This window comes from Carassius gibelio, chromosome A12, assembly GCF_023724105.1.
Source record: "Carassius gibelio isolate Cgi1373 ecotype wild population from Czech Republic chromosome A12, carGib1.2-hapl.c, whole genome shotgun sequence".
Taxonomy (NCBI): domain Eukaryota; kingdom Metazoa; phylum Chordata; class Actinopteri; order Cypriniformes; family Cyprinidae; genus Carassius; species Carassius gibelio.
In genome coordinates, this window is record NC_068382.1 from 8,211,224 (window position 1) to 8,283,312 (window position 72,089).

A 72,089-nucleotide genomic window follows, 5' to 3' on the forward strand; every position below is an offset into this window, starting at 1 on the left:
GGTGCTGTTTTGTTACTCAAAGCGAGCGAAGAAGGTGTTCAGCTCGTTCAGCAGAGAGATGTTGTTGTCACAGGTCCGTGGTGGGGGCTTGTAGTCCGTAATGGTCTGTATCCCCTGCCACAGGCTCCTAGTGTCTCTGCTGTTGCTGAATTGGTGAGCTATCCTCCTGGAGTGCTGTCTCTTAGCCTCTCTGATGCTGCGGGACAGGTTGGCCCTAGCTGTTCTCAGGCCCACCTCATCTCCAGCTCTGAAGGCAGCATTCCGTGTCTTCAGGAGTCTGTAGACCTCCCCCGTCATCCATGGCTTCTGGTTGGCCCGGATAGTGATAGTTTTTGTGATCGTTACATCATCAATACACTTATTGATGTAGGCAGTAACAGTCTCTGAGTACTCCTGGAGATCAGTGGAGTTATTGCATGTGGCAGCCTGTTTAAACATGTCCCAGTCAGTTGTGTTGAAGCAGTCCTGAAGAATCTCTGATGATCCTTCTGGCCACACTTTAATCTGTTTGTGAACTGGTTTGGCGACTTTAATGAGTGGTCTGTATGCAGGCATTAGCATAACAATGATGTGATCTGAGGCTCCAAGGTGGGGGAGGGGGAGGGCTTTGTAAGCTCCTTTCTGTGTGGTGTAAACAAAGTCCAAAATGTTATTACCTCGTGTTGGAAAGTTGATGTGCTGGTGTATTTCTGGAAACACACTCTTAAGGTCAGCATGGTTGAAATCCCCAGCTATGATGAGAAAAGCATCCGGGTGTGTGTGACGGCTCGTAAGAGAGGAGGAAGCAATTGCAGGTAATTAGAATGGTTGTTTATTGATGGTAGAAAATACAGCGAAACTGAAAGATGAAGGCACAGTCCAGGATGTGGGCAATGGTGACGGAAGGTCTACAGTGGCGTGAGAAGTGCTGGATGGTGAAGTCGGTGGTGACGGTGTAGACGGTCAATGGATGAAACCAGGAAGTGACCGGAACACTCACACGAAGACGACAACACGAACACAATCCAGAACACTAACACGGGAGACGGTAATCCAACAGGGAGACTGCAACATGAGTGAGGATCTGACAACAGACAGAGAGAGAGTTGAGTATATGTAGCTGAGGGGTGATGAGGATCAGCTGGAGCGAGACAATCAACACCCAGGTGACCACAATCAACTAAACGAGCACATGGAGACAACGTAAGTACAAAAACAACCACAAAACATGACACGGAGGAAACACTGGATTTCCTACCGTGACAGTACCCTCTCCCCTAGGACGTCACCTGACGTTCCCAGCCTGCTTTACCTGTAGATTGTAATCATCTATAAGGTGGTGATCCAATATGTCCCGAGCAGGAACCCAGCTTCTCTCCTCCGGACCGTAACCCTCCCAATCCACCAAGTACTGAAATCCGCGTCCCCTCCGTCTAGAGTCCAGAATACGATTAACCGAATAGGTGGTTTCCCCATTAACGAGACGAGGCGGGGGGGGAACCGGGGCAGGCGGATTAAGACGGGAAGAAATCACCGATTTAATTTTGGACACATGGAACACGGGATGAATCCTCATGTACGCCGGAGGAAGACTAAGACGCACGGTTACCGGATTAATAATTTTGGTAATAGAAAACGGGCCAATAAATTTGGGAGCAAGTTTGTTAGAAACGGAACGCATAGGAATATTCTGGGTAGAAAGCCACACTCTTTGACCGACGACGTAACGGGGAGGCTTCGACCGGTGGCGATCGGCCTTAGCCTTGGTGCGCGACCTAGCCTGGAGCAGAGCTCTGCGAGCTCTGGTCCAGGTGCGGTGACACCTCTGGACTAGTGCGTGTGCGGAGGGGACCGAAACCTCGGATTCCGTACTGACAAAATTAGGTGGTTGGTACCCTAAACTACACTTAAATGGAGACATGCCCGTAGATGACACTGGCAAAGAATTGTGTGCGTACTCCACAATTGAGAGTTGCTGACACCAGGACGAAGGATTCTTGGACGCTAAACATCGCAAAACCCTTTCGACATCCTGATTGGCTCGCTCGGTTTGACCATTGCTCTGGGGATGGAACCCGGACGAAAGACTAACAGTCGCTCCTAACAATTTACAGAATTCTCGCCAAAATCTGGACACAAATTGGGGACCCCTGTCAGAAACCACGTCTGTCGGAAGGCCATGTATACGGAAGACGTGGTCAATGACAGCTACCGCTGTTTCCTTGGCTGATGGCAATTTGGGCAAGGGAATGAAATGAGTCGTCTTCGAGAACCGGTCCACTACGGTTAAAATCACCGTATTGCCCTTAGAGGGCGGGAGGGCGGTAATGAAATCTAGCGAGATGTGGGACCAGGGTCTCGAAGGGACAGACAGCGGTAAGAGTAACCCCTCTGGAGGTCGATTGGAAGTCTTCCCAATAGCGCAAACCGAACAAGCCAAGACGAAGTCGTGGACGTCACGAGCCATACCAGGCCACCAAAATCGTTGCATGACTAGAAACCTAGTTCTACTAACCCCTGGGTGACAAGCAACACTGGAACAATGACCCCACTGGAGAACGTCTGACCGTAACCCCTCCGGCACAAACAATCGGTTCGGTGGGCAACGAGCCGGGGGCGTTACCCCTTCTAAGGCAGTCAAAACCTTCGATTCGACCTCCCATCTGAGCGCGGAGATAATGATGGTCCCCGGTAAAATGGGCTCGGGAGTAGCAGTACGATCGGAACGCTCAAAAAGACGGGATAAAGCATCGGGTTTGATGTTTTTGGAACCCGGCCGGTAAGAAAGTGTAAAATCGAAACGACCGAAAAATAATGCCCACCGAGCCTGCCTGGAGTTAAGTCTTTTGGCGGTTCTAATGTATTCGAGATTCTTATGGTCCGTCCATACAATGAAGGGTACACCCGACCCTTCAAGCCAGTGACGCCATTCTTCCAGTGCAAGTTTGACTGCCAACAACTCTCGATTACCAATGTCATAATTAACCTCCGCAGGGGATAAACGGTGAGAATAATACGCGCAAGGATGAACCTTTTCGTCTGAGGATGCGCGCTGGGACAACACTGCTCCTACCCCCACCTCTGACGCGTCGACCTCCACTATGAATTGACGTGAGCGATCAGGGGTGACGAGAATGGGAGCCGAAACAAAGCAGCTCTTCAGTTTGGTAAACGCAGCCTCGGCTGCGTCTGACCACCTGAACGTCAATCTAGGGGAGGTCAAAGCGGTCAGAGGCGCGGCTAGTTGGCTGAAATTGCGAATGAAACGCCGGTAAAAATTGGCGAACCCCAGAAATCTCTGCAGGGCCTTGCGAGACTCTGGGGATGGCCAATCTGCCACAGCCTTAACCTTATCAGGGTCCATGCGAACACCCTCAGTCGAAATGATGTGTCCTAGAAAAGAAACAGACTGTGCATGAAAAACGCATTTCTCCGCCTTGACAAACAACCCATTCTCTAGCAACCGCAGAAGCACTCGTCGTACGTGTTGCACGTGTTCCTGGAGAGACGAAGAAAAAATCAATATGTCATCCAGGTAAACATATATAAATAGATCGACCATGTCTCGTAACACGTCATTAACGAGTGCTTGAAAGACTGCCGGCGAGTTGGTTAGCCCGAAGGGCATGACGCAATACTCAAAGAAGAACAGAAGAAGAAGGGCGGATGAACCCCGTTGCTAGAGAACTGGATATATTTCTCCATGGCCGCCGTCTCTGGAATAGACAAGGAATATAACTTGCCCTTAGGCGGAGAAGTACCTGGCAATAACTCTATCGCACAGTCATAGGGACGATGAGGAGGAAGAGAATCAGCCCGAGACTTACTGAACACCTCCCTCAGGTCGTGGTACTCCGCGGGCACGTTAGCCAAATCCACTGCCTCCCCCTGAAACACAGACTCAGAAACATTAACACCAGCAGACAAAAGACAAGACAAATGACATTCCTCGCTCCAGCTAACCACAGATCCGAGAAGCCAATCGATCCTTGGGTTGTGTTTCTGGAGCCAGGTGTGACCGAGAACAATGGGGGATAGAGGTGAGTCCGTGATGAAGAATGACATCTCTTCCGTATGGTTGCCAGCTGTGATGAGCGAAACCGGTAGAGTGGTCTGTGTGATGATCGGCAGTTTGTGTCCGTTGAGTGCAAAAGGTGCAATGGGGTGTTTGAGGGAGGTGAGAGGAATGTTGAGCCTCCTGGCGAATTTGCAGTCCATGAAACTGCCCTCGGCCCCAGAATCCACCAAAGCGTGAAGATTAAGTGCGTGGGTAGACCACCGTAGACTCACCGGAAGGAGTGTCGATGTAGATGAGGTCTTCTTGGCAGAGATCCCACCCGATAGTAGCCTCGGTTTTACTATCGGGCTTGGTCTTTTACCGGACAGCGCTGGATGTGATGTTCTTGGCTGCCACAGTATAAACACAGTCCCAGGGATCTCCGCCTGATCCTCTCCTCCCGGGAGAGCCGAGCTCGCCCCACCTGCATGGGTTCAGAATCTCCAGGTGGGCTGACCGCAACTTCTGAGCGCTGACGCTGAGCCTCCGGTCTGGTCGCGAGAACAACTCTCCCCCTCCGTCTGTCGGCTTGGTCGAGTCGGTTGTCTATCCTGATGGTGAAGTCAATAAGACCATTGAGAGAAGTGGGGAGTTCAGCGGCGCGGATCTCCTGTTGGATGCGGTCAGCCAACCCATGCAGGAAGTGATCCCACTGCGCCTCTTCGTTCCACTTACACTCCGCCGCCAGGGTGCGGAACTCGATGGCATAGTCGGATACGGACCTCTCTTCCTGGCGTAGATCCGTGAGAAGTCTAGCCGCCTCCCTCCCGGTGACGGAGCGGTCGAAGACTCGTCTCATCTCCACCGAAAGGGTGTGGAACGATGCACAGCAGCTGTCCTGGTTCTCCCACACCGCCGTTCCCCAGAGGGCAGCCCTCCCCGTCAGTAGGGACAAGACGAAAGCCACCTTCATCTCCTCGGTGGTGAACGTGCGGGGCTGTAAGGCGAAGTGTAGAGAACAATGTGACAGAAATGATCGACAAAAGTTTGGCTCACCCGCATATTTCTCAGGAATGGGGAGGCGTGGTTCGGGCTGGGAAATCCCTCCGGAGACGATCGGCGGTGTGGGTGGCGTGGGAGGCGCAGCGGGTGGCGGTTGTTGTTGCTGTTGAGCCTGGAGAGCGAGCTCGGACACCCTCGTCACCATTGCTTGGAAGGCTCGACCCATCTCATCTATCGCCTTGTCTTGGCGCTCCATACGATCAACGACTCTCTGCAGAATGTCCTCTAGATGAGATGGGGAGCGATTGCCTGCTGCTTCCATGATGGTCAGATCCTACTGTGACGGCTCGTAAGAGAGGAGGAAGCAATTGCAGGTAATTAGAATGGTTGTTTATTGATGGTAGAAAATACAGCGAAACTGAAAGATGAAGGCACAGTCCAGGATGTGGGCAATGGTGACGGAAGGTCTACAGTGGCGTGAGAAGTGCTGGATGGTGAAGTCGGTGGTGACGGTGTAGACGGTCAATGGATGAAACCAGGAAGTGACCGGAACACTCACACGAAGACGACAACACGAACACAATCCAGAACACTAACACGGGAGACGGTAATCCAACAGGGAGACTGCAACATGAGTGAGGATCTGACAACAGACAGAGAGAGAGGTGAGTATATGTAGCTGAGGGGTGATGAGGATCAGCTGGAGCGAGACAATCAACACCCAGGTGACCACAATCAACTAAACGAGCACATGGAGACAACGTAAGTACAAAAACAACCACAAAACATGACACGGAGGAAACACTGGATTTCCTACCGTGACAGTGTGATGTCTGCTGCTCACTGATGTGTTGGTACAGTTCATTAAGTGCGTCGTTCCTGTTGCTGGTGATGTTGAATGGGAGAATGTACACTGAAATGAGCAGTATAGCAGTACATTCCCTCGGCAGATAGAACGGCCGGCACTTAATAATCATAAACTCCACCAGGGTTGAGCAGTGTTTGCTGATCACAACAGTATCGCGGCACCACGCGTCATTGATGTAAACACAAAGCCCGCCGCCGCTGGGTTTTTCCTCCCGCGACGAGAGCTCTGTCCGCTCGATAGCACGTCAGCTGGTCGAGCTGAATAGCGCCATCTGGAACGCTGTTGCTGAGCCATGTTTCCGTGAACACAAAAACACAACAGTCTCTTACAGTCCTCTGAGCTGAGCGTAGTAAACGAATGTAGTCCAGTTTATTGTCCAACGAGCGTACGTTAGCCAGTATGATGGTGGGGACAGATGGCTTGTGTGGGTTAGCCATTAGCCTAGCCCGGATACCTCCGCGCTTCCCCCTCTTCTGCTTCCTCTCACGCCGCTTGTGGCGCCTCCGCTGCGGGCGAGATGCAATAGTGGGGGTCGATGATGGTGAAGGCCTCCGTAGCAGATCGAGATCCCGCAGCTGTTCCGCTTGCGCGGAGTTTAACTGTAAAAATGCGGTTCTGCCGACATCGAGCAGAAACTCGCGACTGTATTTGCGCTTATAGACAGGTAGACGCGACGACAACGTGCAAAAACACTGCGACTCACAAGACAAAAAACACGAAAACACCATTCTGTCGGGACAGAGAGAAGCCGCTGCGTGTGGACGCGCCGCCATCTGAGTTCTCACTATAGCAAGACAACAATAGGGCAAGGAATGCATGACACAAACAGCATGACTCAAACTACAAAATAAAAGACATGAAAAAAAGAACATGAAACGAAACCCTAAAACAAACATTATATACCCCCCACAAGGGCGGCTCGTAACCCCCAAATAAACAAACCCCATGACCTACTTAGACTCTGAAATCGGAGCAATGTCGTGACAAGGCTCAGTAGTGGCCACATGGTGACGAGGCTCTGGAGTGGCGGCCATGTCGTGACAAAGCTCTGGATGACCAGCTGAGATGTGACGAGGCTCTGGAAGTTCAGCTGAGGCGTGACGAGGCACTGGAAGTTCAGCTGAGGCGTGACGAGGCTCTAGAAAGGCGTCCATCTTGTGAAGAAACTCTTGTATGACAGCCATCTTATGACTAAGCTCTTCAATGGCAGCCATGTTGAGACAAATTTTTTGAGTGACTGGCATTATGTGTGCAGGCTCTGGCTTGGCAGACGTGATTTGAAGGGGACTTGGCATAGCAGGCATAACATGAATAGGCTGTGGCTTGGTAGGCATGACGTGAGCAGATCTTGGCTTGGCAGGCATGTACATACTCATGTTCCCAACATTTGTGTAAAACTTCTTTAACTGGATTGGTATCTACTTTCCCCCTTCCAGAACACCAATATGCAATCTTTAACTTTAATAACGTCTTTTCATCTCTCGTGAACATACTTAAAACGGGGCAACCCATCAAAATGAAAGTCAACAAAATCAGAAAAGGGGTGGCTCAAGAAGAAGCACATTAAGGTCACAGAGTGGCCTAGCCAGTTTCCAGAACTCAGTCCTATAGAAAATCTGTGGAGGGAGCTGAAACTTTAAGTTGCCAAATGATAGCCAAGAAACTTTAAAGATTTAGAAAGGATCTGTAAAGAGGAGTGTACTGAAATCCCTCCTTGGGCCCTATCAAAGTGTTTGCTAGTTTCCTTCTAGCGCCAAGTCGTTTAATTAGCAAATGCATTTGCACCCATTTGTGGGCCCATGGGCGTGCTGGTCTAAAAAAGAGGTGTGTTCAGGCACATTGCTGGCACATTGCTATTTTAGGGAGCACACAAACATGCCAAATATAAAAAATTAAAGGATTGCAATGCATAATAATTTAATATAATTAATCAATATAATCTAATTAAATATAAAAATGCCCGTCATAATGGAGAGTAATTGCCTGTATCAGAATTAGGCTATCTATTTGTTCGCACACTAGCAGCCCTGTTTCATCTCGGAGACTTGTTCTGTCTTTGCTCTTGCCAAATTCTGCCGTATAAATAGCAAGTCCGTCATGACACGAGTGCAACTGGCCCTTAAAGGGGGGGTGAAATGCTCGTTTTCACTCAATATCCTTTTAATCTTGAGTACCTATAGAGTAGTACTGCATCCTTCATAACTCCAAAAAGTCTTTAGTTTTATTATATTCATAAGAGAAAGATAGTCTGTACCGATTTTTCCCGGAAAAACACGAGCGTCTGTAGGCGTGACGTGTGGGCGGAGCTAAAAAATCACGAGCACCAGTAAGCTTTTGCGTTGATAGCGTTTGGAAGCTGTGACATTACGTGAGGACAAAACCAACCAAAACAAACCATGGCTAACAGTCAGATTCAGCGTATATATATGATCCAGAATCAGATCCAGAGGCTGAAATTTAACAAGAGCAGCATCAGCATCAGCAACAGCGTCTCTATGTGGTATGTACTGATACTGTATATATATTTGCTTAGCGATTTTGGAAAATGACTAAGTTCCACTTTGTCGTCTTTTTTTTTTTTTTAAGCTGTACATGTGGAAAGTGCAGTTTGATGACAACATCGCATGTTGTTTACTTGATGTGCTTACGCGCCGATAGCTAAGTTAACAACACAGAGATATTTGAAGCAGTTTTACTCGTGCAGTTTGATGACAACATCGCATGTTGTTTACTTGATGTGCTTACACCCCGACAGCTAAGTTAACAACACAGAGATATTTGAAGCAGTTTTACTCACTGCATGCGGTTCCAACACACGATCGTGACCCTTTTTCGTTTGGACTGCATTATCCTTAAGAAATAAACGATGTGCAAATCCGTCATCAAACTGGGCCTTGTTTGTAAAACAAGCATCTTCAAAATGCAGGGGAGCAAACACAAACACTTGCACAACTCCGTTGATGCTCTGTAAAAATAAACTCCATCCACTGGTCCCTTAATGCTGTTTCTCTTTTGGTAATCTGTGCAGGGTTGTCTTGCCCTTGCAACCAAAAAAAAACACTCCTTTTGTGACATTTCGCGACGCTCTTGCTCTGATCAGTGTGCTCAGACTCTCAGTGCTCTGCTATACGGGAGCGCACGCTCTTCCGGCAGACGTGCCCTCAGGACCCATATAAGGAAATTCAGCTCCATCTAACGTCACACAGAGCCATACTCGAAAAAAAACTTTCCGAAACTTGTGACAAACCGGAAGGAGTATTTTTGGAACAGAAATACTCCTTCAAACGTACAACTTAATTTTTGAAACGTTGTCCATGTTTAGCGTGGGAATCCAACTGTTTAACAGTGTAAAAAACTCAGTATGCATGAAATAGCATTTCACCCCCCCCCCCCTTAAAGGGAATGAAAGATGAGACTCTGATTGGTTTATTGCACGTTGGGTGCGCCAGCCATTTTTCCATCGTTAAAATAGCAAAAGGTGATTTGGACACGCCCTGAGTGCACCTGCACGTGTGCTTTACACTTTGCATTTAGATCGTTAAAATAGGCCCCCGTAGATGTGTGCAAACCTGGTGACCAACTACAAAAAATGTTGTACCTCCGTGCTTGCCAACAAGGGTTTTTGCACCACATACTAAGTCATGTTTTGCTTGGGTTTTTTATTGTTCAAAATTCCTTAACATATCCAAAACCTCAGAACAACTTGATGATGTAACAGAAACTATGGACTCTCTCTTTTCTAGCATTTTAAATACAGTTGCTCCTTTACGCTTAAGGAAGGTTAAGGAAACCAGTATGACACAATGGTATAATGAGCATACTCGCAACCTAAAGAGAGCAGCCCGAAATATGGAGCGCAGGTGGAGGAAAACAAAACTAGAGGTATTTCATATTGCTTGGCGGGAAAGTAACATATCCTACAGAAAATCATTAAAAACTGCTAGATCTGATTACTTTTCTTCTCTTTTAGAAGAAAACAAACATAACCCCAGGTATTTATTCAATACAATGGCTAAATTAACGAAAAATAAAGCCTCAACAAGTGTTGACATTTCCCAACATCACAGCAGTAATGACTTAACCACTTTACTTCTAAAATCGATACTATTAGAGATAAAAATTTTAACCATTCAGCCGTCAGATACAGTATCACATCAGACTTATATTTATTAAATTTATATTTAATAAGTGGGTGCCTGAGCACCTGCCCCTTTGCCCTTTGGTGCCCAAAGTGCCCTTTTGTCAAAGCAAAATTTCTTCTATTTATTTTTTTTTGTCATAACGTTTCCTTTTGTGAATGCCTGCTCATGCCCAATCTAAATATAAGTAAAATTTTGAATAATAATTTAGCCGTCAATAAGCTGACCAACGTGATGAGCTTTGACCTGACGACGACGACCTCCTCATCTGATAGGGATGATTCGTCACGCCGCACGCGCATTTTTTAATTATCAGAGGATATTTTCAACACAGCGGAAGCTGGTAAGTGGTGTTTCATTCTCAGCGAAGTGATTTTGATATTTATTTACTTATTATTATTTTACAAGAACGATGTGATGTGAGAACATGCAGATATGTTGTTTATATTGCGGTGTGTAGCCTGTAATATAGAGTAATGCTAGCGTGCTGTTTGAGGGAGAAACGTTTCACAGGCATCGAGGGCAGAGGCATCATGCCCATTCAAAGATTTCTGAGCCAAGTTGATTTTAAATGCAGCTTCCAAACGACAAAAAAAAAAAAAACAGCATAATAATATTTTTTATTGGATATAATCACACTGTTGTGATTAGATCGTTCAGTGCACAGCATCAGCTGCTAAATTCAAATCTGTGTTCGCTGGCTGGCGCTGAGCCAGAGACGTTGTATATTGCTTCATGATAACCAATCAATGGTTCTGTTGCGCGAATGCAATGGCCAATCGTAGACGTGCAGAAGAGTCATCATGAAACGCGTTGTTTTTGTTCACTTGCTCGCTGACTGAATTATTAAGCGAATTCTTTCTTCAGAGAGAGAGAGAGAGAGAATCCTGATGTGGATAATGTAATGTAAAGTGCTTCAGTGATTTTAATGGGAGTTTTTGAGAGTGCCTGAACTCTGGCTAGACTGAATGAAAATGTTATTTGATAATGTAAATGTTCTTTACTCTCTTTAAAATGAAAGTGTTAAAATAAGTAACTTACAATATTGTTATTAAAATTTACATTAAATGCAAATTCAGTCGTATTAAAAATATTTTATGGCATATGGCGGCACTTAAGTAAAAAGTTGGGGTTTTATGTGTAGTTAATAGATTACACTACCTTTCCATTTATTTATCAAATAACAGTCTATAAAGGTTTACTTATACGTTTGAGAATCGAGATATTTCCTGATATATTAAGCATGTTTGGAATTGTTTTGAATAAAAAGGAAAAATAAATAAAACATAAGCCTATATAAGTTATACAGTGCTTTCATAGCATGACTCAGTTGTTTATTGTTTTGTATCAATATTTAAGGTGGACTTATTGATTAGGTGCAAGAATAGTAGTGATGGTTAAAATAATAGATTGATAACGAAATAGTAGATTGTGCCTTGTTCCTTGATGGACAAAGACTGGAAAGTAATAGATCAGATGAGGAGATGGAGATGTAGACGCACAAGTGACAGAAAGAGCAGGTAAGCAAGCTAGGAGACAGAGGCTGGTGAGAAAGAGGAAAATGTAGAGGCACAAGTGTTTTCTATAGTTTTTACTATAACAGCTGTTCTTAATTATTCTGTTGAACAGAGAAGAAAAAGCCATCAGGTTGGGACAATTTAAGACATTTCAGTTTCTAATCCCAGAGTTATTATTAGGTGGAAATAATTTTTCTTTTTTTACTTTTAAACTTAAAATTGTCTCTTCTAATCTTTTTCTTTTTCAAAACTGCATCACAGCATTTGCTGCCGTATCAATACATAATCATCCATATCAATACGCAAATCGGCAAGGAATGCATCACAATATATTGCTGTATTGCTATTTTGAACCGCGCTATTTAAAGCCTTGTTCCATGTGCCCCTTTTATACTTTGAGCACCTGCCCCTCCAAAGGTCTCTGCACGGCCCTGATCTAAACCAACAACATGTATGTTACACCCTATACTAGAGCTGTAGTCAAGTCCGGCTTTGTCGAGTCCAAGTCAAGTCCAAGTCCAGGACTAGTCGAGACCGAGTCAAGACCGAGTCCAAAGAGGTTCGAGTCCAAGTCAAGTCCAAGTCCAAAAGTCTAGATTAGTGTGTCTAGTAAGAGCTTGATTAGGTTCAAGTGTGTATAATTAGGGTTAAAGCTAACAGGGGCGTTAAACAAGATCCTGGGCCCTATGCATAGGCAGTCCTGATGGGCCCCCATGCCCCCCACCCATGAAAATATCCAGGTAAAATAAAATATATTTCAGATTCATACTTTTCAAGGTCCCTCTCTTCCTTTGGGGCCTTGCTAATGAGTACTGGTTTTACCCCCAGTCCGACCCTGGGAGCTAAACTTGGATAAACAAACAAAGTTTGGAACTGTAAGGTCAAATAATTTTTATGTACTTTATTTTTTGTTGACATTATATCTGTGGTCAAAAATGTATATGACTATGCCTAATTGGCACAGTGCACAGACACACGCAAAGCTCGGGATATGACAAATGCACGCAGCAAGGCTAGAATGGATACGTTTGGCTCTACTGGGCATGCGCACATAAATACAGCAATTTTTGTCATACTGTGCTAGTGTTTGCATAGACTAGTCGAGCACTGTCGGAAACAATCGACTACTCCAGCATGTATTAACCATAATGCATACAAAGTGTTTGCAAGTACGACGTGAATTTTAGAATTACAATATTGCGTGGAGCTGTTACTATATGACCTTATCTATGTTGCATGTAAAAATAAAATAGGCCTATGTAATGTAATAATTAGGGTTGTGCCTGAAGCCGAATACCTTATTCGGAATGGCACGGATAATGGCTTAAAAAACGAATAACGGACAAGGAATAATTCTGCCTGAATACTCGGCTGAAGCTGACACAGTCTGGTGTTTGCTAGATAACAGGTGAGCCAGGGCATCAGCGCCAGAATGAATGAATGTAAACTTTCTGAGTGAAAAGAGCGCAAATGAAACACCCCATTGTTGTCGCCTCTCTGTGCATCTCTCAGAAATCAGAGCGTTGCAAGAGTAATTTTACCTATAATAATACATCATAGCTACACGTTATATTATTTGTATATATTTAAAAGGCAAATATTGAAAGCTTAGGCTACCATGATACGAATGAATGGAATAAGCACAGCGCGCTCACCAATCAAACAGCCGCTGCGCGTCTCAGTCTCTCAAAAACCAAATCAGTTCTCTCTCAAAAGTAGGCTAATAATCAACATAGATATGGATACATGGTCTACTTGTCCTACATGTTTGCATCTTTATGTTTTGCTGGTTTGCGCGGCACACACACATCTGTTTAGTGAAGTCGACTACATTATAGACTCGCTCAAAGTGTTCTGCGTAATGAGAATGTGTGCATTGAATGGATTCAGTCGTGTTCAAATGATCACTATGACACGTTTGTAATGACATCTCTCTGCTTGCATGATAAATATTATTTTAGAAATTAATAATTAATTCAGTTTAACACGACATACTTGTTCAGTGATAACTACGAAAAAATATATAAAAAGTCATAACAGTCTTATCAAGTAACTGTAGGCTACGATGTTGTATCCGAATGCAGATAGGAAAACAATTGTGATTGTTACAGATACAAATACTGGCTGTTACATGAAAATGTAAATATGTAATGTCATATATAAAGTTTTTAAAATTTACATATTTAATTGTTGCATAAGGCTATACATTAATACGCGTTTATTGATAAAAAAAAAAAGGCTATCTAGGTGTAGACGTAAATAAAACACAATCTAACAGGTAGAAAATTAAATTAGAAACATCTAAACTTTTCAGGTCGCAGTAAGTGCACCACTGGTCATGCACATCCTTTCCCGGAACAATACTGAAAGCTAAGGCAAGATGGAGAAACAGATTATCATAGTTGTACAAGGATAGCCATTTTTTAAATGAATCTATTAGCAGAGCTACTGCAAGTGATTTTAAGTGCTGGAATTCCATTTATTCTTTGCTGAAACTTCTGCGTCATCATGGAGAGCGGGTCATGGTTGCCCAGCAACAGCAGACGCCACTGGAGCGCGAGCGCAGATTACAGAGTGCTTTGGAAATAAGGAGAGCGGCGCGCCTAGCGTTTTCCACACAGTTTCAGTCGCGACATCATGCAAATGTGGTTTTGTTTTGAAGGAGACATTTTTTATTTTATTTTTTTGCTGGACTCGGTCGAGACCAACTAGAAGACTTGGCGAGTCCAATGGCCAAGTCCGAGACAAGTCCGAGTGCAAATTCAACGAGTCCGAGACAAGTCCGAGACGACAGAAAAATGTCTCGAGTCCGGACTCGAGTCCAAGACCGGACTCGAGTACTACAGCCCTACCCTATACCATCTAAGCTCCTAAAAGAGGTGCTTCCAGAAGTCATAGATCCGCTTCTGACTATTATTAATTCCTCATTGTCATTGGGATATGTCCACAAAACCTTCAAACTGGCTGTTATTAAGTCTCTCATCAAAAAACCACAACTTGACCCCAAAGAACTAGTTAATTATAGACCAATCTCGAATCTCCCTTTTCTGACCAAGATACTATAAAAAGGTGGTATCCTCACAATTATATTCCTTCTTAGAGAAAAATGGTATATGTGAGTTAGGATTTAGACTGTAATCATAGTAATGATAGTACTTGTTGAAACACACCAATTTGAAAGGTAATTTCTTACTGCTAAATTCTAAACAAAAACAGAGGTGTTAATTATAGGACCTAAAAATGCTGCATGTAATAACAAATGTGTATCAGTGGGTCCTGCACACTGTAGTGAGAGGCCAGGGGACTGAAGTTTAACACGCCTGCACAGGCCAAGTCCAAGGACTGGTGTGTCACGATCTATCAAAAGATGCACAGGCGGAGAGTGCGCCACCGCATGGAGCTTAGTTAGAGGCTGTAGGTGTGGTCTCTGAGGAGGCACAACTCTTAGCTTCCGGTCTCTCAACCAGGTTGTAAGACTGTTCTCAAAAAATACTTTTTTATGGTAAGTTTATTTTAACATATAGAGACAGAATACCAACTAAAAACAAATCAAGAAGAAAACACATTATATAAAGGTTAGAAACTGATTTGTTTTTCAGTGAGTGAAATAATGAGGTTCCCTCAATGAGGAAACTTTATGCCTTGAAGTGGAAGCTTTTCACTTCTTGGTGCGGAGTCCGCCAGCTTGACCCAGTAAACTGCCCAGATGGTACAGTGCTAGAGTTCCTGCAGGCTCTTCGCAGGGTTGACCCACTCCACCCTGAAGGTCTACGTGGCTTGCTGGCTTGCTTAGTTGGGGTCACTTAATCTACAGCGATATCATTGACTTTTAATCATTGCAAATAAATGTACAGACACTATTTAAACTGAACAGAGATGACATCACTGAATTCAATGATGAACTGCCTTTAACCGTCATTTTGCATTATTTTTTTTTTTTATTTTTTTTTTTTTTATAATTGTTTTTTATTATGCAAATACAAAGAAAACAGAGAGATTGTACAATAATCAACCTGGTTTTCCAGCCAAGTTCATTCAAATGTTTACCAGTACTTAACAATAACCTCTATACAATAGGGGAGAAAAAAAAAAAAAAATTAGATTTAACACAAGGAACACTCCCCTTCGCCTTATACATACATCTCTCTTTTCTTTTTCCTTTTCTCTTTTCTCTTTTATTAGACAAAAGACAACAGACAAGACAAATCAGACAACTATTTAGACATTCCAGATAAGTTACAACACACAGGACAAGTCACACTAACATTAATAATAATAATAATAATAATAATAAACTAGATAAAAAAGTTCGTCAAGACAAACTTTAAGTTGGCTTGAGAAAGCCTGACCAGAAAGTCTGAAAAAGTTTGAAAAGTTTGAAAAGTTTAAGACGTTTAAAAAGTTTTAAGTTTGACGGTTTTCAGTCTGAGATAGATAGATAGATAGATAGATAGATAGATAGATAGATAGATAGAGTTTGAAGATAGATAGATAGATAGATAGAGTTTGAATATAGATAGATAGATAGATAAAGTTTGAAGATAGATAGGTAGATAGATAGAGTTTGAAGATATTGTTTGAAGATAGATAGATAGATAGATAGATAGATTAGTTTTAATATAGATGGATATATAGATAGATTAGTTTTAATATAGATAGATAGATAGATAGATAGATAGATAGATAGATAGATAGATAGATAGATAGATACAGTCAGAAGATAGATAGAAAGATTAGTTTTAATATAGATAGATAGAAAGATAGATTTAGATAGATAGATTAGGTTTAATATAGATAGATGAGTTTGATGATAGATAGATGGATAGATAGATTAGTTTTAATATAGATAGATTGATAGATAGATGAGTTTTAATGAACATAGATAGATAGATAGATAGATGAGTTTGAATATAGATAGATAGATAGATAGATAGATAGATAGATAGATAGATAGACACAGTCAGAAGAACGATAGATAGATCTAGGGTCCCCAGGAGTGGTTGCTAAGGTGTTGCTATGCGGTTGCTAGGGTACCCTGAGTGGTTGCTAAGGTGTTGCTATGCGGTTGCTATGGTATCTGGGATGGTTGCTAGGGTGTTGCTATGCGGTTGCTAGGGTACCATGAGTGGTTGCTAAGGTGTTGTTATGCGGTTGCTAAGGTATCTGGGATGGTTGCTAGGGTGTTGCTATGCGGTTGCTAGGGTACCCGGGGTGGTTGCTAGGGTGTTGCTATGCGGTTGCTAGGGTACCCGGTGTGGTTGCTAAGGTGTTGCTATGCGGTTGCTAGGGTACCCGGGATGGTTGCTAGGCTGTTGCTATGTGGTTGCTAGGGTACCCTGGGTGGTTGCTAAGGTGTTGCTATGCGGTTGCTAGGGTACCCTGAGTGGTTGCTAAGGTGTTGCTATGCGGTTGCTAGGGTATCTGGGATGGTTGCTAGGGTGTTGCTATGCGGTTGCTAGGGTACCCGGGGTGGTTGCTAAGGTGTTGCTATGCGGTTGCTAGGGTGTTGCTATGCGGTTGCTAGGGTACCCTGAGTGGTTGCTAAGGTGTTGCTATGCGGTTGCTAGGGTATCTGGGATGGTTGCTAGGGTGTTGCTATGCGGTTGCTAGGGTACCCTGAATGGTTGCTAAGGTGTTGCTATGTGGTTGCTAGGATACCCTGGGTGGTTTCTAGGTTGGTTTGGATAGTTGCTAGAGTGTTGCTATGAAGATAGATAGATAGATAGATAGATGAGTTTTAATATAGATAGATGAGTTTAAAGATAGATATATAGATAGATAGATAGATAGATAGATAGAGTCAGAAGAAAGATAGAGTTAGATGATTATAGATAGATAGATAGATAGATAGATAGATAGATAGATAGATAGATAGATAGATGAGTTTGAATATAGATAGATAGATAGATAGATAGATAGATAGATAGATAGATAGATAGATAGACAGATAGATAGATAGATAGATAGATATATTAGAAGTATTAGATAGATAGATAGATAGATAGATAGATAGATAGATAGATAGATAGATAGATAGAATAGAGTCAGAAGATGGATAGATAGATAGATAGATGAGTTTTAATATAGATGGATAGATGAGTTTGAAGATAGATATATAGATAGATAGATAGATAGATAGATAGATAGATAGATAGATAGATAGATAGAGTCAGAAGAAAGATAGAGTTAGATGATTATAGATAGATAGATAGATAGATAGATAGATAGATAGATAGATGAGTTTGAATATAGATAGATAGATAAATAGATAGATAGATGAGTTTGAATGAGTTTGAATGGGTTAGTAATAGTACATAGGTTAGTCTGATTGAGTCTAATGGGCTTCAGTGTGTTTAGATTTGAATTTTTGACAGTTGGAGTTTGACGGAATGTTCAGTTGAGCAGAGGCTTTTCAATGTAAGTCTATGGGATTTTTATGATATTTAATCGTTATTTTTATGAAAACCGTAAGTCCAATCAGTTAGAAAAGATATAGCACACCCGGCGAGATCAGTCTGAAGAGCTGGGCCGAGTTTGGAGTCTGTAGAGTTAAAGCTCTAGGAGGAGTTAGAGTTGATAATTTTGTCTCAGAAGAATAATAATAACTAGATAAAAAAGTTCGTCAAGACAAACTTTAAGTTGGCTTGAGAAAGCCTGACCAGAAAGTCTGAAAAAGTTTGAAAAGATTGAAAAGTGTAAGAAGTTTAAAAAGTTTTAAGTTTGATGGTATTCAGTCTGAGATCGATAAGATAGATAGATATATATATAGATAGATAGATAGATAGATAGATAGATAGATAGATAGATAGACACAGTCAGATGATAGATAGATAGATCTAGGGTCCCCAAGAGTGGTTGCTAAGGTGTTGCTATGCGGTTGCTAGGGTACCCTGAGTGGTTGCTAAGGTGTTGCTATGCGGTTGCTATGGTATCTGGGATGGTTGCTAGGGTGTTGCTATGCGGTTGCTAGGGTACCCTGAGTGGTTGCTAAGGTGTTGCTATGCGGTTGCTAGGGTATCTGGGATGGTTGTTAGGGTGTTGCTATGCGGTTGCTATGGTATCTGGGATGGTTGCTAGGGTGTTGCTATGCGGTTGCTAGGGTACCCTGAGTGGTTGCTAAGGTGTTGCTATGCGGTTGCTAGGGTATCTGGGATGGTTGTTAGGGTGTTGCTATGCGGTTGCTAGGGTATCTGGGATGGTTGTTAGGGTGTTGCTATGCGGTTGCTAGGGTACCCTGAGGTGTTGCTAAGGTGTTGCTATGCGGTTGCTAGGGTATCTCGGATGGTTGCTAGGGTGTTGCTATGCGGTTGCTAGGGTACCCTGAATGGTTGCTAAGGTGTTGCTATGCGGTTGCTAGGGTACCCTGAATGGTTGCTAAGGTGTTGCTATGCGGTTGCTATGGTATCTGGGATGGTTGCTAGGGTGTTGCTATGCGGTTGCTAGGGTACCCTGAGTGGTTGCTTAGGTGTTGCTATGCGGTTGCTAGGGTATCTGGGATGGTTGTTAGGGTGTTGCTATGCGGTTGCTAGGGTACCCTGAGTGGTTGCTAAGGTGTTGCTATGGTATCTGGGATGGTTGGTAGGGTGTTGCTATGCGGTTGCTAGGGTACCCTGAATGGTTGCTAAGGTGTTTCTATGTGGTTGCTAGGGTACCCGGGGTGGTTGCTAAGATTTTGGTATGAGGTTGCTAGGATACCCTGGGTGGTTTCTAGGTTGGTTTGGATAGTTGCTAGAGTGTTGCTATGAAGATAGATAGATAGATAGATAAATAGATAGATTAGTCTGAATAGATAGATAGCTAGATTGATAGACAGATGAGTTTGAATATAGATAGATAGTAAGATAGATAGATAGATAGATAGATAGGTTAGAAACTGTCAGATTATAGATAGATAGATAGATAGATATATTAGAAGTATTAGAAGTATTAGATAGATAGATAGATAGATAGATAGATTAGAAACAGACAGATTGTAGATAGATAGATAGATAGATAGATAGATAGATAGATAGATAGATAGATATATAGATAAATAGATTAGAAACAGACAGATTAAAGATAGATAGATAGAAAGATAGATAGATAGATTAGAAACAGACAGATTATAAATAGATAGATAGACAGACAGATAGATAGATAGATAGATAGATAGATATTTAGAAACAGTCAGATTATAGAGAGACAGATAGATAGATAGATTAGAAACACAGATTATAGATAGATAGATAGAAAGATAGATAGATTAGAAACAGACAGATTATAGATAGATAGATTAGAAACAGTCAGATAGATAGATAGATAGATAGATAGATAGATAGATAGATAGATAAATATGATATGATAGATGAGTTTGAATGAGTTTGAATGGGTTAGTAATAGTACATACAATATGTACATAGTACATAGACTATGAGTTTAATGGGCTTCAGTGTGTTTAGATTTGAATTTTTGACAGTTGGAGTTTGACGGAATGTTCAGTTGAGCAGAGGCTTTTCAATGCAAGTCTATGGGAGTTTTTATGATCTTTAATCTTCAGTTTTATGAAAAGTATAAGTCCGATCAGTCTAAAAAGATATAGCAACTAACTTCAGATCAGTCTGAAGAGCTGGGCTGAGTTTGGAGTTTGTAGAGTTAAAGCTCTAGGAGGAGTAGCAGTTGAAAATTTAGTCTCAGAAGAATAATAATAACTAGATAAAAAAGTTCGTCAAGACAAACTTTAAGTTGGCTTGAGAAAGCCTGACCAGAAAGTCTGAAAAAGTTTGAAAAGTTTGAAAAGTTTGAAAAGATTGAAAAGTTTAAGTTTAAAAAGTTTTAAGTTTGATGGTTTTCAGTCTGAGATAGATAGATAGATAGACAGATAGATAGATAGATAGATAGATAGATAGATAGATAGATAGATAGATAGACACAGTCAGAAGATAGATAGATAGCTAGATAGATATATAGATAGATAGAGAGATAGATAGATAGATAGATAGATAGATAGATAGATAGATAGATAGAAAGTCAGAAGATAGATAGATAGTTAGATAGATATATAGGTAGATAGATAGTTTGAAAATGTGAAAAGTTTAAAAAGTTTAAAAAGATTTAAGTTTAAGAAGTATAAAAATGACAGTGATTAACATATTGTTAGCATTACAAGCAAGTGACTATCATGTGACAAGCATGTACTTAGCATGATTAGCAAGGTATCTAGCATGTCGCTAGCATAATTAGCAAGTGACTAGCCATGTCGTTAGCATGATTAGCAAGTTACTAGCATGTCGCTAGCATGATGTTAACATGATTAGCATGTTTCTAGCATGCGACTAGCATGTTGCTAACATGATTTTAACATGATTAGCATGCGACTAGCATGTTGCTAGCATTATTTTAGCATGATTAGCATGTTGCTAGCATGATTTTAGCATGATTAGCATGCGACTAGCATGTTGCTAGCATGATTTTAGCATGATTAGCATGTTGCTAGCATGATTTTAGCATGATTAGCATGTTGCTAGCATGATTTTAGCATGATTAGCATGTTGCTAGCATGATTTTAGCATGATTAGCATGCGACTAGCATGTTGCTAGCATGATTTTTAGCATGACTAGCATGTTGCTAGCATGATTTTAGCATGATTAGCATGCGACTAGCATGTTGCTAGCATGATTTTAGCATGATTAGCATGTTGCTAGCATGATTTTAGCATGATTAGCAGGCGACTAGCATGTTGCTAGCATGATTTTAGCATGATTAGCATGTTGCTAGCATGATTTTAGCATGATTAGCATGTTGCTAGCATGATTTTAGCATGATTAGCATGTTGCTAGCATGATTTTAGCATGATTAGCATGCAACTAGCATGTTGCTAGCATGATTTTAGCATGATTAGCATGTTGCTAGCATGATTTTAGCATGATTAGCAGGCGACTAGCATGTTGTTAGCATGATTTTAGCATGATTAGCATGTTGCTAGCATGATTTTAGCATGATTTTAGCATGATTAGCATGTTGCTAGCATGATTTTAGCATGATTAGCATGTTGCTAGCATGATTTTAGCATGATTAGCATGCGACTAGCATGTTGCTTGCATGATTTTTAGCATGACTAGCATGTTGTTAGGATAGATAGATAGATAAGTTTGAATAGATAGATAGATAGATAGATAGATAGATAGATAGATAGATAGATAGATAGATAGATGAGTTTGAATATAGATAGATAGATAGATAGATAGATAGATGAGTTTGAATATAGATAGATAGATAGATGAGTTTGAATATAGATAGATAGATAGATAGATGAGTTTGATAGATAGATAGATAGATAGATAGATAGATAGATAGATAGATAGATAGATAGATAGATAGATGAGTTTGATGATAGATAGATAGATAGATAGATAGATAGATAGATTAGTTTTAATATAGATAGATAAGTTTGATAGATAGATAGATAGATAGATAGATAGATTAGTTTTAATATAGATAGATAGATGAGTTTGAATATAGATAGATAGATAGATGAGTTTGATTATAGATAGATGAGTTTGATTATAGATAGATAGATAGATTAGTTTTAATATAGATAGATGAGTTTGATAGATAGATAGATAGATAGATAGATAGATAGATAGATAGATAGATAGATAGATAGATAGATAGAGTTTGAATATAGATAGATAGATGAGTTTGAATGAGTTTGAATGGGTTAGTAATAGTACATAGGTTAGTCTGATTGAGTCTAATGGGCTTCAGTGTGTTTAGATTTGAATTTTTGACAGTTGGAGTTCACGGAATGTTCAGATGAGCAGAGGCTTTTCAATGCAAGTCTATGGGATTTTTATGATTTTTAATCTTCAGTTTTATGAAAAGTATAAGTCCGATCAGTTAGAAAAGATATAGCACACCCGGCGAGATTAGTCTGAAGAGCTGGTCCGAGTTTGGAGTCTGTAGAGTTAAAGCTCTAGGAGGAGTTAGAGTTGATAATTTAGTCTAAGAAGAATAATAATAACTAGATAAAAAAGTTCGTCAAGACAAACTTTAAGTTGGCTTGAGAAAGCCTGACCAGAAAGTCTGAAAAAGTTTGAAAAGTTTGAAAAGTTTGAAAAGATTGAAAAGTTTAAGTTTAAAAAGTTTTAAGTTTGATGGTTTTCAGTCTGAGATAGATAGATAGATAGACAGATAGACAGATAGATAGATAGATAGATAGATAGATAGATAGACACAGTCAGAAGATAGATAGATAGCTAGATAGAGAGATAGAGAGATAGATAGATAGATAGATAGATAGATAGATAGATAGATAGATAGATAGATAGACAGACAGAAGATAGATAGATAGTTAGATAGATATATAGGTAGATAGATAGTTTGAAAATGTGAAAAGTTTAAAAAGTTTAAAAAGATTTAAGTTTAAGAAGTATAAAAATGACAGTGATTAACATATTGTTAGCATTACAAGCAAGTGACTATCATGTGACAAGCATGTACTTAGCATGATTAGCAAGGTATCTAGCATTTCGCTAGCATAATTAGCAAGTGACTAGCCATGTCGTTAGCCTGATTAGCAAGTTACTAGCATGTCGTTAGCATGATTAGCAAGTTACTAGCATGTCGCTAGCATGATGTTAACATGATTAGCATGTTTCTAGCATGCGACTAGCATGTTGCTAACATGATTTTAACATGATTTTAACATGATTAGCATGCGACTAGCATGTTGCTAGCATTATTTTAGCATGATTAGCATGTTGCTAGCATGATTTTAGCATGATTAGCATGTTGCTAGCATGATTTTAGCATGATTAGCATGCGACTAGCATGTTGCTAGCATGATTTTAGCATGATTAGCATGTTGCTAGCATGATTTTAGCATGATTAGCATGCGACTAGCATGTTGCTAGCATGATTTTAGCATGATTAGCATGTTGCTAGCATGATTTTAGCATGATTAGCATGTTGCTAGCATGATTTTAGCATGATTAGCATGCGACTAGCATGTTGCTAGCATGATTTTTAGCATGACTAGCATGTTGCTAGCATGATTTTAGCATGATTAGCATGCGACTAGCATGTTGCTAGCATGATTTTAGCATGATTAGCATGTTGCTAGCATGATTTTAGCATGATTAGCATGTTGCTAGCATGATTTTAGCATGATTAGCATGCGACTAGCATGTTGCTAGCATGATTTTAGCATGATTAGCATGTTGCTAGCATGATTTTAGCATGATTAGCATGTTGCTAGCATGATTTTAGCATGATTAGCATGCGACTAGCATGTTGCTAGCATGATTTTTAGCATGACTAGCACGTTGCTAGCATGATTTTAGCATGATTAGCATGCGACTAGCATATTGCTAGCATGATTTTAGCAAGATTAGCATGTTGCTAGCATGATTTTAGCATGATTAGCATGTTGCTAGCATGATTTTAGCATGATTAGCATGCGACTAGCATGTTGCTAGCATGATTGTAGCATGATTAGCATGTTGCTAGCATGATTTTAGCATGATTAGCAGGCGACTAGCATGTTGTTAGCATGATTTTAGCATGATTAGCATGTTGCTAGCATGATTTTAGCATGATTTTAGCATGATTAGCATGCGACTAGCATGATTTTAGCATGATTAGCATGTTGCTAGCATGATTTTAGCATGATTAGCATGTTGCTAGCATGATTTTAGCATGATTAGCATGCGACTAGCATGTTGCTAGCATGATTTTTAGCATGACTAGCATGTTGTTAGGATAGATAGATAGATAGATAAGTTTGAATAGATAGATAGATAGATAGATAGATAGATAGATAGATAGATAGATAGATAGATAGATGAGTTTGAATATAGATAGATAGATAGATTAGTTTGAATATAGATAGATAGATAGATAGATGAGTTTGAATATAGATAGATAGATAGATAGATAGATAGATAGATAGATAGATAGATAGATAGATAGATAGATGAGTTTGATGATAGATAGATAGATAGATAGATAGATAGATAGATAGATAGATAGATAGATAGATGAGTTTCAATATAGATAGATAGATAGATAGATAGATAGATAGATAGATAGATAGATGAGTTTGATTATAGATAGATGAGTTTGATTATAGATAGATAGATAGATTAGTTTTAATATAGATAGATGAGTTTGATAGATAGATAGATAGATAGATAGATAGATAGATAGATAGATAGATAGAGTTTGAATATAGATAGATAGATGAGTTTGAATGAGTTTGAATGGGTTAGTAATAGTACATAGGTTAGTCTGATTGAGTCTAATGGGCTTCAGTGTGTTTAGATTTGAATTTTTGACAGTTGGAGTTCACGGAATGTTCAGATGAGCAGAGGCTTTTCAATGCAAGTCTATGGGATTTTTATGATTTTTAATCTTCAGTTTTATGAAAAGTATAAGTCCGATCAGTTAGAAAAGATATAGCACACCCGGCGACATCAGTCTGAAGAGCTGGGCTGAGTTTGGAGTCTGTAGAGTTAACGGTCTAGGAGGAGTTAGAGTCAGAAAATTTAGTCTCAGAAGAATAATAATAATAATAATAAGTTTAAATAGAATATCAGTAAGTTGGCTCTCTCAAGCCAACTTAACTAGATAAAAAAGTTCGTCAAGACAAACTTTAAGTTGGCTTGAGAAAGCCTGACCAGAAAGTCTGAAAAGTTTGAAAAGTTTGAAAAGTTTAAGAAGTTTAAAAAGTTTTAAGTTTGACGGTTTTCAGTCTGAGATAGATAGATAGATAGAGTTTGAAGATAGATAGATAGATAGATAGAGTTTGAATATAGATAGATAGATAGATAAAGTTTGAAGATAGATAGGTAGATAGATAGAGTTTGAAGATAGTGTTTGAAGATAGATAGATAGATAGATAGATAGATAGATAGATTAGTTTTAATATAGATGGATAGAGAGATAAACATCTAACATTACCATGTTGCTAGCATGATTTTAGCATGATTAGCATGCGACTAGCGACTAGCATGTTGCTAGCATGATTTTAGCATGATTAGCATGCGACTAGCGACTAGCATGTTGCTAGCATGATTTTAGCATGATTAGCATGCGACTAACATGTTGCTAGCATGATTTTAGCATGATTAGCATGCGACTAGCATGTTGCTAGCATGATTTTAGCATGATTAGCATGTTGCTAGCATGATTTTAGCATGATTAGCATGTTGCTAGCATGTTGCTAGCATGATTTTAGCATGATTAGCATGTTGCTAGCGTGATTTTAGCATGATTAGCATGCGACTAGCATGTTGCTAGCATGATTTTAGCATGATTAGCATGCGACTAACATGTTGCTAGCATGATTTTAGCATGATTAGCATGTTGCTAGCATGATTTTAGCATGATTAGCATGCGACTAGCATTTTGCTAGCATGATTTTAGCATGATTAGCATGTTGCTAGCATGATTTTAGCATGATTAGCATGCGACTAGCATGTTGCTAGCATGATTTTAGCATGATTAGCATGCGACTAGCATGTTGCTAGCATGATTTTAGCATGATTAGCATGATTAGCATGTTGCTAGCATGATTCTAGCATGATTAGCATGCGACTAGCATGTTGCTAGCATGATTTTAGCATGATTAGCATGTTGCTAGCATTTCTCTAGCATGACTAGCATGCGACTAGCATGTTGCTAGCATGATTTTAGCATGATTAGCATGTTGCTAGCATGATTTTAGCATGATTAGCATGCGACTAGCATGTTGCTAGCATGATTTTAGCATGATTAGCATGTTGCTAGCATGATTCTAGCATGATTAGCATGCGACTAGCATGTTGCTAGCATGATTTTAGCATGATTAGCATGTTGCTAGCATTTCTCTAGCATGACTAGCATGCGACTAGCATGTTGCTAGCATGATTTTAGCATGATTAGCATGTTGCTAGCATGATTTTAGCATGATTAGCATGCGACTAGCATGTTGCTAGCATGATTTTAGCATGATTAGCATGTTGCTAGCATGATTTTAGCATGATTAGCATGCGACTAGCATGTTGCTAGCATGATTTTAGCATGATTAGCATGTTGCTAGCATGTCTCTAGCATGACTAGCATGCGACTAGCATGTTGCTAGCATGATTTTAGCATGATTACCATGTTGCTAGCATGATTTTAGCATGATTAGCATGCGACTAGCATGTTGCTAGCATGATTTTAGCATGATTAGCATGTTGCTAGCATGATTTTAGCATGATTAGCATGTTGTTAGGATAGATAGATAGATAGATAGATAGATAGATAGATAGATAGATAGAAACAGTCAGAAGATAGATAGATAGATAGATAGAGTTTGAAGATAGATAGAAAGATATATAGATAGATAGATGAGTTTGATTATAGATAGATAGATAGATGAGTTTGATTATAGATAGATAGATAGATAGATAGATAGATAGATAGATAGATGAGTTTGATTATAGATAGATAGATAGATGAGTTTGATTATAGATAGATAGATAGATAGATAGATAGATAGATAGATGAGTTTGATTATAGATAGATAGATAGATGAGTTTGATTATAGATAGATAGATAGATAGATAGATAGATAGATAGATAGATAGATGAGTTTGAATGAGTTTGAATGGGTTAGTAATAGTACATAGAAGGTTAGTCTAATTGAGTCTACTGGGCTTCAGTGTGTTTAGATTTGAATTTTTGACAGTTGGAGTTTGACGGAATGTTCAGTTGAGCAGAGGCTTTTCAATGCAAGTCTATGGGAGTTTTTATGATTTTTAATCTTCAGTTTTATGAAAAGTATAAGTCCGATCAGTCTAAAAAGATATAGCAACTAACTTCAGATCAGTCTGAAGAGCTGGGCTGAGTTTGGAGTTTGTAGAGTTAAAGCTCTAGGAGGAGTAGCAGTTGAAAATTTTAGTCTCAGAAGAATAATAATAATAACTAGAATTAAAAGTTAGTGAACTAACTTTGATGTTGGCTTGGCCATCTTGGCCATGGGGCAAAAGAGCCACAGTACTTGTATGCTCAACATTCTTGAGTTGCCCCACTGCAAAAAATAAAAAATAATAATACCATAAAAAATACACCTGCAACAGACTTTTTCCATGGTCCCTTGCTGTTTTCTTTTTTAATAAAAAGCCTAGGCTATGATAACAGCTACGACAGGGTTGTCTAGCTGAATGCGAAATAAGTCATGCAAAAACCATAATCAATTTTAATAGTACTGACAACATATTTTAAGTTATCACACTACTGAAAAATTAAAGAAGGGACACTATATATAGTATACTTCGGTGAGTCAAGAGCTAAACAAAAAGTCCTGTTTCATTACAAAATACTGTAACTTTTATAAACGTTATACTATCACCACAAAATTTTAATTAATATTTATTAAAAAATAAATATTTCATAAAACTGAAACTTAAATATATTATTTCTATAGGCTATACAAAACAGTTACGAAAAAAGACTAAATAATAAGGCTGAATAAGCTGATCTATAGCATGTTAAATGGTGGTTGCCTGTCTATGAATGGTACACCCCAACCACTAAGCTCACAGAAGTGGTTTGACCCAAGTCCTCAGCAGCCAATGACATTGACCTCTTCAAACTGATTTTTAAGGTGTACTTCAGTGTATTTCACGTGAAATACATGTTAAATACCTGCTGATTTTTCACTTGTAAACAACACTATTTAACACGTTAAATAATATTGGATATAACATTGGAGTAATATAGTATTTTAAGTAGCTCTTAACATTTTTTATAAATGACTTTACCATGTTGTGCAGCGCCGATAAATAAATAATATTAAATACGTGTTGTCTACGCATGAAATACACGTATTTAACGTGTTGTTGACGCGTTAAAATTCACGTGTATTTGACCCTCTTGGCCTTCCATACACATTAGATATAATGAAAGGAGACGTGAAAAAAGGACATCGCTTTGTTTTGATATGGATTACTTTATCACAGAATATTTGTTCGGGAGCACTTGTTTAGTTTAAAAGTAGACATGTCAAGCTTTCTATAGATATATCTCTCATGTCTCTTCTTTGAGTATTCATGGAGTTATAGTTCATTTTAATGACGTGTTTGTAAATGAAGATCAGCGCAGACCAAGGCTGCAGACAGCACACCTTGTTTGTTATCTTTATTTTATAAGTGCCCAAAGTTTTGTTGTTATTATGTTTGTATCCAAAAAAAGTAGACCCTTCACAGAGACACGTTAAAATTCACGTGTATTTGACCCTCTTGGCCTTCCACACATTAGACGTGAAAAAAGGACATTGCGTTGTTTTGATATGGATTACTTTATCACAGAATATTTGTTCGGCAGCACTTGTTTGGTTTAAAAGTAGACATGTCAAGCTTTCTATAGATATATCTCTCATGTCTCTTCGTTGAGTATTCATGGAGTTACAGTTACTTTTTTCCCCTCGATGTCAAATGATATTTCGTTTTGCACGGCTCAACAAACACCTGGATTTTGCTCTTGTTTTGTTCTAATGAGTGGATTGTGTGCATTAATATCTTAAGAAGCTCTTAAAAATATATATAAATGACTTTATCATGTTGTGACGATGGATAGCAATTGATGTGACGTTCAGAACTTCAGCCTGACAGATAAAATCTCACAAGCACATATAAACACTCATTTTCATGTGTATAATATATTCTTCTAATTGTTTTGTGCCGTTTCGCTGCAGGGTTTTAATGTGAAAGGCTGTGAATTCTCTATTTAGACTTGTTCAGAGAAATACATCGCGAGCTCGCGGACATTTGGCTGCCGCGAATATATCATGTTATTACTTTAAACAGTTCAGAAACATCTGAATTCAACTATTGGTGTGTTCTAACGTGTGGATTGCGTGCAATCGCCGATATAATTTAATTATAAAAGGTCTTAAATAAGAATAAATTCGCTCGTTGTGAGCTCCGTGGAGACAGCCTGAGCTGAGCAGCCGTGATTCTTCTCTCGTCTTTCTGACTTCTCTCTGCCCAGACATCAAGTATTCATAAGCTGTATCACGCTGTCAAATTATATTTCATTTTGCCCACATAAACAGTTAAAAAAACACCTGAATTCTGCTATTGTTGTGTTCTAATGGGTGGATTAGTGCAATTCGCTGTGATATTATTTTTGGAAGCGCTTAAAAATGCTGATGACGCGCTCATTTCTCTCTCGTCTTTCTCGCTGTTCTTTGGCCAGAGACATAATTTATAAATGAGATCTGACCCGGTAATAATAACATATGTTGGTTTAGCTTGTCAGTGTGAATGAAATGTGTAGCCTATTATTATTTGTCCGATCTCGCCCCGAAACGCGGCTGTCATGTGGACTTCAAGTGTTCAGAGAAATACATCACGAGCTCGCGGACATTTGGCTGCCGCGAATATATCATGTTATTACTTTAAACAGTTCAGAAACATCTGAATTCAGCTATTGGTGTGTTCTAACCGTGTGGATTGCGTGCAATCGCCGTTTTAAAAGGTCTTAAATAAGAATGAATTCGCTCGTTGTGAGCTCCGTGGAGACAGCAGCAGTGATTCTTCTCTCATCTTTCTGACTGCTCTCTGCCCAGAAATCAATTATTAATAAGCCCTAACCCCTGTAATAATCAGATATGTTGGTTTAGCTTGTCAGTTTGAGGGAAATTGTATTATTTACTTGGTATTTTTAACCGGTTTAAAAGTGAAACGAAACCTGACTCCTCCCTTTAATCTCGGTTATTGCAACTAGGGGCGCAATTTTTCTCAGACAATGTAAGTCTATGGGTAATGTATTTTGACATTTAAAAATTAATAAAAAAAAAACTTTAAGTCTGATCAGTCTGAAAAGATATAGCAACCAGCACCGCTCTATCCCGCAGGTGTCTGCCGAGTTTGGGGCTTGTGGCTTTAAAGCCCTAGGAGGAGTAGCGTTTAGAATTTCTGTCAGAAAAATAATAATAAGAAAAAGAGGAAAAAGAAGAAGTTTAAATAGCATAACAGTATGTTGGCTTGTTGCCAAGCCAACATAACTAGATAAAAAAGTTCGTCAAGACAAACTTTAAGTTGGCTTGAGAAAGCCTGGCCAGTTTAAAGAGTTTAAAATTAAATTTTAAGTTAAGTTAAAAAGTTTGATAACTGCTATGCAGTTGCTAGGGTACCCGGAGTGGTTGCTAAGGTGTTGCTATGCGGTTGCTAGGGTACCCTGAGTTGTTGCTAGGGTGTTGCTATGCGGTTGCTAGGGTACCTGGGATGGTTGCTAGGGTGTTGCTATGCGGTTGCTAGGGTACCCTGAGTGGTTGCTAAGGTGTTGCTATGCGGTTGCTAGGGTATCTGGGATGGTTGCTAGGGTGTTGCTATGCGGTTGCTAGGGTACCCCGAGTGGTTGCTAAGGTGTTGCTATGCGGTTGCTAGGGTATCTGGGATGGTTGCTAGGGTGTTGCTATGTGGTTGCTAGGGTACCCTGAGTGGTTGCTAAGGTGTTGCTATGGTATCTGGGATGGTTGCTAGGGTGTTGCTATGCGGTTGCTAGGGTACCCTGAGTGGTTGCTAAGGTGTTGCTATGCGGTTGCTAGAGTAACTGGGATGGTTGCTAGGGTGTTGCTATGCGGTTGCTAGGGTACCCTGAGTGGTTGCTAAGGTGTTGCTATGCGGTTGCTATGGTATCTGGGATGGTTGCTAGGGTGTTGCTATGTGGTTGCTAGGGTACCCTGAATGGTTGCTAAGGTGTTGCTATGTGGTTGCTAGGGTACCCAGGGTGGTTGCTAAGATTTTGGTATGAGGTTGCTAGGATACCCTGGGTGGTTTCTAGGTTGGTTAGGATAGTTGCTAGAGTGTTGCTATGAAGATAGATAGATAGATAGATAGATAGATGAGAATAGATAGATAGAATAGAGTCAGAAGATGGATAGATAGATAGATAGATAGATAGATAGATAGATAGATAGATAGATAGATAGATAGATAGATAGATAGATAGAGTTTTAATATAGATAGATAGATGAGTTTGAAGATAGATAGATAGATAGATAGATAGATAGATAGATAGATAGATAGATAGATAGATAGATAGATAGATAGATTGATAGATAGATATAGTTTGAATATGGATAGATAGATAGATAGATAGATAGATAGATAGATAGATAGATAGATAGATAGATTAGAAACAGACAGATTATAGATAGATAGATAGATAGATAGATAGATAGATAGATAGATATAGTTTGAATATAGATAGATAGATAGATAGATAGATAGATAGATAGATAGATGAGTTTGATTATAGATAGACAGATGAGTTTGTTTATAGATAGATAGATAGATAGATAGATAGATAGATAGATAGATAGAAACAGTCAGATAGATAGATAGATAGATAGATAGATAGATAGATAGATAGATAGATAGATAGATAGATAGAAAGAAACAGTTAGTAGATAGAAACAGTTAGTAGATAGATAGATAGATAGATAGATAGATAGATAGATAGATAGATAGATATAGTTTGAATATGGATAGATAGATAGATAGATAGATAGATAGATAGATAGATAGATAGATAGATAGATGAGTTTGATTATAGATAGACAGATGAGTTTGTTTATAGAGAGATAGAGAGATAGATAGATAGATAGATAGATAGATAGATAGATAGAAACAGTCAGATAGATAGATAGATAGAAACAGTTAGTAGATAGATAGATAGATAGATAGATAGATAGATAGATGAGTTTAAATGAGTTTGAATGGGTTAGTAATAGTACATAGGTTAGTCTGATTGAGTCTAATGGGCTTCAGTGTGTTTAGATTTGAATTTTTGACAGTTGGAGTTTGACGGAATGTTCAGTTGAGCAGAGGCTTTTCAATGTAAGTCTATGGGAGTTTTTATGATTTTTAATCTTCAGTTTAATGAAAAGTATAAGTCCGATCAGTCTAAAAAGATATAGCAACTAACTTCAGATCAGTCTGAAGAGCTGGGCTGAGTTTGGAGTTTGTAGAGTTAAAGCTCTAGGAGGAGTAGCAGTTGAAAATTTTAGTCTCAGAAGAATAATAATAATATTAAGTTTAAATAGAATATCAGTAAGTTGGCTTTCTCAAGCCAACTTAACTAGATAAAAAAGTTCGTCAAGACAAACTTTAAGTTGGCTTGAGAAAGCCTGGCCAGAAAGTCGGAAAAAGTTAGAAAAGTTAGAAAAGTTAGAAAAGTTTGAAAAGTTTGAAAAGTTTGAAAAGTTTAAGAAGTTTAAAAAGTTTTAAGTTTGATGGTATTCAGTCTGAGATAGATAAAATAGATAGATAGATAGATATATAGATATATAGATATATAAATAGATAGATAGATAGATAGATAGATAGACACAGTCAGAAGATAGATAGATAGATCTAGGGTACCCAGGAGTGGTTGCTAAGGTGTTGCTATGTGGTTGCTAGGGTACCCTGAGTGGTTGCTAAGGTGTTGCTATGGTATCTGGGATGGTTGCTAGGGTGTTGCTATGCGGTTGCTAGGGTACCCTGAGTGGTTGCTAAGGTGTTGCTATGCGGTTGCTAGAGTAACTGGGATGGTTGCTAGGGTGTTGCTATGCGGTTGCTAGGGTACCCTGAGTGGTTGCTAAGGTGTTGCTATGCGGTTGCTATGGTATCTGGGATGGTTGCTAGGGTGTTGCTATGTGGTTGCTAGGGTACCCTGAATGGTTGCTAAGGTGTTGCTATGTGGTTGCTAGGGTACCCAGGGTGGTTGCTAAGATTTTGGTATGAGGTTGCTAGGATACCCTGGGTGGTTTCTAGGTTGGTTAGGATAGTTGCTAGAGTGTTGCTATGAAGATAGATAGATAGATAGATAGATAGATAGATAGATGAGAATAGATAGATAGAATAGAGTCAGAAGATGGATAGATAGATAGATAGATAGATAGATAGATAGATAGATAGATAGATAGATAGATAGATGAGTTTTAATATAGATAGATAGATGAGTTTGAAGATAGATAGATAGATAGATAGATAGATAGATAGATAGATAGATAGATAGATAGATTGATTGATTGATAGATATAGTTTGAATATGGATAGATAGATAGATAGATAGATAGATAGATAGATAGATAGATAGATAGATAGATAGATAGATTAGAAACAGACAGATTATAGATAGATAGATAGATAGATAGATAGATAGATAGATAGATAGATAGATAGATAGATAGATAGATATAGTTTGAATATAGATAGATAGATAGATAGATAGATAGATAGATAGATAGATAGATAGATAGATAGATGAGTTTGATTATAGATAGACAGATGAGTTTGTTTATAGATAGATAGATAGATAGATAGATAGATAGATAGAAACAGTCAGATAGATAGATAGATAGATAGATAGATAGATAGATAGATAGAAACAGTTAGTAGATAGAAACAGTTAGTAGATAGATAGATAGATAGATAGATAGATAGATAGATAGATAGATAGATAGATAGCGTGAGATTATAGATAGATAGATAGATAGATAGATAGATAGATAGATAGATAGATAGATAGATAGATAGATATAGTTTGAATATGGATAGATAGATAGATAGATAGATAGATAGATAGATAGATAGATAGATAGATAGATAGATGAGTTTGATTATAGATAGACAGATGAGTTTGTTTATAGAGAGATAGAGAGATAGATAGATAGATAGATAGATAGATAGATAGATAGATAGATAGATAGATAGATAGATAGAAACAGTCAGATAGATAGATAGATAGAAACAGTTTGTAGATAGATAGATAGATAGATAGATAGATAGATAGATAGATAGATAGATAGATGAGTTTAAATGAGTTTGAATGGGTTAGTAATAGTACATAGGTTAGTCTGATTGAGTCTAATGGGCTTCAGTGTGTTTAGATTTGAATTTTTGACAGTTGGAGTTTGACGGAATGTTCAGTTGAGCAGAGGCTTTTCAATGCAAGTCTATGGGAGTTTTTATGATTTTTAATCTTCAGTTTAATGAAAAGTATAAGTCCGATCAGTCTAAAAAGATATAGCAACTAACTTCAGATCAGTCTGAAGAGCTGGGCTGAGTTTGGAGTTTGTAGAGTTAAAGCTCTAGGAGGAGTAGCAGTTGAAAATTTTAGTCTCAGAAGAATAATAATAATATTAAGTTTAAATAGAATATCAGTAAGTTGGCTTTCTCAAGCCAACTTAATAAGTTTAAATACAATATCAGTAAGTTGGCTTTCTCAAGCCAACTTAATAATAATAACTAGATAAAAAAGTTCGTCAAGACAAACTTTAAGTTGGCTTGAGAAAGCCTGACCAGAAAGTCTGAAAAGTTTGAAAAGTTTGAAAAGTTTAAGAAGTTTAAAAAGTTTTAAGTTTGACGGTTTTCAGTCTGAGATAGATAGATAGATAGAGTTTGAAGATAGATAGATAGATAGAGTTTGAATATAGATAGATAGATAGATAAAGTTTGAAGATAGATAGGTAGATAGAGTTTGAAGATAGTGTTTGAAGATAGATAGATAGATAGATAGATTAGTTTTAATATAGATGGATAGAGAGATAAACATCTAACATTACCATGCTGCTAGCATGATTTTAGCATGATTAGCATGCGACTAGCATGTTGCTAGCATGATTTTAGCATGATTAGCATGTTGCTAGCATGATTTTAGCATGATTAGCATGCGACTAGCATGTTGCTAGCATGATTTTAGCATGATTAGCATGTTGCTAGCATGTCTCTAGCATGACTAGCATGCGACTAGCATGTTGCTAGCATGATTTTAGCATGATTAGCATGCGACTAGCATGTTGCTAGCATGATTTTAGCATGATTAGCATGTTGCTAGCATGATTTTAGCATGATTAGCATGTTGCTAGCATGTTGCTAGCATGATTTTAGCATGATTAGCATGTTGCTAGCATGATTTTAGCATGATTAGCATGCGACTAGCATGTTGCTAGCATGATTTTAGCATGATTAGCATGTTGCTAGCATGTTGCTAGCATGATTCTAGCATGATTAGCATGCGACTAGCATGTTGCTAGCATGATTTTAGCATGATTAGCATGTTGCTAGCATGTCTCTAGCATGACTAGCATGCGACTAGCATGTTGCTAGCATGATTTTAGCATGATTAGCATGTTGCTAGCATGATTTTAGCATGATTAGCATGCGACTAGCATGTTGCTAGCATGATTTTAGCATGATTAGCATGTTGCTAGCATGATTTTAGCATGATTAGCATGCGACTAGCATGTTGCTAGCATGATTTTAGCATGATTAGCATGTTGCTAGCATGTCTCTAGCATGACTAGCATGCGACTAGCATGTTGCTAGCATGATTTTAGCATGATTACCATGTTGCTAGCATGATTTTAGCATGATTAGCATGTTGCTAGCATGATTTTAGCATGATTAGCATGTTGTTAGGATAGATAGATAGATAGATAGATAGATAGATAGATAGATAGATAGAAACAGTCAGAAGATAGATAGATAGATAGATAGATAGATAGATAGATAGATAGATAGATAGATAGATAGATAGATAGATAGATAGATAGATAGAAGGAGTCAGAAGATAGATAGATAGATAGATAGATAGATAGATAGATAGAAGGAGTCAGAAGATAGATAGATAGATAGATAGATAGATAGATAGATAGATAGATAGATAGATATAGTTTGAAGATAGATAGATAGAAAGATATATAGATAGATAGATGAGTTTGATTATAGATAGATAGATAGATAGATGAGTTTGATTATAGATAGATAGATAGATAGATAGATAGATAGATGAGTTTGATTATAGATAGATAGATAGATAGATGAGTTTGATTATAGATAGATAGATAGATAGATATATGAGTTTGATTATAGATAGATAGATAGATGAGTTTGATTATAGATAGATAGATAGATGAGTTTGATTATAGATAGATAGATAGATGAGTTTGATTATAGATAGATAGATGAGTTTGAAGATAGATAGATAGAAAGATTTATAGATAGATATATAGATGAGTTTGATTATAGATAGATAGATAGATAGATAGATAGATAGATAGATAGATAGATAGATGAGCTTGATTATAGATAGATGAGTTTGATTATAGATAGATAGATAGATAGATGAGTTTGATTATAGATAGATAGATGAGTTTGATGATAGATAGATAGATAGAAACAGTTAGTAGATAGATAGATAGATAGATAGATAGATGAGTTTGAATATAGATAGATAGATAGATAGATAGATAGATAGATAGATAGATAGATAGATAGATAGATAGATAGATGAGTTTGAATATAGATAGATAGATAGATAGATGAGTTTGAATGAGTTTGAATGGGTTAGTAATAGTACATAGGTTAGTCTGATTGAGTCTAATGGGCTTCAGTGTGTTTAGATTTGAATTTTTGACAGTTGGAGTTCACGGAATGTTCAGATGAGCAGAGGCTTTTCAATGCAAGTCTATGGGATTTTTATGATTTTTAATCTTCAGTTTTATGAAAAGTATAAGTCCGATCAGTTAGAAAAGATATAGCACACCCGGCGAGATTAGTCTGAAGAGCTGGTCCGAGTTTGGAGTCTGTAGAGTTAAAGCTCTAGGAGGAGTTAGAGTTGATAATTTAGTCTAAGAAGAATAATAATAATAACTAGATAAAAAAGTTCGTCAAGACAAACTTTAAGTTGGCTTGAGAAAGCCTAGCCAGTTTAAAGAGTTGAAAATTAAATTTTAAGTTAAGTTAAAAAGTTTGATAATTGCTATGCAGTTGCTAGGGTACCCGGAGTGGTTGCTAAGGTGTTGCTATGCGGTTGCTAGGGTACCCGGAGTGGTTGCTAGGGTGTTGCTATGCGGTTGCTAGGGTACCTGGGATGGTTGCTAGGGTGTTGCTATGCGCTTGCTAGGGTACCCTGAGTGGTTGCTAAGGTGTTGCTATGCGGTTGCTAGGTTACCTGGTATGGTTGCTAGGGTGTTGCTATGTGGTTGCTAGGGTACCCTGAGTGGTTGCTAAGGTGTTGCTATGCGGTTGCTAGGTTACCTGGGATGGTTGCTAGGGTGTTGCTATGCGGTTGCTAGGGTACCCTGAGTGGTTGCTAAGGTGTTGCTATGCGGTTGCTAGGGTATCTGGGATGGTTGCTAGGGTGTTGCTATGCGGTTGCTAGGGTACCCTGAGTGGTTGCTAAGGTGTTCCTATGCGGTTGCTAGGGTATCTGGGATGGTTGCTAGGGTGTTGCTATGTGGTTGCTAGGGTACCCTGAGTGGTTGCTAAGGTGTTACTATGTGGTTGCTAGGGTACCCGGGGTGGTTTCTAGGTTGGTTTGTATAGTTGCTAGAGTTTTGCTATGAAGATAGATAGATAGATAGATAGATAGATAGATAGATAGATAGATAGATAGATAGATAGATAGATAGATAGATAGATAGATAGATTAGAAACAGACAGATTATAGATAGATAGATAGATAGATAGATAGATAGATTAGAAACAGACAGATTATAGATAGATAGATAGATAGATAGATAGATAGATAGATAGATAGATAGATAGATAGATTAGAAACAGTCAGATTATAGATAGATAGATAGATAGATAGATAGATAGATAGATAGATAGATAGATAGATAGATTAGAAACAGACAGATTATAGATAGATAGATAGATAGATAGATAGATAGATAGATAGATAGATTAGAAACAGACAGATTATAGATAGATAGATAGATAGAATAGATAGATTAGAAACAGACAGATTATAGATAGATAGATAGATAGATAGATAGATAGATAGAATAGATAGATTAGAAACAGACAGATTTTAGATAGATAGATAGATAGATAGATAGATAGATAGTTTAGAAACAGACAGATTATAGATAGATAGATAGATAGATTAGAAACAGACAGATTATAGATAGATAGATAGATAGATAGATTAGAAACAGACAGATTTTAGATAGATAGATAGATAGATAGATAGTTTAGAAACAGACAGATTATAGATAGATAGATAGATTAGAAACAGACAGATTATAGATAGAAAGATAGATAGATAGATAGATTAGAAATAGATAGATAGATAGATAGATAGATAGATAGATAGATAGATAAATATATATGACATGATAGATGAGTTTGAATGAGTTTGAATGGGTTAGTAATAGTACATACAATATATACATAGTACATAGACTATGAGTTTAATGGGCTTCAGTGTGTTTAGATTTGAATTTTTGACAGTTGGAGTTTGACGGAATGTTCAGTTGAGCAGAGGCTTTTCAATGCAAGTCTATGGGAGTTTTTATGATTTTTAATCTTCAGTTTTATGAAAAGTATAAGTCCGATCAGTCTAAAAAGATATAGCAACTAACTTCAGATCAGTCTGAAGAGCTGGGCTGAGTTTGGAGTTTGTAGAGTTAAAGCTCTAGGAGGAGTAGCAGTCAAGAGTTTTAGTCTCAGAAGAATAATAATAATAATAATAAGAAGAAGTTTAAATAGAATATCAGTAAGTTGGCTCTCTCAAGCCAACTTAATAATAATAATAACTAGATAAAAAAGTTCGTCAAGACAAACTTTAAGTTGGCTTGAGAAAGCCTGACCAGAAAGTCTGAAAAAGTTTGAAAAGATTGAAAAGTGTAAGAAGTTTAAAAAGTTTTAAGTTTGATGGTATTCAGTCTGAGATCGATAAGATAGATAGATATATATATAGATAGATAGATAGATAGATAGATAGATAGATAGACACAGTCAGATGATAGATAGATAGATCTAGGGTCCCCAAGAGTGGTTGCTAAGGTGTTGCTATGCGGTTGCTAGGGTACCCTGAGTGGTTGCTAAGGTGTTGCTATGCGGTTGCTATGGTATCTGGGATGGTTGCTAGGGTGTTGCTATGCGGTTGCTAGGGTACCCTGAGTGGTTGCTAAGGTGTTGCTATGCGGTTGCTAGGGTATCTGGGATGGTTGTTAGGGTGTTGCTATGCGGTTGCTATGGTATCTGGGATGGTTGCTAGGGTGTTGCTATGCGGTTGCTAGGGTACCCTGAATGGTTGCTAAGGTGTTGCTATGCGGTTGCTAGGGTATCTGGGATGGTTGTTAGGGTGTTGCTATGCGGTTGCTATGGTATCTGGGATGGTTGTTAGGGTGTTGCTATGCGGTTGCTAGGGTACCCTGAGGTGTTGCTAAGGTGTTGCTATGCGGTTGCTAGGGTATCTCGGATGGTTGCTAGGGTGTTGCTATGCGGTTGCTAGGGTACCCTGAATGGTTGCTAAGGTGTTGCTATGCGGTTGCTAGGGTACCCTGAATGGTTGCTAAGGTGTTGCTATGCGGTTGCTATGGTATCTGGGATGGTTGCTAGGGTGTTGCTATGCGGTTGCTAGGGTACCCTGAGTGGTTGCTTAGGTGTTGCTATGCGGTTGCTAGGGTATCTGGGATGGTTGTTAGGGTGTTGCTATGCGGTTGCTAGGGTACCCTGAGTGGTTGCTAAGGTGTTGCTATGGTATCTGGGATGGTTGGTAGGGTGTTGCTATGCGGTTGCTAGGGTACCCTGAATGGTTGCTAAGGTGTTTCTATGTGGTTGCTAGGGTACCCGGGGTGGTTGCTAAGATTTTGGTATGAGGTTGCTAGGATACCCTGGGTGGTTTCTAGGTTGGTTTGGATAGTTGCTAGAGTGTTGCTATGAAGATAGATAGATAGATAGATAAATAGATAGATTAGTCTGAATAGATAGATAGCTAGATTGATAGACAGATGAGTTTGAATATAGATAGATAGTAAGATAGATAGATAGATAGATAGATAGGTTAGAAACTGTCAGATTATAGATAGATAGATAGATAGATATATTAGAAGTATTAGAAGTATTAGATAGATAGATAGATAGATAGATAGATAGATTAGAAACAGACAGATTGTAGATAGATAGATAGATAGATAGATAGATAGATAGATATATAGATAAATAGATTAGAAACAGACAGATTAAAGATAGATAGATAGAAAGATAGATAGATAGATTAGAAACAGACAGATTATAAATAGATAGATAGACAGACAGATAGATAGATAGATAGATAGATAGATAGATAGATAGATAGATAGATATTTAGAAACAGTCAGATTATAGAGAGACAGATAGATAGATAGATTAGAAACACAGATTATAGATAGATAGATAGAAAGATAGATAGATTAGAAACAGACAGATTATAGATAGATAGATTAGAAACAGTCAGATAGATAGATAGATAGATAGATAGATAGATAGATAGATAGATAGATAGATAGATAGATAGATAGATAAATATGATATGATAGATGAGTTTGAATGAGTTTGAATGGGTTAGTAATAGTACATACAATATGTACATAGTACATAGACTATGAGTTTAATGGGCTTCAGTGTGTTTAGATTTGAATTTTTGACAGTTGGAGTTTGACGGAATGTTCAGTTGAGCAGAGGCTTTTCAATGCAAGTCTATGGGAGTTTTTATGATCTTTAATCTTCAGTTTTATGAAAAGTATAAGTCCGATCAGTCTAAAAAGATATAGCAACTAACTTCAGATCAGTCTGAAGAGCTGGGCTGAGTTTGGAGTTTGTAGAGTTAAAGCTCTAGGAGGAGTAGCAGTTGAAAATTTAGTCTCAGAAGAATAATAATAATAAGTTTAAATAGAATATCAGTAAGTTGGCTTTCTCAAGCCAACTTAATAAGTTTAAATAGAATATCAGTAAGTTGGCTCTCTCAAGCCAACTTAATAATAATAAGTTTAAATAGAATATCAGTAAGTTGGCTCTCTCAAGCCAACTTAACTAGAATTAAAAGTTAGTGAACTAACTTTGATGTTGGCTTGGCCATCTTGGCCATGGGGCAAAAGAGCCACAGTACTTGTGTGCCCAACATTCTTGAGTTGCCCCGCAGCAAAAAATAAAAAATAATAATACCATAAAAAATACACCTTATTTCAGTCTTTTTCCATGGTCCCTTGCTGTTTTCTTTTTTAATAAAAAGCCTAGGCTATGATAACAGCTACGACAGGGTTGTCTAGCTGAATGCGAAATAAGTCATGCAAAAACCATAATCTCCTAAATACTATTCAATTTAATCTTATTTTAATAGTACTGACAACATATTTTAAGTTATCACACTACTGAAAAATTAAAGAAGGGACACTATATATAGTATACTTCGGTGAGTCAAGAGCTAAACAAAAAGTTCTGTTTCATTACAAAATACTGTAACTTTTATAAACGTTATACTATCACCACAAAATTTTAATTAATATTTAAAATAAATATTTCATAAAACTGAAACTTAAATATATTATTTTTATAGGCTATACAAAACAGAAAAGAAAAAAGACTAAATAATAAGGCTGAATAAGCTGATCTATAGCATGTTAAATGGTGGTTGCCTGTCTATGAATGGTACACCCCTCTAAGCACACAGAAGTGGTTTGACCCAAGTCCTCAGCAGCCAATTACACTGACCTGTTCAAACTGATTTTTAAGGCATACTTCACTTGTATTTCACGTGTATTTAACTTGTATTTAAAACGTGAAATACACGTTAAATACACGCTGATTTTTCATGAGTAAACAACGCGTATTTAACGCTTTAAATACGTGTTGTCTACGCGTGAAATACACGTATTTAACGTGTATTTGACCCTCTTGGCCTTCCATACACATTAGAAGGGAGACGTGAAAAAAGGACATCGCGTACTTTATCACAGAATATTTGTTCGGCAGCACTTGTTTAGTTTAAAAGTAGACATGTCAAGCTTTCTATAGATATATCTCTCATGTCTCTTCGTTGAGTATTAAGATCAGCGCAGACAAGGTTGAAGACAGCACACCTTGTTTGTTATCTTTATTTTATAAGTGCACAAAGTTTTGTTGTTATTATGTTTGTATCCAAAAAAAGTAGACCCTTTACAGATTCGATTGATGTATTGCTCTTATCTGTACGATTAAAACTGAAAATGTAATTTAAGTAATTGTCAGGGTTATCAGCAGAAAATGACTCAAAACGCGTATATGCGTTAATCGACTCCAGAGTTAAAAGGCTGTCGTGACTTTTTTCCTTCCAGTATTCATAAGCTGTATCACGCTGTCAAATTATATGTCATTTTTCACACATAAACATATCAAAAACACCTGAATTCTGCTCTTGTTGTGTTCTAATGGGTGGACTAGTGCTGTGATATTATTTTTGGAATCTCTTAAAAAATGCTGATGAAGTGCTCATTTCTCTCTCGTCTTTCTCTCTGTTCTTTGGTCAGAGACATAATTTATTAATGAGATATCTGACCCGGTAATAATAACATATGTTGATTTAGCTTGTCAGTGTGAATGAAATGTGTAGCCTATTTATTTGTCTGATCTCGCCCTAAACGCGGCTGTCATGTGACTTTTTTTTCCCTTCGCGATGTCAAATATTGCATTTTGCGCACATACACGGCTCAAAAACCCCTGGATTTTTCTCTTAGTGTGTTCTAATGGGTGGATTGTGTGCATTCGCAGGAATATTTATTTTAAGAAGCTCTTAAAAAATATATATAAATGACTTTACCATGTTGTGACGATGGATAACAATTGATGTGAGGTTCAGCCTGACAGATAAAATCTCACAATCACATATAAACACTCATTTTCATGTGTATAATATATTCTTCTAATTGTTTTGTGCCGTTTCGCTGCAGTGTTTTAATGTGACAGGCTGTAAATTCTCTTCAAGTGTTCAGAGAAATACATGGCGAGCTCGCGGGCAGTCGCGATGCCGCGAATATATCATGTTATTACTTTAAACAGTTCAGAAACATCTGATTTTAGCTCTTGGTGTGTTCTAACGTGTGGATTGCGTGCAATCGCCGTTTTAAAAGGTCTTAAATAAGAAAGAATTCGCTCGTTGTGAGCTCCGTGGAGACAGTAGCAGTGATTCTCTTCAAGTGTTCAGAGAAATACATGGCGAGCTCGCGGGCAGTTGCGCTGCCGCGAATATATCATGTTATTACTTTAAACAGTTCAGAAACATCTGATTTTAGCTCTTGGTGTGTTCTAACGTGTGGATTGCGTGCAATCGCCGTTTTAAAAGGTCTTAAATAAGAAAGAATTCGCTCGTTGTGAGCTCCGTGGAGACAGCAGCAGTGATTCTTCTCTCATCTTTCTGACTGCTCTCTGCCCAGAAATCAATTATTAATGAGCCCTGACCCCTGTAATAATCATATATGTTGGTTTAGCTTGTCAGTTTGAGGGAAAGTGTATTATTTACTTGGTATTTTTAACCGGTTTAAAAGCGAAACGAAACCCGGCCGACTCCTCCCTTAATCTCGGATATTGCAACTAGGGGCGCATTTTTTCTCAGTTAATGTAAGTCTATGGGTAATGTATTTGACATTTAAAAATTAATAAAAAAAAAACTTTAAGTCTGATCAGTCTGAAAAGATATAGCACACACCACCCCTCTATCCCGCAGGTTTCTGCCGAGTTTGGGGCTTGTGGCTTTAAAGCCCTAGGAGGAGTAGCGTTCAGAATTTCTGTCAGAAAAATAATAATAAGAAAAAGAAGAAGAAGAAGAAGTTTAAATAGCATAACAGTATGTTGGCTTGTTGCCAAGCCAACATAACTAGATAAAAAAGTTCGTCAAGACAAACTTTAAGTTGGCTTGAGAAAGCCTGACCAGAAAGTCTGAAAAAGTTTGAAAAGTTTAAGACGTTTAAAAAGTTTTAAGTTTGACGGTTTTCAGTCTGAGATAGATAGATAGATAGATAGATAGATAGATAGATAGATAGAGTTTGAAGATAGATAGATAGATAGATAGAGTTTGAATATAGATAGATAGATAGATAAAGTTTGAAGATAGATAGGTAGATAGATAGAGTTTGAAGATATTGTTTGAAGATAGATAGATAGATACATAGATAGATAGATTAGTTTTAATATAGATGGATATATAGATAGATTAGTTTTAATATAGATAGATAGATAGATAGATAGATAGATAGATAGATACAGTCAGAAGATAGATAGAAAGATTAGTTTTAATATAGATAGATAGAAAGATAGATTTAGATAGATAGATTAGGTTTAATATAGATAGATGAGTTTGATGATAGATAGATGGATAGATAGATTAGTTTTAATATAGATAGATTGATAGATAGATGAGTTTTAATGAACATAGATAGATAGATAGATAGATGAGTTTGAATATAGATAGATAGATAGATAGATAGATAGATAGATAGATAGACACAGTCAGAAGAACGATAGATAGATCTAGGGTCCCCAGGAGTGGTTGCTAAGGTGTTGCTATGCGGTTGCTAGGGTACCCTGAGTGGTTGCTAAGGTGTTGCTATGCGGTTGCTATGGTATCTGGGATGGTTGCTAGGGTGTTGCTATGCGGTTGCTAGGGTACCATGAGTGGTTGCTAAGGTGTTGTTATGCGGTTGCTAAGGTATCTGGGATGGTTGCTAGGGTGTTGCTATGCGGTTGCTAGGGTACCCGGGGTGGTTGCTAGGGTGTTGCTATGCGGTTGCTAGGGTACCCGGTGTGGTTGCTAAGGTGTTGCTATGCGGTTGCTAGGGTACCCGGGATGGTTGCTAGGCTGTTGCTATGTGGTTGCTAGGGTACCCTGGGTGGTTGCTAAGGTGTTGCTATGCGGTTGCTAGGGTACCCTGAGTGGTTGCTAAGGTGTTGCTATGCGGTTGCTAGGGTATCTGGGATGGTTGCTAGGGTGTTGCTATGCGGTTGCTAGGGTACCCGGGGTGGTTGCTAAGGTGTTGCTATGCGGTTGCTAGGGTGTTGCTATGCGGTTGCTAGGGTACCCTGAGTGGTTGCTAAGGTGTTGCTATGCGGTTGCTAGGGTATCTGGGATGGTTGCTAGGGTGTTGCTATGCGGTTGCTAGGGTACCCTGAATGGTTGCTAAGGTGTTGCTATGTGGTTGCTAGGATACCCTGGGTGGTTTCTAGGTTGGTTTGGATAGTTGCTAGAGTGTTGCTATGAAGATAGATAGATAGATAGATAGATAGATAGATAGATAGATAGATAGATAGATAGATAGATATATTAGAAGTATTAGATAGATAGATAGAAAGATAGATAGACAGATAGATAGAATAGAGTCAGAAGATGGATAGATAGATAGATAGATAGATAGATAGATGAGTTTTAATATAGATAGATGAGTTTAAAGATAGATATATAGATAGATAGATAGATAGATAGATAGATAGATAGATAGATAGAGTCAGAAGAAAGATAGAGTTAGATGATTATAGATAGATAGATAGATAGATAGATAGATAGATAGATAGATAGATAGATAGATAGATAGATGAGTTTGAATATAGATAGATAGATAGATAGATAGATAGATAGATAGATAGACAGATAGATAGATAGATAGATATATTAGAAGTATTAGATAGATAGATAGATAGATAGATAGATAGATAGATAGATAGAATAGAGTCAGAAGATGGATAGATAGATAGATAGATAGATAGATGAGTTTTAATATAGATAGATAGATGAGTTTGAAGATAGATATATAGATAGATAGATAGATAGATAGATAGATAGATAGAGTCAGAAGAAAGATAGAGTTAGATGATTATAGATAGATAGATAGATAGATAGATAGATAGATAGATAGATAGATAGATAGATAGATGAGTTTGAATATAGATAGATAGATAAATAGATAGATAGATGAGTTTGAATGAGTTTGAATGGGTTAGTAATAGTACATAGGTTAGTCTGATTGAGTCTAATGGGCTTCAGTGTGTTTAGATTTGAATTTTTGACAGTTGGAGTTTGACGGAATGTTCAGTTGAGCAGAGGCTTTTCAATGTAAGTCTATGGGATTTTTATGATATTTAATCGTTATTTTTATGAAAACCGTAAGTCCGATCAGTTAGAAAAGATATAGCACACCCGGCGAGATCAGTCTGAAGAGCTGGGCCGAGTTTGGAGTCTGTAGAGTTAAAGCTCTAGGAGGAGTTAGAGTTGATAATTTTGTCTCAGAAGAATAATAATAACTAGAATTAAAAGTTAGTGAACTAACTTTGATGTTGGCTTGGCCATCTTGGCCATGGAGCAAAAGAGCCAAAGTACTTGTGTGCCCAACATTGAGTTGCCCCGCTGCAAAATTAATACACATAATAATGCCATAAAAAAATACACCTGCAACAGTCTTTTTCCATGCTCCCTTGCTGTTTTCTTTTTTTAATAAAAAGCCTGGGCTATGATAACAGCTATGACAGGGTTGTCTAGCTGGATGTGAAATAAGTCATGCCTATTTTTCTCGTGTATGTATTTCACAGTCCTGCCACCGTTGCGTTGTGGGCAACGACACACAAGATTACTGAAACAATGCATTTTAAATCAAGGAGATCATAAGGGGTCCAAGCACAATGGTTTGTATAGATGATGCAGTTACACACTGTTTAAAATTGTTTAATTTGTACTGTATGTTCATTCTATTTATTTATTTGTGCTATTTACATAATGTTTACTTTTTTTAAGTTTGTTTTTGTTAATGTAAAATAGCACTGCATAGTCTTCACTGTAAGATAAAATACACAATCAAACCAAAATGTATTCAGACACCTTCAACATTTCTCACATAATCACAGTTTATTTGCTGTAGTTTAGAAACTGGTAATAATATATGACAATAACTCAGAACAAATTCATCTTGATAATTTCGGATAACTTTGATAAAAAGATATGTAATGGAATCAACCAAAACTTCAGACTGTCAGTATGACAATATTTACACAACTATCAATACTTTGTTGAACAGTTACCAAGCAAGAAATGCTTAATTTGGTTCAGTCTGTGGTGTGAAAAGGTTGCATTAACAATTAAAGAAAGAAACACTTAAGCAAAACATGGGCAGGTCCTTAATTATTATTTTTTAAAATCAATTTCACTGGTAGCCTACTGTATGAAGAATTAGTGGGTATAATATTTCACAGATCACTATTTTGCCATACTCACTTACATAAATGAACTAGTGGCCTGCACCCACTAGTAAAACAATTCTATCTTATTTTTGGATTGACTTTGGATAAATTCTTGTACTACAAGGTAATTCAGTCAAGAGCAGTGAGTGATTTACTTTCATTTTCATACATTAAAGACTAAGATAAAGCAGAGCTAGTAAATTAGGCGCGGTCCCTTTAAGAGACAAACGCATCCATTATGATGATACACATCCGATTTTTTTTTTTGCAAATCTTTACTTTCACTTAAGACATAACCACATACTTATTCGAACACACTTTCCAACACGGGTATTTCGACATATTTTGTATGTATTTGTTGTCGGTACAAAAGCAAGAAGACTTTGAGACGCGTCTCTGCTTGCTCCCTGAACAACACCGCGCTGCTGAATTGAGCTCTTTTGCTTTTCGCTCTTTTTTCTGTTTATTTAAACTGCGATTTGAATTTGTTCGTTCAGGTCCAGGAGGAAGTGAACGTCCTGAACGACAGCTCTGTTCAGTGTTGCTGTCCCTGTCCGCGATACGCGCGGCTCTCTCTCGTGCACACGCGCCATCAGCTGCTCAGTTCAGCTTTCCCGCAGCGCGGGGCTGAAGCCAACTTGATGTGTTGAATGCTCGGAGCACGTTATAAAACGTATTCTTAAAATACACATTTCTGTTTTAATAAATGGTCATATTAAATCATAGCATAACACATAAGTAGGTACAAAAATAATCAGTGATGCATGCGACCCTTTTGGTCTCAGTGTAGCTCCCTGCTTTACCATGTTATGCAACGCTGAGCAATTGCTGCGACGTTAAGCCTGACAGAGAAATCTCACAAGCACATATAAACACTCATTTTCATATGTGTAATATATTCTTCTAATTGTTTTGTGCCGTTTCGCTGCAGTGTTTTAATGTGAAAGGCTGTAAATGTGTACTTCAAGTGTTCAGACAAATACATCGCGAGCTCATCTGTGACGTTCAGCATGATGATTCAGTTAGAAACCAGCTAAGACCAGCGTGACAGTGGCCAAAACTACTTTAAAACCATATAATATATTATTCTAATTGTTTTGTGCCGTTTCGCTGCAGTGTTTTAATGCGAAAGGCTGTAAATTCTCTGTGGACTTCAAGTGTTCAGAGAAATACATCGCCAGCTCGCGAGCAGTTGGCTGCCGCGAATATATAATGTTATTACTTTAAACAGTTCAGAAACATCTGAATTTAGCTCTTGGTGTGTTCTAACGTGTGGATTGCGTGTAATCGCGTTTTTAAAAGGTCTTAAATAAGAATGAATTCGCTAGTTCTCGGCTCCGTGTAGACAGCCTGGGCTGAGCAGCAGTATTTTTAACCAGTTTAAAAGTGAAACGAAACCCGACTCCGCCCCTAAATGTCATTGCAACTGTAGGGGCGCAATTTTTCTCAGACAATGTAAGTCTATGGGTAATGAATTTTGACATTTAAAAATTAATAAAAAAAAAACTTTAAGTCTGATCACTCTGAAAAGATATAGCACACACCACCGCTCTATCCCGCAGGTGTCTGCCGAGTTTGGGGCTTGTGGCTTTAAAGCCCTAGGAGGAGTAGCGTACAGAATTTCTGTCAGAAAAATAATAATAAGAAAAAGAAGAAGTTTAAATAGCATAACAGTATGTTGGCTTGTTGCCAAGCCAACATAATAAGTTTAAATAGAATATCAGTAAGTTGGCTTTCTCAAGCCAACTTAACTAGATAAAAAAGTTCGTCAAGACAAACTTTAAGTTGGCTTGAGAAAGCCTGGCCAGTTTAAAGAGTTTAAAATTAAATTTTAAGTTAAGTTAAAAAGTTTGATAATTGCTATGCAGTTGCTAGGGTACCCGGAGTGGTTGCTAAGGTGTTGCTATACGGTTGCTAGGGTACCCGGAGTGGTTGCTAGGGTGTTGCTATGCGGTTGCTAGGGTACCTGGGATGGTTGCTAGGGTGTTGCTATGCGGTTGCTAGGGTACCCTGAGTGGTTGCTAAGGTGTTGCTATGCGGTTGCTAGGGTATCTGGGATGGTTGCTAGGGTGTTGCTATGAAGTTGCTAGGGTACCCTGAGTGGTTGCTAAGGTGTTGCTATGCGGTTGCTAGGTTACCTGGGATGGTTGCTAGGGTGTTGCTATGCGGTTGCTAGGGTACCCTGAGTGGTTGCTAAGGTGTTGCTATGCGGTTGCTAGGGTATCTGGGATGGTTGCTAGGGTGTTGCTATGCGGTTGCTAGGGTACCCTGAGTGGTTGCTAAGGTGTTCCTATGCGGTTGCTAGGGTGTTGCTATGCGGTTGCTAGGGTACCCTGAGTGGTTGTTAAGGTGTTACTATGTGGTTGCTAGGGTACCCGGGGTGGTTTCTAGGTTGGTTTGGATAGTTGCTAGAGTGTTGCTATGAAGATAGATAGATAGATAGATAGATAGATAGATAGATAGATAGATAGATAGATAGATAGATAGATTAGAAACTGTCAGATTATAGATAGATAGATAGATTAGAAACAGACAGATTATAGATAGATAGATAGATAGATAGATAGATAGATAGATAGATAGATAGATAGATTAGAAACAGACAGATTATAGATAGATAGATAGATAGATAGATAGATAGATAGATAGATTAGAAACAGACAGATTATAGATAGATAGATAGATAGATAGATAGATAGATAGATAGATAGATAGATAGATAGATTAGTTTTAATATAGATAGATGGGTTTGAAGATAGATAGATAGATAGATAGATAGATAGATAGATAGATAGATAGATAGATAGATAGATAGATAGATAGATAGATAGATAGATAGTCAGATTATATAGATAGATATATAGATAGATGAGTTTGAATTGGTTTGAATGGGTTAGTAATAGTACATAGTAAGTCTGATTGAGTCTAATGGGCTTCAGTGTGTTTAGATTTGAATTTTTGACAGTTGGAGTTTGACGGAATGTTCAGTTGAGCAGAGGCTTTTCAATGTAAGTCTATGGGAGTTTTTATGATTTTTAATCTTCATTTTTATGAAAACCGTAAGTCCGATCAGTTAGAAAAGATATAGCACACCCGGGGAGATCAGTCTGAAGAGCTGGGCCGAGTTTGGAGTCTGTAGAGTTAAAGCTCTAGGAGGAGTTAGAGTCAGAAGTTTTAGTCTCAGAAAAGGAAGAATAACTAGAATTTAAAGTTAGTGAACTAACTTTGATGTTGGCTTGGCCATCTTGGCCATGGGGCAAAAGAGCCACAGTACTTGTGTGCCCAACATTCTTGAGTTGCCCCGCTGCAAAAAAAATAAAATAATAATACCATAAAAAAATACACCTGCAACATTCTTTTTCCATGGTCCCTTGCTTTTTTCTTTTTAAATAAAAAGCCTAGGCTATGATAACAGCTACAACAGGGTTGTCTAGTTGAATGCGAAATAAGTCATGCAAAAACCATAATCTCCTAAATACCATTCAATTTAATCTTATTTTAATAGTACTGACAACATATTTTAAGTTATCACACATTACTGAAAAATTAAAGAAGGGACACTATATATAGTATACTTCGGCGAGTCAACAGCTAAACAAAAAGTCCTGTTTCATTACAAAATACTGTAACTTTTATAAACTTTATACTATCACCACAAAATTGTAATTACTATTTATTATAAAATAAATATTTCATAAAACTGAAACTTAAATATATTATTTCTATAGGCTATACAAAACAGAAAAGAAAAAAGACTAAATAATAAGGCTGAATAAGCTGATCTATAGCATGTTAAGTGGTGGTTGCCTGTCTATGGATGGTACACCCCAACCACTAAGCTCACAGAAGTGGTTTGACCCAAGTCCTCAGCACCCAATGACATTGACCTCTTCAAACTGATTTTTAAGGTGTACTTCAGTGTATTTCACGTGAAATACATGTTAAATACCCGCTGATTTTTCACTTGTAAACAACACTATTTAACACGTTAAATAATATTGGATATAACATTGGAGTAATATAGTATTTTAAGAAGCTCTTAAAAATATATATAAATGACTTTACCATGTTGTGCAGCGCCGATAAATAAATAATATTAAATACGTGTTGTCTACGCATGAAATACACGTATTTAACGTGTTGTTGACGCGTTAAAATTCACGTGTATTTGACCCTCTTGGCCTTCCATACACATTAGATATAATGAAAGGAGACGTGAAAAAAGGACATCGCTTTGTTTGGATATGGATTACTTTATCACAGAATATTTGTTCGGGAGCACTTGTTTAGTTTAAAAGTAGACATGTCAAGCTTTCTATAGATATAGATATATCTCTCTTGTCTCTTCGTTGAGTATTCATGGAGTTACAGTTTATTTTAATGACGTGTTTGTAAATGAAGATCATCGCAGACCAAGGCTGCAGACAGCACACCTTGTTTGTTATCTTTATTTTATAAGTGCCCAAAGTTTTGTTGTTATTATGTTTGTATCCAAAAAAAGTAGACCCTTTACAGAGACACGTTAAAATTCACGTGTATTTGACCCTCTTGGCCTTCCATACATTAGACGTGAAAAAAGGACATTGCGTTGTTTTGATATGGATTACTTTATCACAGAATATTTGTTCGGCAGCACTTGTTTGGTTTAAAAGTAGACATGTCAAGCTTTCTATAGATATATCTCTGTCTCTTCGTTGAGTATTCATGGAGTTACAGTTACTTTTTTCCCCTCGATGTCAAATGATATTTCGTTTTGCACGGCTCAACAAACACCTGGATTTTGCTCTTGTTTTGTTCTAATGAGTGGATTGTGTGCATTAATATTTTAAGAAGCTCTTAAAATATATATATAAATGACTTTACCATGTTGTGACGATGGATAGCAATTGATGTGACGTTCAGAACTTCAGCCTGACAGATAAAATCTCACAAGCACATATAAACACTCATTTTCATGTGTATAATATATTCTTCTAATTGTTTTGTGCCGTTTCGCTGCAGGGTTGTAATGTGAAAGGCTGTGAATTCTCTATTTAGACTTGTTCAGAGAAATACATCGCGAGCTCGCGGACATTTGGCTGCCGCGAATATATCATGTTATTACTTTAAACAGTTCAGAAACATCTGAATTCAGCTATTGGTGTGTTCTAACGTGTGGATTGCGTGCAATCGTCGATATAATTTAATTATAAAAGGTCTTAAATAAGAATAAATTCGCTCTTTGTGAGCTCCGTGGAGACAGCCTGAGCTGAGCAGCCGTGATTCTTCTCTCTGATTCTTCTGACTGCTCTCTGTCCAGACATCAAGTATTCATAAGCTGTATCACGCTGTCAAATTATATTTCATTTTGCACACATAAACAGTTCAAAAACACCTGAATTCTGCTCTTGTTGTGTTCTAATGGGTGGATTAGTGCAATTCGCTGTGATATTATTTTTGGAAGCGCTTAAAAAATGCTGATGAAGTGCTCATTTCTCTCTCGTCTTTCTCGCTGTTCTTTGGCCAGAGACATAATTTATGAATGAGATCTGACCCGGTAATAATAACATATGTTGGTTTAGCTTGTCAGTGTGAATGAAATGTGTAGCCTATTTATTTGTCCGATCTCGCCCCGAAACGCGGCTGTCATGTGGACTTCAAGTGTTCAGAGAAATACATCACGAGCTCGCGGACATTTGGCTGCCGCGAATATATCATGTTATTACTTTAAACAGTTCAGAAACATCTGAATTTAGCTCTTGGTGTGTTCTAACGTGTGGATTGCGTGCAATCGCCGTTTTATAAAAGGTCTTAAATAAGAATGAATTCGCTCGTTGTGAGCTCCGTGGAGACAGCATGAGATGAGCAGCCGTGATTCTTCTCTCATCTTTCTGACTGCTCTCTGCCCAGAAATCAATTATTAATGAGCCCTAACCCCTGATCTAATCAGATATGTTGGTTTAGCTTGTCAGTTTGAAGGAAATTGTATTATTTACTTGTATTTTTAACCGGTTTAAAAGTGAAACGAAACCCGACTCCGCCCCTAAATCTCATTGCAACTGTAGGGGCGCAATTTTTCTCAGACAATGTAAGTCTATGGGTAATGAATTTTGACATTTAAAAATTAATAAAAAAAAAACTTTAAGTCTGATCACTCTGAAAAGATATAGCACACACCACCGCTCTATCCCGCAGGTGTCTGCCGAGTTTGGGGCTTGTGGCTTTAAAGCCCTAGGAGGAGTAGCGTTTAGAATTCTGTCTCAGAAGAATAATAATAATAAAAAAAATAAAAATAAGTTTAAATAGCATAACAGTATGTTGGCTTGTTGCCAAGCCAACATAACTAGAATTAAAAGTTAGTGAACTAACTTTGATGTTGGCTTGGCCATCTTGGCCATGGAGCAAAAGAGCCAAAGTACTTGTGTGCCCAACATTGAGTTGCCCCGCTGCAAAATTAATACACATAATAATGCCATAAAAAAATACACCTGCAACAGTCTTTTTCCATGCTCCCTTGCTGTTTTCTTTTTTTAATAAAAAGCCTGGGCTATGATAACAGCTATGACAGGGTTGTCTAGCTGGATGTGAAATAAGTCATGCCTATTTTTCTCATGTATGTATTTCACAGTCCTGCCACCGTCGCATTGTGGGCAACGACACACAAGATAACTGAAACAATGCATTTTAAATCAAGGAGATCATAAGGGGTCCAAGCACAATGGTTTGTATAGATGATGCAGTTACACACTGTTTAAAATTGTTTAATTTGTACTGTATGTTCATTCTATTTATTTATTTGTGCTATTTACATAATGTTTACTTTTTTTAAGTTTGTTTTTGTTCATGTAAAATAGCACTGCATAGTCTTCACTGTAAGATAAAATACACAATCAAACCAAAATGTATTCAGACACCTTCAACATTTCTCACATTATCACAGTTTATTTGCTGTAGTTTAGAAAGTGGTAATAATATATGACAATAACTCAGAACAAATTCATCTTGATAATTTCGGGTAACTTTGATAAAAAGATATGTAATGGAATCAACCAAAACTTCAGACTGTCAGTATGACAATATTTACACAACTATCAATACTTTGTTGAACAGTTACCAAGCAAGAAATGCTTAATTTGGTTCAGTCTGTGGTGTGAAAAGGTTGCATTAACAATTAAAGAAAGAAACACTTAAGCAAAACATGGGCAGGTCCTTAATTATTATTTTTTTTAAATCAATTTCACTGGTAGCCTACAGTATGAAGAATTAGTGGGTATAATATTTCACAGATCACTATTTTGCCATACTCACTTACATAAATGAACTAGTGGCCTGCACCCACTAGTAAAACAATTCTATCTGATTTTTGGATTGACTTTGGATAAATTATTGTACTACAAGGTAATTCAGTCAAGAGCAGTGAGTGATTTACTTTCATTTTCATACATTAAAGACTCTGACAGCAGAGCTAGTAAATTAGGCGCGGTCCCTTTAAGAGACAAACGCATCCATTATGATGATACACATCCTATTTTTTTTTTTGCAAATCTTTACTTTCACTTAAGACATAACCACATACTTATTCGAACACACTTTCCAACACGGGTATTTCGACATATTTTGTATGTATTTGTTGTCGGTACAAAAGCAAGAAGACTTTGAGACGCGTCTCTGCTTGCTCCCTGAACACCAGAACACCGCGCTGCTGAATTGAGCTCTTTTGCTTTTAGCTCTTTTTTCTGTTTATTTAAACTGCGATTTGAATTTGTTCGTTCAGGAGGAAGTGAACGTCCTGAACGACAGCTCTGTTCAGTGTTGCTGTCCCTGTCCGCGATACGCGCGGCTCTCTCTCGTGCACACGCGCCATCAGCTGCTCTGCTCAGTTCAGTTTCCCGCAGCGCGGGGCTGAAGCGCGAGCTCACTGTGACGTTCCGCCTGATGATTCAGTTAGAAACCAGCTAAGACCAGCGTGACAGTGGCCAAAACTACTTTAAAACCATTTAATATATTATTCAAATTGTTTTGTGCCGTTTCGCTGCAGTGTTTTAATGTGAAAGGCTGTAAATTCTCTGTGGACTTCAAGTGTTCAGAGAAATACATTGCCAGCTATATAATAATAACAATATATAATGTTATTACTTTAAACAGTTCAGAAACATCTGAATTTAGCTCTTGGTGTGTTCTAAGGTGTGGATTGCGTGCAATCGCGTTTTTAAAAGGTCATAAATAAGAATGAATTCGCTCGTTGTGAGCTCCTTGTAGACAGCCTGGGCTGAGCAGCAGTATTTTTAACCAGTTTAAAAGTGAAACGAAACCCGACTCCGCCCCTAAATCTCATTGCAACTGTAGGGGCGCAATTTTTCTCTTTTTTTTTTTACATTTAAAAATTAATAACAAAAAAACTTTAAGTCTGATCACTCTGAAAAGATATAGCACACACCACCCCTCTATCCCGCAGGTGTCTGCCGAGTTTGGGGCTTGTGGCTTTAAAGCCCTAGGAGGAGTAGCGTTCAGAATTTTTTTCTCAGAAGAATAATAATAAAAAAAATAATAAAAATAAGTTTAAATAGCATAACAGTATGTTGGCTTGTTGCCAAGCCAACATAATAATAATAAGTTTAAGACGGATTTCAGTAAGTTGGCTTTCTCAAGCCAACTTAATAAGTTTAAATAGAATATCAGTAAGTTGGCTTTCTCAAGCCAACTTAATCATTCAGACACACACACATACACGCACACACACACACACACACTATACTACTGGTGCTCCGAGTAACTGTTAAGAGGGAGAAAAAAAAAAAAAAAAAAAAAGGCTAGATCTGCTTAACTCAAATCTGTATTTTAATTTATAGGTTTGTAAATTTAATATGGAATTGTAAATTTAATTATACTAACATTTCTTCTTTTTTTATTTTTATTTTTTATTTTCTCCCTCTTAACAGTTACTCGGTCATTTTGCATTATTGACACACTGTTTTCCTAATGAATGTTGTTCAGTTGCTTTGAAGCAATGTACTTTGTTTAAAGCGCTATATAAATAAAGGTTGACTTGACTTGGGGATCAGATAGTTATTTCACTCACTGAAAAACAAATCAGTTTCTAACCTTTATATAATGTGTTTTCTTCTTGATTTATTTTTAGTTGGTATTCTGTCTCTATATGTTAAAATAAACTTACCATAAAAAAAGTATTTTTGCAAGTGAATAAACTTACAAAATCTGCAGGGGATCAAATAATTATTTTCCCCAAATGTAAAGATTTTGTCCCACTGTTCATGTCATGTACTATGTCAAAAACTGTAGAGAATTTGGCCATGTTTATGAATATGTCACTTATGTTGGATAAACAGATTAATTTATTTGTAAAATCAATTTTTCACTTGCATGATTTAGCTAAGATGAAAAAAGGCTTGATGTTTATGCTTTTGCTTTTTCACTTTTAATACAACTGTCACGACTGACCAATCAGAATCAAGTATCCTACAGAGCTGAGCAACAAAATAATTTAACATACGTATGTAAAAATAATATTTCATTGGAACAATCAAACATGAAAACCTATTCGTGTACACCTCATGCCTGCATTCTAATTCTAAAAACAGCTGGGGAAAAACAACAAAAACAAAATTTCTATTTGCAATTACCATGGAAAATATACAGTACGTACATGTACTGTAAATAAAATAATTTATTTTTTAAAGGTTTCAGTCTTCAGTCATCCATTTGTTTAGTTGTCATATATAGAATGACCCAAAAGCCATTTAAATTTTAAGAATGATTCATTATATTGGGATATTCATATTAAATAAAATATTTATATTCTTTTAAAATACCTTGGAGAAATTTTGATAAATTAATACATTTAAAATATTACATTTATTATTCACAATTAACAAACATCCAAATTTATTCCTCCAAAACATAATGACACTAAAACATTTTTTTAAACATCAACTGATACACATTGTGCCAGAAACAATGACTGGATTATTTCTAGTATTTTATCTTGGGATGTTTTGCATAAATTTCTTTTGGAAATAAATAATCAAACAACATCAATGGAATCTATGTAGGATATCTGATAACTCAGTAATTTACATTAGCTAAAGGTGTGGCATGGCAGATAACTATAATAAAGAGCACAAATAAGTAAATAAACGTAAATTTTATCATGAACGCACACACAGAAAGATTAACTTTAAAGGTTAAGCTGCATGAAGACATGATGCATATTCTTCTCTTAACTCTGACTGCCGACAATGGACCTTTCCCGGCATTCAGGGGTAGGCACTGGAGTGGTTTAAGTCTTTTTCTGTCTGATAGAAATATGGTAGTGAACAATGGTTTATCTAGATCAACAACTCTTACTTTCAAGGTGCCTCAAGGCTCTATCCTTGGCCCAATTTGTTTTCATTTTTTATATTTCCACTCACTTTTTCACCTTTTCAACTTTATTTGATGTGTAATGTTCCTTTTTGAGCACATGCAGATCAGCAAGGTTACAAAGCTTAGAGTCCAATCTAAAAGGTGACAATCTCTTTAACAGAAAAAAAAAAAAACTTTTCAAGAACTGAAACAAATGACTCGTTTGGACTACCTGCCTGAGCTGCGCTAAAGAAGATGATGAAGAAGAGCTGCGTTAGTAGTATGTTGTCACCATGACAAAGAGACACTGTTTCTTCCACCCCAGTTACAAAACCCCTTTATTTGTGTTTGCAAAGGTTATTATACAGCATTTGACCGCATAAATATGGTGTTAAAAGATATTGATTTCATGAGATGAATTGTATCAAAATCTTACCGGTTTGTTTGTTATCCTATGGGGAAGTTGTGGCCTAGTGGTTAGAAAGTTTGACTCCTAATATTAAGGTCGTGAGATGGAGTCTCGGGCTGGCAATACCACGACTGAGGTGCCCTTGAGCAAGGTGCCAAACCCCTAACTGCTCCCCAGCATAAATGGCTGTCCACTGCTCTTGGTGTGTGTTCACTTTAGATGGTTTAAATGCAGTTTAATTCAGAATTCAGTTATGCCGATGAGCGTGTGTTATCAGTTTTCACAGGTTGTTATTGAGAACAATCAGAATCAAGAATCCCACAGAGATGTCTAATAAAATAATTTAACATATGTAAAAAAAATACTTCTTTGGAACAATCAAACATGAAAAACTATTTGTGTACACCCTATGCCTGCATCCTATTTCTAAAAACATCCGTGGAAAATCATCAGAACAAAAACCACATATAAAATAAAAAAATAAATTTGCAATTACTATGGACAATGAATGTACATGTACTGTAAAAAAAAAAAAAAAAAGGAATTTATTTGTAAAGGTCTTCAGTCTTATTCATTTGTTCAGTTGTCATATATAGAATGACTCAAAATCACTGGAATTTATTTGTAAAGGTTTCAGTCTTATTCATTTGTTCAGTTGTCATATATAGAATGAATCAAAATCACTTTAATTTTAAGAATTATACATTATGTTGAGATATTCATATTAAATAAAATATTTACTGTATTAACAAACTTCCACATTTATTCATCCAAAACATAATGAGACTGAATTTCTTTTTAAAAACATCATCTGATACACATTGTGCCAGATGGAATCAATGACTGCATTATTTATCTTATTTTATCTAGGGATGTTTTGCATAATTTTCTTTTCCTGGGGTGGAAATAGATAATGATAGAACGTCACTGGATTCGATGTAGGATATCTGATAACTCAGTAATTTACATTAACTAAAGATGTAACACAGCAGATAACTATAATAAAGAGCATAAATAAGAAAATAAACTCAAATGTTTATCATGAACACACAGAAAGGTTAAATTTGAAGGTTAAGTTGCAAGAAGACATGATGCATATTCTTATCTTAATGCTGCTTGCTTACAATGGACCTTTCCTGGCATCCAGGGCTAGGCCCTGGAGAGGTTTAAGTCTTTTTCTGTCTGATAGAAGTGTGGTAGTAAACACTGGTTTCTCTGCATCAGGGGTTTTCAAACTTTTTTTTGTCAGCGGAACAACTTTGACCTAAATTATGTACTTGAAGTACCCCCTGACATTTTAAGTAAATATTTCAATTATTTAATGGCACATTTGCATGTGTAACTTTAAAAACATCAATTTTTTATCAGTTGTAAAAATATTTTAGTAGTATTTAAATAGCTATTATTACGCTCCACATATTATAAAAGGTAAATTTACTGTCATTTACAATGTAATGAAAAAATATATATAAAGAGAATATATATATATATATATATATATATATATATATATATATATATATATATATATATTAAAAAAGGATTTCCCCAAAATATAACTATTTTTATACATTTAAGATTTACATAACATTTGTATGAACCTGTAACATTTCTTTGCAAAAACTTTTTAATTATTCTTTTTTTAATTCATTTGTTAATGGTATTAACTCCCAGGCATACCATGTGTACCAACTTATGAACCACCTGCAATTCACTCATGAACCACTAGATCAACAACTCTTGCGATGTGCCTCAAGGCTCTATCCTTGGCTCTACTTTGTTTTCATTTTATATACTCCCACTCACTTTTTCACTTTTGCAACTTAATTGGTGTGTAGTGTTGCTGTTTGAGCACATACAGATCTGCAAGGTTACACAGCTTGGAGTCCAACATAAAAGGTGACAACCTCTTTAACAGAAAAAAAAAACACTTTTCAAAAACTACAACAAATGGCTCGTTTGGACTACCTGCTTGAGCTATCCTAGAAAAGATGAAGAAGAAGAACTGCTTTACTAGTATGTTGTCACCATGATCCGGGGTATCTACCACCCCGGATACAAAACACCTTTATTTGTGTTTGCAAAGATTCTAAACAATCCTCTTGTTTGTAAACAATATAAGGGTATGAATCACGCTCAGATTGGTATGGCAAAGTTGATGCAATCATTAATAATAACAGCTGAGAAGATGAAACTCATGGTTATGGTAAGGGGAAAGTCACTTCCAGAGCAGGCTCGAAGCATTTCACTAATCACAACACACTGGGCCAGCTAATCAATCAAAGTCCAGTCAATTCAATTCAATTCAAGTTTATTTGTATAGTGCTTTTTACAATACGAATCGTTACAAAGCAACTTTACAGAAAATTATGTTTCTACAATATTTAGTAGTAGCTTATGGTGGTGACTGTCAGTTTGTGCACGTTTGACAGGATTTTTAGAAAACATTAATACAAGACGTAGACAGCTAGACGATGAACATTATTAATATTATTAATTAATAATTGCTATATGATGCAGTCACACTTGTAGCAATATTTGTTAGTTCTGTTTGTTGATTCAGGGTTAGCATCATCTGAGGTCCTCTGAGGGTCAGCATCATCTCTTCTCAGGTGTTCTGGATCCAGACTGGAGCTTGTATAAATCCTAGTACATCCCGTGGCAAAACTTAGAAACAAAATAGAGACATCATTAGCATACCTGCTGATCCAACAAACTAAAATTAGTTTAACTGAGAAGATGCACAAATCCATGTTAATTTTAAGCGTTTATTGGCGCATCTTCTCAGTTAACAACGGCTCTGTGTAGTAACAGCTGCTCTATGTGAAATCAGGCACCTGATGGAATTAACCGCTGATTAGAGAACCGGCTTTACTGACGATATGCGCATTAACGATCGGCCGATCGTGATCGGAGCATCCCTAGTAAGTAATGATAATTTGTAACTGATACGAAACTTAATAGGTAGCCAGTGCAGAGACTGTAAAATTTGGGTAATATGATCATATTTTCTTGACCTGGTAAGGACTCTAGCTGCTGCATTTTGGACTACCTGTAGCTTGTTTATTGACGAAGCAGGACAACCACCTAGAAGTGCATTACAATAGTCCAGTCTAGAGGTCATGAATGCATGAACTAGCTTTTCTGCATCAGAAACAGATAACATGTTTCGTAGCTTGGCAATGTTTCTAAGATGGAAGAATGAAGTTTTTGTAACATTGGAAATATGAATTTCAAAAGACAAGTCAAGTCAAGTCACCTTTATTTATATAACACTTTAAACAAAATACATTGCTTCAAAGCAACTGAACAACATTTATTAGGAAAACAGTGTGTCAATAATGCAAAATGACAGTTAAAGGCAGTTCATCACTGAATTCAGTGATGTCATCTCTGTTCAGTTTAAATAGTGTCTGTGCATTTATTTGCAATCAAGTCAACGATATCGCTGTAGATTAAGTGACCCCAACTAAGCAAGCCAGAGGTGATAGCAGCAAGGAACCGAAACTCTATCGGTGACAGAATGGAGAAAAAAAAAAAACCTTGGGAGAAACCAGCCTCAGTTGGGGGGCCAGTTCTTTTCTGACCAGACGAAACCAGTAGTTCAATTCCAGGCTGCAGCAAAGTCAGATTGTGCAGAAGAATCATCTGTTTCCTGTGGTCTTGTCCTGGTGGTCATCTGAGACAAGGTCTTTACAGGGGATCTGTATCTGGGGCTCTAGTTGTCCTGGTCTCCGCTGTCTTTCAGGGATGTAGAGGTCCTTTCTAGGTGCTGATCCACCATCTGGTCTGGATATGTACTGGATCCAGGTGACTACAGTGACCCTCTGATCTGGATACAGACTGGATCTGGAGGCTACGTTGACCTTGGAATAAGAGAGAATCAGACAAATATTAGCGTAGATGCCATTCTTCTAATGATGTCGCAAGTACATAGGGTGTTATGTGAAGTGTTTCCGGTTCCGGTTTACCTAATTAATGCAGCCTAAAAGTCCTTTAACAGATTTGGATATTAAAAGCATATTAGTCTGTTATGTGTAAGCCAGGTTTGAGAGATGGGTCTTTAATCTAGATTTAAACTGCAAGAATGTGTCTGTCTCCCGAACAATGTAAGATAGGTTATTCCAGAGTTTAGGCGCCAAATAGGAAAAGGATCTGCCGCCCACAGTTGATTTTGATATTCTAGGTATTATCAAATTGCCTGAGTTTTGAGAACGTAGCGGATGTAGAGGATTATAATGTAAAAGGAGCTCATTCAAATACTCAGGAGCTAAAACAATCAGGGCTTTATAAGTAATAAGCAATATTTTAAAATCTATAGGATTTTTGATAGGGAGACTGTGCAGTGTTGACAGGTCCGGGCTAATATGGTCATACTTCCTGGTTCTAGTAAGAACTCTTGCTGCTGCATTTTGGACTAGCTGTAGTTTGTTTACTAAGCGTGCAGAACAACCACCCAAAAAAGCATTACAATAATCTAACCTTGAGGTCATAAATGCATGGATAAACATACCTGCATTTGACATTGAGAGCATAGGCTGTAATTTAAATATATTTTTGAGATGGAAAAATGCAGTTTTACAAATAATAGAAACGTGGCTTTTTAAGGAAAGATTGCGATCAAATAGCACACCTAGGTTCCTAACTGATGATGAAGAATTGACAGAGCAGTCATCAAGTCTTAGACAGTGTTCTAGGTTATTACATGCAGAGTTTTTAGGTCCTATAATTAACAGCTCTGCTTTTTTCAGAATTTAGCAGTAAGAAATTACTCGTCATCCAGTTTTTTTATATCGACTATGCATTACATTAGTTTTTCAAATTGGTGTGTTTCACCGGGCCACAAAGAAATATAGAGCTGAGTATCATCAGCATAACAGTTAAAGCAAACACCATGTTTCCTGATGATATATCCCAAGGGTAACATATAAAGTGTGAAGAGCAGCGGCCCTAGTACTGAGCCTTGAGGTACTCCATACTGCACTTGTGATTGGTATGATACATCTTCATTCACTGCTACGAACTGATGGCGGTCATATAAGTATGATTTAAACCATGCTAATGCACTTCCATTAATGCCAACAAAGTGTTCAAGTCTATGCAAAAGAATGTTGTGGTCAATTGTGTCAAATGCAGCACTAAGATGCAATAAAACTAATAGAGAGATACAACCATGATCAGATGATAAGAGCGGGTCATTTGTAACTCTAAGGAGAGCAGTCTCAGTACTATGATACAGTCTAAATCCTTACTGGAAATCCTCACATGTACAATTTTTCTCTAAGAAGGAATATAATTGTGAGGACACCACCTTTTTTAGTATCTTCGACAGAAAAGGGAGATTCGAGATTGGTCTATAATTAACTAGTTCTTTGGAGTCAAGTTGTGGTTTTTTGATGAGAGGCTTAATAACAGCCAGTTTGAAGGTTTTGGGGACATATCCTAATGACAATGAGGAATTAATAATAGTCAGAAGAGGATCTATGACTTCTGGAAGCACCTCTTTTAGGAGCTTAGATGGTATAGGGTCTAACATACAGTACATGTTGCTGGTTTAGATGATTTAACAAGTTTATACAGTTCTTCCTCTCCTATAGTAAATAATGAGTGGAACTGCCTGATGCGATACTGTAGCTGACAGCTGAATGGTTACAATTTTATCTCTAATAGTATCGATTTTAGAAGTAAAGTAGTTCATAAAGTCACTGTATTGAATAAATTCCTGGGGTTATGTTTGTTTTCTTCTAAAAGAGAAGAAAAGTAATCGGATCTAGCAGTTTTTAAAGCTTTTCTGTAGGATAGGTTACTTTCCCACCAAGCAATACGAATACCTCTAGTTTTGTTTTCCTCCAGCTGTGCTCCATTTTTTGGGTGCTCTCTTTACCATGGTGTCATAATGCATTCCTTAACCTTACTTAAGCCCAAAGGAGCAACTGTATTTAAAATGCTAGAAAAGAGAGAGTCCATAGTTTCTGTTACATCATCAAGTTGTTCTGAGGTTTTGGATATGCTAAGGAATTTGGATACATCAGGAAGATTACTTAAAAAACAGTCTTTTGTGGTAGAAGTGATGGTTCTTCCATACTTGTAACAAGAAGTAGAATTTACAATTTTGGCGATGTGAAGTTTGCACAAAACAAAATAATGATCTGAGATATCATCACTTGGTTACATAATTTTAACACTATCAACATCAACTCCATGTGACAGTATTAAATCTAGAGCAGAGGTTTTCAAACTGCTGTGGTGTTGCAGGTGGGCCACCAATTACTATTAAAAGAAATAATAATATTGTTAATATATGTAAAAATGTCTAAGTCATAACATAATAACACCATTATATATATATATATATATATATATATATATATATTGTAATTAAATATAAAAAAAAATAAATATTAAACTGTAACTAAGTCTAACTTTAGACATACTCCCTCTCATCTGTGTGTTTTAATTTGATTAATTAAAAATCTATTTCAACCATGGTAAACCATTGCTGTATTGTGGGGTGTAATAGCGCAACACATAATCGCCATGGGGAAAATCAAATGAGAATGGATTAACTTTACACCGCTTTCCTGTTTCGAGGCGCGACCACGGAGACCATAACATCTGAATATTAATTTATATAGCTTAAGTCAACATTGAAAATAAGGGAAATTTCTCGGATTACTCATCCAAAATACGTGAAATTTCAACATTCATCTTTTTGTTGCTATCCCGTTCTACAAAACTGCTGCATTAACTAACGTTAATCGATTTGTGAAGCTAGGTCTAACGTGACTTTAGTTACAGATTGGCGTGAAATCATGCGCTCACAAAAACCACGCTATCTTAAAAGCCCAACATCACGCTACGGTTGCTTTCAAGTAAGCAAAACGATGCTTTGAAAACATCTGTTTCCCTGGAAAGGCAAGGAGTTGCAACAGGACAACAACACAGAGACTTGACAGGTCCGATTGAAGGGCTAACAGGATATTTTACAGGAAAATACTAAAGCAAAAAGAGCTCAAATACGTGAGAACCCCGGAAAAAATGGGAGGGTTGACAGCTACTAACTACACTTTTGAAACACATGGTTAAAAGTCCATGTGTGAATGGTTGTTAGCACTAACGGTTACTAAACTAGCAGCTAGGTAGAGTGCAGCTTACCGGATTACTGTATTCTGTTTGCCCCTGTTCCGGTTCTATGATTTGCAGCTCCTGAACCCATCCATTTGTGAACTGTACATGAGACTTCAATGACTTGTAGCTTCGGAACTATCCTGAAGTGTAGGCGCTCGCAAAAAAAACAAGGTAGCCGAACATATCTGTAATGCAAAAGTGCGGCAGCAAGTCGTCATCGGTACACCACTCTTTGTTGGGAATTTCATATGGATCCAAACCGTTAATAGTGCAGATTTTGTCCACATACCAGTCCCTGGTATCCCTATTTAGTGTATCCCTATAAATCCCACAACCTTTTCGCGATTTTAACATCTTTTTTCTTTCTCCCAGATCTGCTCTTCTCATTCAACTTGCTGTATTTTTACATTCGTGAGGCCAGCAACATGGCCGCCACGTCCCAGAATGCAACTGGGCGCCCAAGCCCTATTTATATTTTTTGCTGCATATGCTACAAAACAAAAAATTCAAACATGCATAAATGGCTGTCAACATGTCCCCTCCTGACTGATTGCTCAGCTGACTGTCTACCCGCTGCCGAGTGGCCTGTTCATTCTAGGGCTGTGCGATTAATAGAAATCGTCATAAAATCACGATTTGAGCGTGCACGATTTCTAAATGGCTTTATAGCACGATTTTCCGCGGACCTGACCTCCAGCAGTATGCTGTCCAATGATCCAGTCAGAATGCAACGTGCCTAGCGTGAGAACAGAAAAGACTAGGCATGTGCCAAACTCCAGGTACACACACTGTCTGTGATGCGCCTTTTTTCCGATTTCATGTTAACGGATCAGAGCGTTCACACTGCACGCAATAAAAGGCTAGAAATAAAAAATATATATCTAGCACATGAGAATAGAAAGAGTTGTGAGTGCACAGGATGGAGTTTAAGTGAGAGGAGACACATTTATGTGCTTGCACTCTCTCCGCGCTAGAGCAGCGTGTATTTGAGCAAGTACGTCTGGTTTTGTGACAGAGCAAAGGAAATCTGTGTGCGAACACAGTGATTCGCAAGCTTATAATAGCGCGCTCTCACTGCTGCTTCTGCACCGCTTACACATACTGCAAATGGAGTACGTGTGAACCTGTATAATGTATAATAAAAAATATATTTCAACACCTGAGGCACCGCTACAATTAATGAGCTCTATGAACAATGCATGGCAAAAAAGAAAAAAAGTCCCTGGACACTGGATCTGGATTTATTTATTTATATATTTTTTGCCATAAGTCTATACATTTTGTTACACCTTTACTTTAGTGATTATTTTGACTTATGTCTGTTCTTTGACTGTTATGTCTTCATTTATGACTGTAAAGCATATCCGTGTGTATCAAAATTGTGATTAAAATTTTTGTGTGTGTCCATATCGCATAGCCATAGATCATTCAGTAAATACAGTTAACAATCTAGCTTCTGAGTACTAAGTAATTAGCCCAACAACAGTGTGCCACGCAAACATTTGTGTTTGGTTGTGTGGGCCGCGAGGTGAAAAAGGTTGGGAACCACTGATCTGTTTTAAAATCTTACCTGTTTGTTAATTATCTTATAATCAATTACAAACAAACAATCATCACAAATTATAGCAGCAGATGAAACAAGAGCGAGCCGGACTGGATACCAGGATGACATAATCAAATAATTGTACATATAATATTGATTTGAGTTTTTTTTATTTTATTATATATATATATATATTTTATAAACATATAATTTTATTTTGCGCTTGTGATTTGCTTTTTGTGCATATATATTTTTTTTGTGTGTACGTGAATTAGTTTTCATGCATTTGAAATTGTCTACGCATGTGTGAATTAGTGTTTTTTGCGTGAATTATATTTGAGACTAAACTGCTTCTACACAAAATGTCTAGTTTCCCTGAGAGCTGTCTTATAAAATAATTTAACATATGTAAAAATTAATACTTCTTTGGAACAATCAGAAATAAAAACCTATTCGTGTACACCCCATGCCTGCATATTTCTAAAAACAGCTGGGGCAAAAAAAATTACAACAGAAACCACATATAAAACCAAAAAATGAAATGTACAATTACCATGGACAATGTATACATGTACTGTTAATAAAATAATTCATTTTTAAAGGTTTTAGTCTTATTTATTTGTTTAGTTGTCATATATAGAATGACACAAAAGCCCTTTAAATTTTGAGAATGATACATTATATTGAGATATTTATATTAAATAAAATATTTATGTTCTTGTAAGATACCTATATTTAAAATATTATATTTATTATTCATTTTTAACAAACGTTTACATTTATTCCTCTAAAACATGGACACACTGAAACATTTATACACGTAGATTTATACACATAGACACGTGTTGTGCCAGATGGAAACAATGACTTCATTATTACTAGTGTTTTTATATAGGGATGTTTTGCATAATTTTCTTTTCCTGGGGTGGAAATAAATAATGAGAGAACATCACTGGATACAACATAGGATATCTGGTATTATATTATTAGTAGTTTTAATATTAAACACCTTTCTATAAATCATTAGGTGTGCTTCTTCTGTCAGTACAAACGGTAGTAAATTTACATGATATTAAAGTACATACAAAGTAAAACAAATTTCAGAAATTCATTCTTGACCTCAAATAAATAAATAAATAAATTCTTAAATAAAAATAATTATCACAAATTAAGTGACTTTACGCTTAAAGGGACAGTAAGTAGGAATTACTCCCATCTAGTGGTGAAATTGTATTTTGCATTCAAACTAATTTTGCTCTCCAGCGCCTCGCTTTTTCAAATGCGCGTTGCATCTACGGTAGGCGATATGTACCAAAAAGCTTTGACAGGATGTATTCTAATAGCACTTCGTCGAGTTTTCCTTCAGGTGAACAGGTGTGTTATTTCAAACAAACTGCAACATGACAACAAACAAACGAATGTTACAGTATGAATTACTGACTGTGGAAAACATGAAATATTGTAATTAGTAGTTATGTCTTCTTTATTCGTTATATTTTCTGAATAATGTGCATTGTTAGATATAAAAAAAATATTGTAATATAGATTGTAACACTGACTTACCTGTCGAGAAGAAAACTGGCCACTTCAGCGTCTCTTTTGAAATCTTTATCCAGCATTAGCTCTTTCCACCTAGAAAAAGCTTCCCCGACATTAACTCTTGTTTTCTGTAATCTACGGTCACGTTTCCTTTTACGTTCTATTTTTGACTGTTTTGGCGACGATGTTTTCTTCTCCTGTGGCGCGGCATATGTATGGTCCATAACAAGAATGCAATCCAGACTTTTAAACTTGCCGGTGCAGTTTCAAGCGCCTCCCACTGCTCTGCACCTGCGTTTCTGGCTCTGACCGAAAACGCGTTGTGGAAACGCGTTGGCTTAGTACTTTTTGTCCCTCTCTGCTATTATAGTTTTGCAAGATGGCGGAACTACATGGAAGCCTCCGTCGACCTACCCGTCCCATGTATATAAAGATAATAAATTCTTCATTTACGAGGATTAGTTTAAACATTGGCATAGGTATTTGTACACCATTGAGGGCATATTTATGAATAAAAATATTGATTTTAGATAATAAAATACCTAAAAAGTTACTTATTGTCCCTTTAAAACAAGAAAAATATATATCTTCCAAAGCATTAAGTGTCACATGTTTGTTCCAGTTTTCCTTATTTGGTCATGTTTCCTGTCTTCAGTTCCAAGTGTTCCCCATTTTTAGTTCCAGCTGTGTGTCATTAATTAGTTAATTTGTTCCCAGTTGTGTCCCATTGTGTTATTTGTTTAAATATTGTTCTCTGTGTTTAGTTCTTGGTCTGCTGTTATATGTTAAATGTCTAAGATGTCTTTTAGTTCCTGCAAATGCTTGTTGATGATTAAATGCTATATCTTGAAGAATCCTGCTGCGGGTGCCTGAGCCATCCTCCATGGCCTCCCACATCCCCAGGTCTGCAACCTGAACTCCCTGCTCTGCCATGGCTTCCTGGTCCACCCTGGAGGCTCTCCTTGTCTCCGCCTTGTCCCAGTCCTGCACCAGCCTCGTAGGTAAAGGTGAGCAGAGCCAGTGGTGGTTTTTTGGAAAATATTAATGCCTTGAATTTCATGCAAGCAGCTACTAGCCAGTGCAAATTGATGAAAAGAGGTGTGACCTGTGCTCTTTCCAGCTTATTAAAGGGATCATATGTTGTTAAAGATAACATTATTTGTATTCGTGTGACAAAATGGGGTTATGTGGGTTAGTAAAAAAACAAAACAAAAAAACATAAAAAAACTGGGCCTTGTTTGTAAAACAAGCATCTTCGAAATGCAGGGGAACAAACACAAACACTTGCACAACTCCGTTGATGCTCTGTAAAAATAAACTCCATCCACTGGTCCCTTAATGCTGTTTCTTTGGTAATCTGTGCAGGGTTGTCTTGCCCTGGCAACCAAAAACACACTTCTTTTGTGACATTACGCGACGCTCTCGCTCTGGTCAGTGGATGTCTCGTCTCTGCTCTGCTATACGGGAGCGCGCTCTTCCGGCAGACGTGCCCGTAGGACCCATATAAGGAAATTCCGCTCCATATAATGTCACACAGAGCCATACTCGAAAAAAACTTTCCGAAACTTGTGACAAACCGGAAGGAGTATTTTTGGAACAGAAATACTCCTTCAAACGTACAACTTAATTTTTGAAACTTTGTCCATGTTTAGCATGGGAATCCAACTCTTTAACAGTGTAAAAAACTCAGTATGCATGAAATGGCATTTCACCCCCCCTTTAAGAAAATAAAGATTGATTTTCTATATAAGAAACTGATATAAGATACTTGGTCTTGTTTCCTGGGGGGATCTAAATAAGGTGCATTTTACTTAAGTCAAATTATATGCCAGTGTGGTAATAAAAATAATTTTGATGCAAATGGAAAACAGGATTGTTCTAAGTGTCTATTACTAAGTGCAAATCTACTGTAGCTCCGCCCTCCATCGACACATCAGGTTAAATAAGACACATGTGAATAATGGCTTCAATGGTGTAGGCAGTAATATTTTGGGCACAGAAAACTAGATTGTACGTGATTGATTGGGTTAGAGTCCAGCTTTTGCTGAACTTGTTCTTCTTACTTTTCCCATCACGTCACATTAGAATTTATTTTTAATATAAATGAACAATGTTCTAAAAGTGGAAGTAAAGTGCCTAACGAGTGTTTAATAATGATGTTATCTCTATTAATAATTATTTATAATTGTAATTTAATAATTTACAATCTGTTATTATTGCATCATGTTAATGTATAACAATACTGAGGTGCAAATGGGCCTAGTATGTATCTGCCAGTATAAAGTATAACTAGCATCTAATTATTATTTACACTTAGGCTGTTGCAAAGAACTGCTACTATTACATGGTAAATAGAATATATCATGATTTTCACTGTACATTTTTCTGTAGATAGCCTCTAGAGCTACTTTCACTTAGCCTACTGTAAATAGGATCTATCGCTAAGAAAGTATGTTAATTCCACTTAGTGTAAATAGCCACTGACGTATTTTTCTTACTGTATTGGCAGATCATTTGTAAAATAAGAAAAATGCACTTAAAATATTAATATTATTATTTTATATATATTTTGCCTGTGAGATACCATAAAATTATTAGCTATTAGTCCATTAATCTAACATTCTGCCAGTTTTCACCTGTGATATTATAGCACTGAGAAGAATTACATTTGTATTGAGTCTGAAGTATGCAGATGGCTTTTTGGCAGGAGCTGTTGCCATGGTGAATCGTAATATCGCGTTCCATTGATGGCTTTTTATAGTTGGGGTGCACATGCTTAACTCAAGAGTCAGTAAATTTAGAGTTGATTAAATCAACTCATTTCAGCAGTTCTGTAACCGAAAACTCAGAGTTTCCCATCTCAGGGTAAGTCAACTAAGAGTCCAAGTTTAAACTCTGATGTGGTTGAACCTCCTTTGTGAAACAGGCCCCTGGAGCGCAGAAACAAACATATTGAAACTCATTAAACCTAAGCATTTGTTGCATCCAGTGGGGACATAGTTACAGGTTATAATGACAATACCAGCATTTCTCAATTCCAGTCCTTGTGCCCCCAAGCTCTGCATACAGGTGCATCTCAGTAAATTAGAATAGCATGGAAAAGTTCATTTATTTCAGTTATTCAACTCAAATTGTAAAACTTGTGTATTAAAACAAATTAGAATGTAGTGAAATTCCAATCAGCTAATTAACTCAAAACACCTGCAAAGGTTTCTCAAGCCTTCAAAATGGTCTCTCAGTTTGGTTCCCTAGGCTACACAATCGTGAAGAAGACTGCTGATCTGACAATTGTCCAGAAAACAATCATTGATACCCTTCACAAGGAGGGTAAGCCACAAACATTCATTGCCACAGAAGCTGGCTGCTCACAGAGTGCTGTATCCAAGCACATTAACAGAGAGCTGAGTGGAAGGATAAAGTGTGGAACAAAAAGTTCCACAACCAAATGAGAGATCTGCAGCATTTTGAGGATTGTCTAGCAAAATCGATTCAAGAATTTGAGTGAACTTCGCAAGGAATGGACTAAGGCTTGGGTCAAGGCGTCAAGAGCCACCCCACACAGATGTGTCAAGGAACTGGACTGTTTCTCAGTGGTCTAAAGTCCTTTTTTTCAGATGAGAGCAAGTTTTGTATTTCATTTGGAAACCAAAGTCCTAGAGTCTG

At 37.4% G+C, this 72,089-nt stretch overlaps 2 long non-coding RNA genes across 2 annotated transcripts; one reads left to right on the plus strand and one right to left on the minus strand.

Moving 5' to 3' along the window:
- Positions 1 to 18,684: 18,684 nt before the first annotated feature.
- LOC128025058 (uncharacterized) lies at positions 18,685 to 30,675 on the plus strand. Its single transcript, XR_008186092.1, has 3 exons — positions 18,685 to 18,752; positions 18,968 to 19,010; positions 30,662 to 30,675. It is a non-coding gene; the product is annotated as an uncharacterized LOC128025058 (long non-coding RNA).
- A 6,122-nt stretch (positions 30,676 to 36,797) lies between these two features.
- Positions 36,798 to 49,728, minus strand: LOC128025057 (uncharacterized). The gene is made up of 3 exons (XR_008186091.1): positions 49,605 to 49,728; positions 49,433 to 49,518; positions 36,798 to 37,367 (listed from the first exon to the last, which is right to left on the minus strand). It is a non-coding gene; the product is annotated as an uncharacterized LOC128025057 (long non-coding RNA).
- Positions 49,729 to 72,089: the final 22,361 nt, after the last annotated feature.